The sequence below is a fragment of the Bufo bufo genome, chromosome 6, assembly GCF_905171765.1.
Source record: "Bufo bufo chromosome 6, aBufBuf1.1, whole genome shotgun sequence".
Taxonomy (NCBI): Eukaryota; Metazoa; Chordata; class Amphibia; order Anura; family Bufonidae; genus Bufo; species Bufo bufo.
In genome coordinates this window covers 49452730-49524818 of record NC_053394.1, presented here as the reverse complement: position 1 = coordinate 49524818, position 72089 = coordinate 49452730, and positions in this window count along the sequence as shown.

Here is a 72089-nt window from a genome sequence, read left to right as displayed (position 1 = left end):
AAACTGGTAGCTCAGAATGCGTGTCCTTTCTCCTCCAGCCCTCTCCCTATCACAGCTCAGGGGGTGGGTCCTTTCTGTTGCAGCTCTCTCCCTATCACAGCTCAGAGGGCGGATACTTTCTGTTGCAGCCCAGGGGGCGGGTCCTGTCTGACCCAGCTCTCTCCCTATCACAGTTCAGGAGGCAGTTGGAGCTGAGCATGTGCATCCACCTCAGCAAGGTGGACAGAGAAATAAGAAAAAGAGCAAACAGCAGGTGGCGCTATACAGATACATTATTATTGAATATCTCAGCAGCTATACAACAATTTTAAATACATGCAATTACAAAAGTGCTCAGATCCAGGTGCCGGTTTGAAAACTGCAGAATATTTTTCGCGGGAGAACCCTTTTACATTAGTTTGACCGCTGGTAATCAAAACCATTGGTGACACGAATGCGCTAAAGGGCCAATCTGTCCTCCTTCTAACTTCACGCGGTGAATAAATGAACATAGGAAAGCTACAGATGGAATTTGTCAAAGCTTTTTTTTTTTTTTATGGTTTGTACAAAGACCGCGGCTGCCAGGTCTATAAATGAAAATAAGCATCTATTTTTAGTGGAAAGAAACTGCTGTGGAAAACCAAAGTCATGCATCGCAACCAACTCTATAAAAGGAATATTTCTGTCTTTAAGAGTATTTTTCTTGTTGAGATGTTCTTAATGCTTAGAACTCGCTGTAAGAACCACGGCGGGCGAACGGACAGCTCCTCTGATGAGCTTGAGTTGTAAGATAAAAAAAACTGGACCACAATTTTTTTTGAAACAACTATATACAATGTAACTATGTGTAGACAGATACAGAAGCATTGTACGTGTAATATACAAACCACATAAGAAAAATGGCAGCACCAGACACAGAAAGAGAAAAAAGGTGAAAAGAAAAAAAATGCAAAAAGGCATATATTTATTCACCCATGTGGATGGACGTTTCAGCTCAATACTAGAGCCTGTTTGCTTGAGAACGGCTCTAGTATTGAGCCGAAAAGTCACGTCCACATGGGTGAATAAATATAATTTTTCTCCCACTTTTTTGAGCTTGCTGCCTTTTTGCATTTCTTAATATACAAACTAGATTTATATTTTTAGGAAATACAATGAAAAGGAGACTGTAACCAGGAAGTCTACTACCAGGCACAATGGGGGAGATTTATCAAAACTGATGCATCAGAAAAGTGGCTTAGTTGCCCAAAACAACCAATCACATTCCACCTTTCATTTTCCACAGCTCCTTTGGAAAATGAAAGGAGTTATCTGATTGGCTGCTATGTGTAGGGTGGGAAAGAGCCCATCTTAAGAAAATAGCACTCACTTGCTGTCAAGGGCGCACCTAGCCTTTCTGCTGCCTGAGGCGAAAAGTGAAATTTTGACATTCCCCCTCCATGCCAAATTCTCAACCAGACCCCTTCCCTCCAGACATACTTGGAAAACATTACATACAGCTCTACAAAACATACAGGGTAATACATCACCACATACATCTTACACCCAGTGATGTCTCCTCTGATGTAGATATTGTCCTCATCTTCTCCATTCGGACCAGACCGACATGATGACTTCTTTTAGCCATCTCTTGTTTCTGCAGAGTTTGACACACAGACATCTTAGTTCCCTACTTTTCCATCATCCTCCCACCTTCTAAACACCTCATCCTGCCACCCCCAATACTGCCCCATCTGCCTAAGTAATGCTATCTGTACTACTAAACATGGGCTAGTTCTATGCATATGAAGCTATCCCTGTTTATTTATATATTGCTATACTATGAAGTAGATACCTGAACTATCCATTCAGATATACACCTAGATGCCTACAACTTCACGCCGCTGCGTTCTTATTGTCATACTCTCAACTTGAACTACCATGTTATATGGACAACACAGTCAAACCCTACAATGTATAGTGGATTTATTTTTATTTTTTTACTTTTAATTTTTCATTTTTTTACTTCTAATTTGAACAAATGTCTGTGGCTGCAAGTAATTCATTATTTTGCTTTACTATTTACTATCAGTCATTGTATTATGTTTCTTTGTTTCTTTTGTTTTTGTATATATGTTTTTTTGTATATAGGGTTATTCTGTTCCATTGTCTTTTTGCACCTTCAGTGTCTAATGAAGGCCTCCGAGCCGAAAACGTTCACACGTATTGCCGCTTGACTTGTTTCTGAAATAAAAATAAATACACATTAATCAAGACAAAATCTGCTGTGATTTACTATTATTATGTTGTATATAATACAGAGGATTGACCCAGTACTATCTGACATTTTTGGCATAAATGTTCAGATGGGACAACTCCTTTAAATGTTTTTTTTACATCACTTAAAGGGCTTTACAGGACTACAATATTGATGACCTATCCTCAGGTTAAAGGGTAATTGTCATCTTTTCATCAGAAAATCAATTTTAGCATATGTTACTACTGCAGCAGCATTATGCATAAAGCAATCTTTAGTTTCTTCACTTACCACTGTTTTCCTTGAGTTTTTCCCTTAGTTACGGCTGTTTAAACATTTACAATATGAGGATCTTCTCAAGATCGCTCCTCTGCCAGTTCTCTGAGGCCAAAACTGCTTTCCCTTACTTCCCATACACACTTGCTGTAGCCAGCAGCTTCCTGCCAGCCAATCAGATTGGATTAGTAAGAGACACACCTCCTCACTCTGAAGTCTAATGCAGGCATGCAGTGTGAAGGACCGCCCCTCAGTCTTCCTGTCTTCTTAGCCGGAGACAGACAAGCCCTAGTAACGGTCTTTTAAGGGAGCAGTGGAAAGGGACAGAGGACATTAATGAAAGCTCTTATTATAAGGTAATTACAGATCTTTTGACAATTATTGACAGATTAACTCAGGTATACATGCCTAGCTCTAATAAACTAGCAAATAAATAAAAATATGACCGTTATCCTTTAAGTCGTCGGTATCTGATCAGGTTTGACACCTGGCATCACCACCTATCACTTCTTTGAAGGGGCTGCAGCGCTCCAATGAGTGCTGCCTCCTCACAGCTTACCAACATATATACATTGTATAGTGGCTGTGCTTGGTATTGCAGCCTGGGCCCATTCAGTTGAATGGGACTGAGCTGCTTAAAGGCCGTGCAATGGATCAACGTGATGTCACTGGCCTAGGAAGAGGAGGCAGCGCTCACCAGAGAAACTCCTGATTTATTGGGGTTCTGAGAGTCGGACCCCCACCAATTAGATCATCACTATTATACTCCCAGAAAATCCTTTATAGATGTTGGCATTTTTGTGTTTATATAACATGGAGAGAAAGATTGTAAATTAAAAGGGTTATCCGAGACTGAAAAATGCCCCATATGCCCGGGCCCCTAACACTGATTCTACTTACTTGGCTCCCCGCTCCTGGCCCCCACACCACCGCTGCAGCTTCTCCCAGTGTGCGGATGAAAACATCCGGTGTCGGGGGAGGAGCAGCCAATGGCAGGCGGTGAAGAGCCTCCCTAGCGTCACCCACAATGCTAGGGAGGCTAGTCCCCGTCTGCCATTGGCTGCTCCCTCCCAACACCGGATGTTTTCATCCACGCATGGGAAAAAGTAGCTGCGACGGTGCAGGGAACAGGAGCTGTGCAGGGAGCGGGGAGCCAGGTTAGTAGATTCAGTGTGAGGGGCCCGGGCATATGAGGGGCATTTTTTTTGTCTCGGATAACCCCTTTAATATTGTGGAGATAAAAAAAAACACCCTAGAATGGCACGATGCCTTAATACATAGCTGGTGCACCTGACTGTTGATAAGAGGGAAGCCACACACATTGACAAAAGTGGCTCTATTTCAGACTCTAGTTTCCCATTTTGCACTCTATTGTAAATTGATGTATCAATCAGGTGCACCAGCTATGTATTAAGGCCAGCTTAACATGTGTATTATAAAGGTGCATAATATGGATCAGCAATTCATATATTTTACAGTTCATATTGCATGAGTATATTATCATCATTGCATTGGTATTACAGAAATCCTCCGTTCTGACCCATTATACTGTACATTATATTAGTCAATGCATGTGAGAATAATGTAACAGCTTACAGATCTGTAATACTAATGTCTTCTAGGGAGAATATTGTGTTACATTAAACGGACGCAGAAGTGGTGACATATGGCTAACATATGGATGCATCTTCACTTTGAACACTCTGTAAAGAACCATGGTGCTTCATTAAAATAGATGTATATTGTATAAGCCCATGGAGTAACATTGTATTATAGAACAAAAAAGCATAGTTCATCTTAGGAGATATTTAGGAAATTGTAACTTATGCAACCCCCTAATATATTAGTTTCAATATCTTCAAGAAGTTATTTTGATTGCACCCATTGTTAGCTATTTCTGTTTTTCAGTTTATGGTGCAATTAATGAAAAATAGCTATAACTTTTTTTTTGTTGCTGCTGGTTTTCTCTTTGTTTTGTGCAATCACTGTTTACCCAGTGGCTACTAGGGTGGAGCTGAGTGGGCAGTGGTTGGCTATTATGAGAATGTATATTTTTTCTGGTACATTTACTTTTTTGTAATAATAAAATCAATTAAAGTTTTAAAAAAATAGCAGTAACTAACAATGTCCAAAATGATCAAAATACATAATGAAGGTTAAAGTGTAAGAAGGTGATTCTTTACACTTGATTAACCTGAAGAAACCAAGCTCTGCCCCCAGGTGGCGCTGCAGCTCCTGTAATTGAAACACTGTATCAGCTGGTATTGTAACAGATGATTTAACATCATAAGCACAAAACCATTAGGCTTCATCCACTGATAATTAAGCATATTTACTAAGTATATAATAAAATTATAGTGCATTCACAGAAGGAAAAAAAATCATGTAAAACGTCTAGCCTAAAACAGAAACCCTTTAATTAAGGTTTATCTTTCAGTATCAGAGACTCAGCTCTGATCCATTATCCTGTACAATGTATTAGTCTATGCATGCACGTGTGATATACCAAGGCTTGCTTGGTGCAATCTCTTAAAGGGAATGTTCAAGCTGGACCATTCCTTTGGGCTTTGTTAAGTCTAACATCGGTGCTCATTTCTTATTATATCTTTATTTTCTTTATATTCTTTATTATATCCTCTATGGTCAGAAGTATTTTTTTTTTACATGACACAGCTCTGAAATCCACTACTTAAACATATAGTTAAATGATGCTGGCTGCACTGCATCCCCCAAGAGGAACTTAATGCATACTGTCAAACATTGAATTCAATACTAACACAGTATGCAGTTAGCTCCTCAGCTCCCTCTAGTGGATGGTCTCTCAGAATACCCCATTAACCTGTAACTTCTCATGACTTGTCTATCAACTACTTGCATCCCCTTGTAATAAGCATTTTGCAGAATCTATTCTTATGACTATGTTTTCCCATTCCTTTGCTATTCCTGCTAGAAAGTATGAATAAATAAACTAACAGTTTGCAATGAAAGTCGGGTGTTGCATCTGCAGATTGTTGCTTCTCCTTCTCAGGGAATCCATCAGAGCTGCTCTGACGACTTGATCTGTAACTGTTATCTGTGAACTCCTGACAGCTCCTAAACACTCATAGGAGCTAAATTCTTATCAAACTGATATAAATTTAGCTTTAGCGAGAGGTTATGAGCTGCCAGAAAGGTACAGATAAGGACTACAGATAGAACCCTCAAAGCTGCTCTCTGATGGATTCACTAAAAAGGAGAAGTAACAGTCTTCAGATGCACTGAACGTGAAAGCTGTCGAGGAAAACTGTTGAAAACTTTTAATAAAGGCCAAGTGAAAAAATGAGTACAATGCAGCAATTAGAAAAATGACCTCCAAAAGTGTTCATCGCCTTTAAAAATGTAATGACCCTCCTCATTCAAAGACTATATGCCTGGGAAGTGTAATGAAAGTGTCATAAATATTCTGATCGTGACAGCTCATCATTTTATAAAAATAACTAAAGAATAATAAAAGTAACATAAAAGACAACATGCACATTAGACTACAGTTAATCAAACCCATTTCTGGTTGTAATGGCCAACAGTCTAATATACAGTAGGGGGAATACTCAACGCTCCCCAACAGATAAATTTTAGTGTCCGTGACCATAGGTCTCTGGCAACTGCTTTATCTTCTCTCCCTATTGAAAACACATACACACTCGGCCAAGCCCAGTGTGCATCTGTATAATAGATAAGGTGGTGATTGAAAGTTAGTGAATTCAGAATTTTCTATATTTCTGCATAAATCTGACCTAAAACTAACTAATCTGAAGAGAATGTGGGTCATGCAGCAAGACAAAGACCGTAAGTACACAAGTAGTTCTACCAAAGAATGGTTAAAGTAGTTTTCTGGGATTTTCATATTGATGGCCTATTCTCAGTATCAGCCATCAATATGAGAATGGCGGGGTCTGACACCTGAGACCCCACCATTCTGCTGTACAAAGAGGCCGCTGTGCTCTCTGAGGCCTAGGCCTCTTCCTAGGTCATGAGACTTCAAGTTCATCGGTTACATGGCCTAGGTGCACCATAGTCATACTCAAGTGAATGGGGCTGAGCTATGATACCAAGCACAGCCACTATACAATCAACGGCGGTGGGCTTGGTGAGCTGCAAGGTTGTAGCGCTCACTAGAGCTTTGGTAAGCACCGTGGCTTCCTCAAACAGAGGGGTTACAGGGAGTCAGAACCTTTTATTGATGACCTTTCCAGAGGATAGGCCGTCAATGTGAAAATCCTGGAAAATGCCTTTAAAAAAAGAGATAATAAGGGCTCATGCACACAACCGTGCAGTGTTTTGCAGTCTTCAAAAAAATGGATGCCGGCCGAGTGCATTCCGCAATTTGCAGAACAGAGCGGGCGGCCCATTATAGAAATGCCTATTCATGGCTGCAAAACGGAAGACGGAACAGAGCAATGCATGCGGACAGCACACTGAAGTGAATGGGTCCGCATCCGAGCCGCAAAAAATGCTACACAAGGAGCTCACACCAGATACTGAAACAAAAAGTTCACATACTTTTACCACTCACAGACATGTGATATTTGATCATTTCCCCCGATCAATAAATGACCAAGTCTAAAAATTTTGACTCATTAGACTCTACTTTTAGGACTGTGTGCTTAGGGTCGTTGTCTTGCTGCATGACCCACGTTCTCTTGAGATTAGTTAGTTTTAGGTTTATGCAGAAATACAGAAAATTCTGAAGGCTTCACGGACCTTCAAGCACCACTGTAGCTGTTGGCCGACAGCTATTAATGGCGTATGAGCATCAGAAGAACTTGTCATGGGAAATATGATATCTGCAACCGTTAAACAGTTAAATCTGGCTTCACTCCCATTGTACATCTGTGTTCTCAGCTGGAGTTGGAGCAGACTTTTGTGTAACATGTGTTAATGGCACCTCGAGGATCTTGGTACACAGCATCGCTGTAAGGACTTGTTATACCTTGCGTAGTTCCATGCTGCTAATGTAATTGGCAGATGTAAGGTAATCGATAAAATAATTGGCCGGACTGCCAGTCACAGAACATTATCCTGTGGCTTATATGTAATTGCCTGTTCAGCAGCGGCCGTCGGGGGTGCCCTGGAAAATAATACTTAATGCAGCTTTCTGGAATTAATTACTTCTAACTTGTGGATGTTTTTCGCCACTTCTGTATTACGAGACTGTAAAATGGGATGGACACGGTAGGGCACTCTGTGTTTTTGTGATAACTTTTTTCTATGTGCTCACCCAGGAGACAAATGTTCTTCTGCACAGAATAATTATAACTGGAACTCACAAGCAGCTCACTGGACGTGTATACTGTATTCTGGGCAGCCTTTAAAAACAAATGATTTTGATATTAACCCCTTTCAGCACCTGGCCATTCTTCACCTTCCTGACCCTGGCTATTGTTGCAAATCTGACATGTGTCACTTTACGTAGTAACAACTTTGAAATGCCATTCCGAGAATGTGTTCTTGTGACACCTTGTACTTTATGTTAGTGGTAAATTTGAGTCAATGGGAGACATTGCACCAGAAGTATGGCGTAAAATGCACCAAAAAGAATGGTGTTTTGATTTGTACCTAATATTATCAACTGTTTTCTCCACAATTTTCACCATAAAGCCTGCACCTCGCCAGAAATGAGTTATGTATGTCAAAGTGGGCGGGGCTATCAAATTTGCGCATATTACGCCTCATTTATCATCCTGTTATGGGCAGAAATGGCTCAAATTGTTACAGACAATTAGGCCAGCTTATGTGGTGGTGTTTTGTGTAAAAAGTCACAATTATGGCATAAAGATGTGACTTTTTGTCATAAAGTCGCATTTATGAAAAGAAAAATCAATCTGTTGTGGGAACAAGTGAAATGTAAGTATTAAAACAGGATGAGCTAAGAAGCAGGGTTTTTACAGTAAATTGTCATTCAGCAATTACAAAAACGTCCCGAGTCTGAGACAAAAGTCGCAATTTACCAGTGGAAATGTGACAAAAGTCCCAAGTGTGGTCTGGACAGGGGTGGCTGAAATGCCGCATTTCAGTTGAAAAAAGTCTCATTTTAGTTCTATTGGTTTTAAAATCTCACAAATTAAGAGAAACCGGCTGATAATCAGGGGCGTCGTTAGGTCAAAACATTCGGGGCTGGAGCCCTGGATGTTTTGTCCAGTGCCCCGAATGCAGGGCCGGCGGCACCGCCTCCTAGCTAATTTATTCACTTCACTTGCCTCAGTATAATCTCGCACAGGTGCACTGGCAGAGGCATTGTCGAGCAAAGTGCGCATGCGCCTTCTTCCAGCGCACCTCGTTCGGCGATGCCTCTGCCAGTGCACCTGTGCGAGATTATACTGAGGCAAGTGAAGTGAATAAATTAGCTAGGAGGCGGAGCTCGGCGGGGAGGAGATCTGTGGATGACACTTATGGGGGATCTGTGGATGACACTTATGGGGGATTTGTGGATGACACTTAGCCCCTGATTTAAAAAAGTCACATTTTACAAGGGGCGTGCACCTTTTGATATAACATTCGCCATAGGTGTACTATATGTTGGCATCCTTTTGTAAATGTCATTTTATTCTTTTTAGGACATTAGAAAGCTTAGAATTTTAGAAGTAAGAAAATTTCCAAAACCAGATTTTGCTGGCATTAGTTTCGAGCACTATGTCACATTTGAAGAGATCCTGAGGTACCCCTACAATGGAAATCCCCAAAAAGTGACCATATTTTGGAAACTATACCCTTCAAGAAATTTATTGAGGGGTGTAGTAAGTGCTTTGACCCCACAGGCCTTTCATAGAATTTAGAAACACTTGGCTGTGAAAATGAAAAATATATTTTTTTCCAATTAAATGGTGATTTAGCACCAGATTTTCACAAGAGCACCATGTGCATTTGAGGCCTAGTTTGGTGATTTATTTAGCACTAGCCGACAACTACAGAGGCTCTGAGGTAAAAAACAAAAAAAAGAAACCCCCAATAAGTGACCCCATTTTAGAAACCACACCCCTTGCAGAATTTACCAAGGGGGATAAATGCAAAAATGCATAAACAGCATAAAGTGCAAAGTGAAAATTGCATATTTTCCACAGATATGGCATTTCAGTTCCCAATATGCTGTGCCCAGCTTGTGCCATCTGAGACTCACACCACGCCCTTTAAATTCTTAGGTGAATTCTACTGGGTGCTGAAATGTCATAAATGTGGACCTTAAAGGGTTTCTGTCACCCTGCAAAACTCATTTTTTTTTTTTTTGGATAGTTAGATTGCTCATAGTGCGATATAGCAGAATATAATGCTCTTACTTACTTTCATGCGGCCGATTCTTTATAAAACGAACTTTTATAATATGTAAATGAGGGCTCTACCAGCAAGTAGGGCGTCTACTTGCTGGTAGCTGCTGCAGAAATCCGCCCCCTCGCCGTGTTGATTGACAGGGCCAGCCGTGATCTCCTCCTCCGGCCGGCCCTGTCAGTAATTCAAAAATCGCGCGCCTCGCGTCATTCGGCGCAGGCGCTCTGAGATGAGGAGGCTCGTATCCTCAGCACTCCCTCAGTGCGCCTGCATCGGCGTCATCGGCGCAGGCGCACTGAGGGAGTGCTGAGGATACGAGCCTCCTCATCTCAGAGCGCCTGCGCCGAATGACGCGAGGCGCGCGATTTTTGAATTACTGACAGGGCCGGCCGGAGGAGGAGATCACGGCTGGCCCTGTCAATCAACACGGCGAGGGGGCGGATTTCTGCAGCAGCTACCAGCAAGTAGACGCCCTACTTGCTGGTAGAGCCCTCATTTACATATTATAAAAGTTCGTTTTATAAAGAATCGGCCGCATGAAAGTAAGTAAGAGCATTATATTCTGCTAAATCGCACTATGAGCAATCTAACTATCCAAAAAAAAAAAAAGAGTTTTGCAGGGTGACAGAAACCCTTTAAACTGCTGCAGACCCACCTTTTGGCTTTTGCATCGCAGATTTTGATGGTTTGGTTTAAGAGCACCATGTTGCTTTTGATCAGCCTCTGGTTAGGCTACTTTCACACTAGCGTTCAGAGCGGATCCGTCTGATGTTTCATCAGACGGATCCACTCCTATAATGCAGACGTTTGCATCCGTTCAGAACGGATCCGTCTGCATTATAACTTAGAAAAATTTCTAAGTGTGAAAGTAGCCTGAACGGATCCGTCCAGACTTTACATTGAAAGTCAATGGGGGACGGATCCGCTTGAAGAATGAGCCATATGGTGTCATCTTCAAGCGGATCCGTCCCCATTGACTTCCATTATAAGTCTGGACGGATCCGCTCGCCTCCGCGCGGCCAGGCGGACACCCGAACGCTGCAAGAGGCGTTCAGGTGTCCGCTCACTGAGCGGAGCGGAGGCTGAACGCTGGCAGACTGATGCATTCTCAGTGGATCCGCCTCCACTGAGAATGCATTAGGGCCAGATGGATGCGTTCGGGGACGCTTGTGAGCCCCTTCAAACGGAGCTCACGAGCGGACACCCGAACGCTAGTGTGAAAGTAGCCTAACCAGTACAGCTATTTTTTAAGAACCGTACATTTGTTATTATTTTTTTCTCAACAGAGCTGTGTCAGGGCTGATTTTTTTGCAGGATGAATTGCCACTATAATTGGTTCTATTTTTGGGTAGATATACCATAACTTTTTGATCACTTTTAGGAAACGATAAAGAAAAGGCGGCAATTCTACCATTACTTTTTGGGTTTTGTTATTGCAGTGTACACCATGCAGGAATGCTGGTCATCAGTACCATTTGTAGTGATGTGTACAGTATGGAGTACAAGTGCTGGGAGGCGTGTATATCCCACCCAGTTACCTCAACTGGGTGAGATAACTGAAATCCAGAAAGCTGCAGTGGTTTCAGCAAAGTGTAGTTTGCTGAGACAGTTTTGTCTAGAAGTTGTTCTGGGCTGGATTTTATGTGGACTGGGGGATAGGTTAGGCAGTGGGATCTGCCAGTCCACACCCTTCCACTACATGTATTGTCTTTTGCCGGAGGTCATCACAGGTTAGGCCTGCTGCTGTAATCACAAAGGAATAAAACAACCCTCTGTGTATGACTTGGAGGGAGAAAGGGTGAGGAAGCCTGAAGTTTGGGGGGCCTATCAACGCCCATGGAAAGAGGGTCGAACGGTCAGAGTCGGGAGGACTTGTGGACCATCTCCCCCCAAGGGTGCTGGTAGGGTGGTCAGACGTCCAGTTTTAGGCCGGACAGTCCGGTTTTTAGACTCCTGGTCCTCCGTCCAGCGCAAGGCCAGGACAGATGGCCAGAAGTCCTCCTTTTTGTGGTTATGGGTGACAGGACGGCGGGTCACTTTAAGACTGGCTGTACATACAGATCACACTCACACAGTGCGCTGTATGACGTGATGTCACACTTCATCAGTGCTGCAGCTGCACCAACCAATTCTGGTTTGTGCAGGCGGTGGGAACAGATGAGCGCAGGACCGTCAGGTGCTGCCCAGTCTCTAGTGTCTGTCTAGTCTACTCACGACCGGTGTTGAAACCCCCTCGCCCTTGCCTTGCTCTCTCTCTGACTGCCATAAGGCCCAGGCAGCACTCAGCTCAGCCAGCCAGCCCAGTAAGCCTACCAGAGAGGCGCAGGCAGCACTCAGAAGCTAGCTCAGCCCACACTGAGTCCAGACAGCCTCAGGCTTGCCACTTCCAACTTAAGTTCTAGCCTAAGCCAGCCCACTAGGTACTAGGGACTATGCCCAGGTACTAGTTACCATCTGGCCATGGTATCTTCTGCATATTATTATATATAAGCTGGTATATGTTATACATCTTCTGGTATATTATATACCAGAAAATGTATAACTTATACCAGCTGTACATACATAATCATATAAAGAGATGCCCAGGTTATACCAGCATGGTCCATATCACTCAGATGTATAACCTATACCAGCTGTACATACAGTACAGACCAAAAGTTTGGACACACCTTCTCATTCAAAGAGTTTTCTTTATTTTCATGACTATGAAAATTGTAGATTCACACTGAAGGTATCAAAACTATGAATTAACACATGTGGAATTATATACATAGCAAACGAATGTGAAACAACTGAAAATATGTCATATTCTTCAAAGTAGCCACCTTTTGCTTGGATTACTGCTTTGCACACTCTTGGCATTCTCTTGATGAGCTTCAAGAGGTAGTCCCCTGAAATGGTTTTCACTTCACAGGTGTGCCCTGTCAGGTTTAATAAGTGGGATTTCTTGCCTTATAAATGGGGTTGGGACCATCAGTTGCGTTGAGGAGAAGTCAGGTGGATACACAGCTGATAGTCCTACTGAATAGACTGTTACAATTTGTATTATGGCAAGAAAAAAGCAGCTAAGTAAAGAAAAACGAGTGGCCATCATTACTTTAAGAAATAAAGGTCAGTCAGTCAGCCGAAAAATTGGGAAAACTTTGAAAGTAAGGGCTATTTGACCATGAAGAAGATGGGGTGCTATGCCAGATGACCTGGCCTCCACAGTCACCGGACCTGAACTCAATCGAGATGGTTTGGGGTGAGCTGGACCGCAGAGTGAAGGCAAAAGGGCAAACAAGTTCTAAGCATCTCTGGGAACTCCTTCAAGACTGTTGGAAGACCATTTCAGGGGACTACCTCTTCAAGCTCATCAAGAGAATGCCAAGAGTGTGCAAAGCAGTAATCCAAGCAAAAGGTGGCTACTTTGAAGAACCTAGAATATGACATATTTTCAGTTGTTTCACACTTGTTTGTTATGTATATAATTCCACATGTGTTAATTCATAGTTTTGATGCCTTCATAGTCATGAAAATAAAGAAAACTCTTTGAATGAGAAGGTGTGTCCAAACTTTTGGTCTGTACTGTATATAATTATATACAGGAGACACCTAGGTTATATCAGCATACTCCATATCACTATATACAAGAAGATGTTATACCGTATAACATCTTCTTGTACATAGTGATATGGAGCATGCTGGTATAACCTGGGCATCTCCTGTATATAATTATATATGTACAGCTGGTATACGTTATACATCTTCTTGTAAACAGTGATATGGACCATGCTGATATAACCTGGGTATCTCCTGTATATAAATATATATGTACAGCTGGTATACGTTATACTGTACATCATGTATACAGTGATATGGGCCATGCTGGTATAACATGGGCATCTCCTGTATATAATTATATATGTACAGCTGGTATAAGTTATACATCTTCTTGTATTTAGTCATATGGACCTTGCAGGTATAACCTGGGCATCTCCTGTATATAATTACATATGTACATATTGTACGTATATGGTATAAGTTATACATCTTCTTGTATTTAGTCATATGGACCTTGCAGGTATAACCTGGGCATCTCCTGTATATAATTACATATGTACATATTGTACGTATATGGTATAAGTTATACATCTTCTGGTATATTATATACCACAAGATGTATAACTTATACCAGCTGTGCATATATAATTATATAGAGAAGATACCCAGGTTATACCAACATGCTCCATATCACTATATACAGGAAGATGTATAACTTATACCAGCTGTACATATATAATTATATACAGAAGAAACCCAGGTTATACCTGCATGGTCCATATCATTGTATACAAGAAAATGTATAACTTATATAGTGTGGAGAAATGAGAGAAACCGGCTGGAGGTGGACAGCATAAAGGCAGAGCTTCAGATCTGTGTGAACCTTGTAGAAGAATGTACAGAAATGTATACCAAATTCCTGGCCAATGGCAAACTCTTGGAAGCAGTGAGGAAGGAGTGAAATATCGAAAGTAGAAGCTAGGTTTGGTGAGTACAACATTTCTTACAGATTTCTTGTTTTATTTAGCTGATACTGTAATATAGATTAATGTTTACATTCTGTTCATAATAGTATCTGTATATCGTATGTATTCTGTATAATGTAGTATCTTGCATGCTGTAGTATTGAACTATGGTGCGCCACTGTCCCCGGTACGATGTCCTTCTTTTTGGGGTGTGATGTCCACCTTTTTGGAGTTCTGCAAGTGTCCACACTAGGTGCCCGTGTGGTCACAGTCTTGAGGCTTCTGGAACGTGAACAGACTTTTGTCCAACCAGGGGTCCCTGGCCTGTCGTGACACCACTTCGTTTGCAGCGGGCAGTTGACAGTGTCTGGGGTATCCCTTGCCCCTTAGGAAGTTTCTACTAAATATGTCCCTCTTATAGAGCAAGTAATCGTGACGCCTGTTGCCGTTAAGCAACGAGGACATAGAGTCCCCTTTGTAGATGGTAGTGTGGGTACCCAGATGTAGGATTGCCAGAGTAGTGTAGAGGGGCCTACAGTGTCTCTGTAGATGTTATATGCACGTGTCACGTGGCTCCTACCTGGATATCCTTGGATCCCAGATGTAATGTAGTTCAAAGCAAGTGCAAAAACAGAGATTGTTGAACTTGGGTGATGAATAAGTAGAATAAACGGAGTCCAGACTTTGTATTAACGTAGAACCAGGGTGGATAAAAATCAATGATTTAAAAAAAAAAATAATAATATCTGATTTTTGGGATTTAAATGAGATTTTTTTTAATATAAAATGCTTTTTATATTAAATATATTACCATCCAAAGGTTATTCCATCATGAAATAAAGATTCATTTTTTAATTATGTAGAATAAGGCTGTATATGTTTAATTTTTAGGGTAAATAAATTCCATTAATCCATTTACAATGTCATGCTCTTCCAGAGGTTTTTGTAAGATTATTGGGCAGTTTCTCTGCCTACAAGATATTATCACAGATGCTTGGTTTACTTTTGCAGTTCTCAAAACTGAATTTGACTCAGCAGAGATCACATGCCTCTTCTTCACAGCAAAAATGTTATAACATGAACAGAGTTGAGAAAAAGACCTTAATCCTAACTTCTACAAACCTATGAATACAGAATCAACCTAATCAAACTAATATGAAAAGTTGTTATTCTAAAAATCTTCATCTACTTGCATATTATAAATTATACCAGCAAGAATTAGTCTTTATGTAGAAAACTATGATTTAAATAAAGCCTTACTGACTAGTGATTTAAATCGTGATTTATATTGTGATTTAAATCAGTTTGATTTAAATCAAATCCACTGTCACAGTCGTTACCTCTGGCTGTGACCTTCTGTCTATGCTCTTGCTGCAGCTCCGTTTCTGTGTGCTATTTGTGGTTCTGTATGGGTTAACTCCCCTGTGTTCCTATTAGGAGTTAATCCTCTGTCTGCTCCATGGGTGTGGTCTCTCTGCTGCACCCATGGAACCTGTATATAAGGCCTCCTGCACACGACCGTTGTGTGCACCCATGGCCGTTGTGCCGTTTTCCGTTTTTTTTCGCGGACCCATTGACTTTCAATGGGTCCGTGGAAAAAACGGAAAATGCACCGTTTTGCAGTCGCATCCGTGATCCGTGTTTCATGGCCGTGAAAAAAATATGACCTGTCCTATTTTTTTCACGGCCAACGGTTCACGGACCCATTCAAGTCAATGGGTCCGTGAAAGAACACGGATGCACACAAGATTGGCATCCGTGTCCGTGATCCGTGGCCGTAGGTTACTTTTTATACAGACGGATCCGAAGATCCGTCTGCATAAAGCTTTTTCAAAGCTGAGTTTTCACTTCGTGAAAACTCAGAACCGACAGTATATTCTAACACAGAAGCGTTCCCATGGTGATGGGGACGCTTCTAGTTAGAATACACTACAAACTGTGTACAAGACTGCCCCCTGCTGCCTGGCAGCACCTGATCTCTTACAGGGGGCCGTGATCAGCACAATTAACCCCTTCAGGTGCGGCACCTGAAAGGGTTAATTGTACTATCATATCCCCCTGTAAGAGATCAGGGCTGCCAGGCAGCAGGGGGCAGACCCCCCCCCCTCCCCAGTTTGAATATCATTGATGGCCAGTGCGCCCCCCCCCCCCTATTGTAATTATTCGTTGGTGGCACAGTGTGCGCCCCCCCCCCTCCCTCTATTGTAATAATTCGTTGGTGGCACAGTGTGCGCCCCCCATCGGCCCCCCCTCCCTCTATAGCATTAACAACATTGGTGGCCAGTGTGCGGCCTCCCATCTCCCCCCCCCCCCCATCATCATTGGTGGCAGCGGAGTTCCGATCGGAGTCCCAGTTTAATCGCTGGGGCTCCGATCGGTAACCATGGCAACCAGGACGCTACTACAGTCCTGGTTGCCATGGTTACATAGCAATAGTACAGTAGTAGAAGATTCATACTTACCGGCTGCTGCGATGTTCGTGTCCGGCCGGGAGCTCCACCTACTGGTAAGTGACAGCCTCAGGTCTGTGCGGCGCATTGCTAAATGAACTGTCACTTACCAGTAGGAGGAGCTCCCGGCCGGACACGAACATCGCCTCTCCCAGGTAAGTATGAATCTTTGCTAGTGACCCGCTGCCACCAATAATCGGGGGGGGGGGAGATGGGAGGCCGCACACTGGCCACCAATGTTGTTAATGCTATAGAGGGAGGGGGGGCCGATGGGGGGCGCACACTGTGCCACCAATGATTTATTACAATAGAGGGAGGAAGGGGGGGCGGGGGGGCGCACACTGTGCCACCAACGATTTATTACAATAGAGGGAGGAAGGGGGGGGGGCGCACACTGTGCCACCAACGATTTATTACAATAGATATTCAAACTGGGGGGGGGGGGGGGTCTGCCCCCTGCTGCCTGGCAGCCCTGATCTCTTACAGGGGGATATGATAGTACAATTAACCCCTTCAGGTGCGGCACTTGAGGGGTTAATTGTGCTGATCACGGCCCCCTGTAACAGATCGGATGCTGCTAGGCAGCAGGGGGCAGTCATGTACACAGTTTGTAGTATATTCTAACTAGAAGCGTCCCCATCACCATGGGAACGCCTCTGTGTTAGAATATACTGTCAGAAATGAGGTTTCACGATCTAACTCATATCCGACAGTATATTCTAACATAGGGGCGTTCCCATGGTGATGGGGACGCTTCAAGTTAAAATATACCATCGGATTGGAGAAAACTCTGATCCGATGGTATAAAAGGGACTCCAGACTTTACATTGAAAGTCAATAGGGACGGATCCGTTTGAAATGGCACCATATTGTGTCAACGTCAAACGGATCCGTCCCCATTGACTTGCATTGTAATTCAGGACGGATCCGTTTGGCTCCGCACGGCCAGGCGGACACCAAAACGACTTTTTTTTCATGTCCGTGGACCCTCCAAAAATCAAGGAAGACCCACGGACGAAAAAACGGGCACGGATCACGGAAAAACGGGACCCGTTTTTGCGGACCGCAAAAAAATACGTTCGTGTGCAGGAGGCCTAAGGCTGAGGTTTCCTCAGTTCTGTGTCAGCTCTCCTGGTGTGTGTTGTCTTGTCCTGTCCTGCTCCTGGTTTGTACTCTCTCTCCCATGCTGCTGACCCATGGGATCCGTGTCTGTCTGTCTGTGCTCTGTGGATTTCCCTACTTGTTCATTTACGTCCTTTCCCGTCCTAACTGATGTCCTCTTTCCTGTCTTTCTGTTATCTGTTCTGCCAGTTATGTTTTAGTTGCTTTGTCTGTATTCTTATGTCTGTGTTCAGCAAGCCTTTGCAGCAGAGTGGCATGACAAGGCCATGCAGTTTACTACTGGTGGAGCAAGTCCTTCTCTGCTCATTGCCACTCCTGCTCCCTTGCGTGAACTCCTGCTTGTATTATTAGTTGCCCTGTTTTGTATTTGCCTGTCTGTTATGTTTGCCTATGTGCCGTCGGTACCTTCTGGTACCTGTTGTCCATTCGTTCCTGCTGTCACTGTCTAGTTCACGCTCCAGAGTGGACCCTGGCAACTTCCTGCGGCAAAGTCTAACCTTACCATCTAGGGCTCTAGTGAATACCAGGAGTTGCTTAGTCACGCCCCTCTGGAGTATTACTAGACAGTGGCGCAGTGGGGGTTTTCTCCCACTGTGCTGACGGTACATAGAGCTCTTGTTTTGTCTGTGCTGCCTTCCCTGTTTTGTTTGTGCAATAAACTCTTATGTGTCTGTACCTGATTTCCGTTTATTGCTTGACGACGCGGTGGTCTCTCCTGGGACCTCCAACTCGTGACATCCACCCTGCGTAGAACACAACTTTACTTGGCATAAACGGTAATTCCAAAAAGTTTCCAAACGGTATCTTGGTCATCACTAGGTATTGGCTTAACTTTGGCAGGCAAACACTTCTGCAATCTCAGCTCTACTATGCGGTAGCTTTCACAGCTCTGCTATGTTAGCTGTAGTCTGTCTCTTACTTTAATCCTAGAAAATTCTTCCTGCCTTCAAGCTCTCTTAGCTTGGCTTGTAGGCAATGCGAGCCCAGGAGGGGACAAGCAACCATGTAGCACTTACAGGCAGGGCCTTCAGGCCCAGCAGAGCAGGCAGTGCTCTGCTGGCCAACACACAACCTTCCCCTAGGAAGGGTAAGCTAGACTGACTTCTAACTAACTCCTCCCTCTCTAGAGAGGGACGGGATGGAACTAGAATGTTCCTTTCCAGGGAAACTATCTCTGCCTTAAATGCTGCCATCTGCTGCTGAACCAGGCACATTACAGGTTAACATAACAAGTTTCATAGGAATAAATATGCACATTATTCAGGGGTGACACAAAATACATTCTGGTGACATAAGTTAGCATATTGGAGACAGCAGCAAGGTGCCAGAGAGTGGTAATGGCACTCTGGGTCATTACAGAAGCGGGATCTAATCCCGTGTGAACAGCGCTCTATAGGTGAGGTACAGACAACACGTGTATTAGGTAGAGCCCAGACAGGCAGGTGTTTATTTTCGATGTTTATGTGTGGAATGGTGCTGAAGTGCCAAAATAAAGCACCTTTTGGACTTAAACCCGGTTGTCAGAGGAGAAGCCTGTGATTGCGACCGCCTGAGAGAGAGCAATCCCTTACACATTACAAAGATACCAAATTTATATAGTTTTTGTTTTGTTTTACTGCTCGCTTTTTCACAAAGCATTTTTGAAAAAACAATCTCGTTTTTGTGTTGCCATATATTTTTTCTTGCCAATGGTCTTGTGTGACATTTTCATTAATATCATTTTGGGGTACATAAGGTTTTTTGATCATTTAATACTATTTAATACTATTGGGGGGCAAGATGACCATGCTGTTTTGGCATAGTTAGTAACATAGTAACATAGTTTATAAGTAAAAAAAAAAGACATCTGTCCATCCAGTTCGTCCTGTTTTTCAGGTTGATTCAGAGGAAGGCAAAAAAAAACTGTAAGGTAGAAGACAATTTTCCCCACTTAAGGGGAAAAATATTCCTTCCCGACTCCAATCGAACTCGCCATCACCACCTCCTCAGGCAGAGAGTTCCATAGTCTCACTGCTCTTACCGTAAAGAATCCTCTTCTATGTTTGTGTAGAAACCTTCTTTCCTCCAGACGCAGAGGATGTCCCCTCATCACAGTCACAGTCCTGGGGACACATAGATGATGGGAGAGATCTCTGTACTGACCCCTTAAATATTTATACATAGTTATTAGATCTCCCCTCAATCGTCTTTTTTCTAAAGTAAATAACCCTAGTTTTGATAATCTTTCAGGGTACTGTAGTCCCCCCATTCCAGTTATTACTTTAGTTGCCCTCCTCTGAACCCTCTCCAGCTCTGCTATGTCTGCCTTGTTCACAGGAGCCCAGAACTGTACACAGTACTCCATGTGTGGTCTGACTAGTGATTTGTAAAGTGGCAGGACTATGTTCTCATCACCGTCATCTATGCCCCTTTTGATGCAACCCATTATCTTTTTGGCCTTGGCAGCAGCTGCCTGACACTGGTTTCTACAGCTTAGTTTGCTGTTCACTAAAATTCATAGGTCCTTTTCCATGTCGGTGTTACCCAGTGTTTTACCATTTAGTATGTACGGGTGACTTGCATTATTCCTTCCCATGTGCATAACTTTACATTTGTCAGTGTTAAACCTCTGCCCAAGTCTCCAATCTATCCAGAGCCCTCTGTAGCAGTATACTGTCCTCTTCCATGTTAATTACCTTACACAGTTTAGTGACATATGCAAAAATTGATATTTTACTGTGCAAGCCTTCTACGAGATCATTAATAAATATATTGAAGAAAATAGGGCTCAATACTGACCCCTGAGGTACTCCACTAGTGACAGTGGCCCAATCTGAGTGTGTACCATTAATAACCAACCTCTTTTTTCTATTACTGCGCTGGTTACTTACCCACATACAGACATTTTCTCCCAGTCCAAGCATTCTCATTTTATATACAAACCTTTCATGCGGGGGTGTATGCCATCTGGTCCTGGCGATTTGTCTATTTTAATCTTTTTAGGACTCTGTTGTACTTCTTCCTGGGTCAGACAGGGCACTTTTATTGGGGAATTTACTTTTACATTCTGCATTTCATCTGACAGTTTATTTTCCTCAGTGATTACAGTGAAGAAAAAAGTATTTAATAGCTTTGCTTTTTCCTCATCGCTCTCTGCAACTCCCTCTCATCACTCTGTAGAGGGCCGACACCTTAGATTTATACTTTTTACCATTTATATAATTGAATAACATTTTAGGGTTAGTTTTGCTCTCTTTGGCAATTAATCTCTCGGTCTCTAGTTTGGCTGCTTTTACTTGTTTTCTACATATTCTATTTTTTTACTTATAGTTTTTCGGTGCTTCCACGCTCCCCGCCTGTTTTTAGTGATTTAAATGCTTTCCTTTTGTCATTTATTGCTTTCTTTACAGTTCTATTTATCCACATTGGTTCTGTTTTGTTCCTTAACCTTTTATTCCCATAACAAATGTACCTCACAATTAGATTTTAGGATGCTTTTAAAAATATCCCATTTTGTGGCTGTATTTTTATTTTTGAGGACTTTGTCCCAGTTAGTTAGGCCTATGACCTCTCTAGTTGGCTAAATTTTGGTTTTTTTGAAGTTATTGAAGGTTTCTTTTGTTCCTCCCTGAAGAAACATTCTTTTGAATGATAATTGGAAGGTTATTACTTTATGGTCACTATTTCCCAGGTGTCCCCCAACCTGCACATCTGTTGTTCTGTCAGGTCTATTGGTTAATATTAAGTCTAGTATGGCTGTCCCTCTAGTCGGTTCCTGAACCAGTTGGGAAAGGTCTTTGGTTATTGCCAAGAACCTGTTTCCTGTTTTTACTATTGTTTTTGACTCCATGTATTTCTACCTACAGTGACTCCACATGTTCATGTCCCTCACTTATATCTTCTCGGACTCTGGGCTTTAGACAGGACTTTACATAAAGGCTGACCCCTCCCCCTCTCCGGTTTTTGCGATCCTTTCTAAACAGACTGTAACCATGTACATTAACTGCCCAGTCATAGCTATCATCCAGCCATGTCTCAGTTATTCCTACTATTGCAATAAAGGACCGTCACTCGCTGTTCGCAGTCTTGTAAATATTCTTTTTATTGCCACATATCTATATCTGTGACGCGTTTCGGCACAAACTGTGCCTTTATCAAACACTAGAAAAGACACCATACACACTGATTTAAGTAACCCACCAAACAATCAAGTGCTGATGTCATGTAGTCATGACAACTTAGATAAACAAAATAGAAAAAAATTAAAACAGAAACATAATAGTATTAAGAAATCACTCCATTTCCAAAGTAGAATTCTTCTTTTATAATATACAGTACAGACCAAAAGTTTGGACACACCTTCTCATTCAAAGAGTTTTCTTTATTTTCATGACTATGAAGGCATCAAAACTATGGATTAACACATGTGGAATTATATACATAACAAACAAGTGTGAAACAACTGAAAATATGTCATATTCTGGGTTCTTCAAAGTAGCCACCTTTTGCTTTGATTACTGCTTTGCACACTCTTGGCATTCTCTTGATGAGCTTCAAGAGGTAGTCCCCTGAAATGGTCTTCCAACAGTCTTGAAGGAGTTCCCAGAGATGCTTAGCACTTGTTGGCCCTTTTGCCTTCACTCTGCGGTCCAGCTCACCCCAAACCATCTCGATTGGGTTCAGGTCCGGTGACTGTGGAGGCTAGGTCATCTGGCGCAGCACCCCTTCACTCTCCTTCATGGTCAAATAGCCCTTACTTTCAAAGTTTTCCCAATTTTTCGGCTGACTGACTGACCTTCATTTCTTAAAGTAATGATGGCCACTCGTTTTTCTTTACTTAGCTGCTTTTTTCTTGCCATAATACAAATTTTAACAGTCTATTCAGTAGGACTATCAGCTGTGTATCCACCTGACTTCTCCTCAACGCCACTGATGGTCCCAACCCCATTTATAAGGCAAGAAATCCCACTTATTAAACCTGACAGGGCACACCTGTGAAGACCATTTCAGGGGACTACCTCTTGAAGCTCATCAAGAGAATGCCAAGAGTGTGCAAAGCAGTAATCAAAGCAAAAGGTGGCTACTTTGAAGAACCTAGAATATGACATATTTTCAGTTGTTTCACACTTGTTTGTTATGTATATAATTCCACGTGTGTTAATTCATAGTTAATTCATAGGCATCCGTACTGCCCTAATGCATTCTGAGTGGACGCGGATCCGCTCAGAATGCATCAGTCTGGCAGCGTTCAGCCTCCGCTCCGCTCAGCAAGCGGACACCCGAACGCTGCTTGCAGCGTTCGGGTTTCCGCCTGGCCGTGCGGAGGCAAGCGGATCCGTCCAGACTTACAATGTAAGTCAATGGGGACGGATCGTTTGAAGTTGACACTATATGGCTCAATTTTCAAATGGATCCGTCCCCCATTGACTTTCAATGTAAAGTCTGGACGGATCTGTCTGAAGCTACTTTCACACTTAGAATTTTTTCTACAATATAATGCAGACGGATCCGTTCTGAACGGATCCCAAGTCTGCATTATATGAGCGGATCCATCTGGGCAGACATCAGACCGACCCGCTCTGAACGGTAGTGTGAAAGTAGCCTAAGATGTTTATCTGGCAAACTCTACAGGACAGAGAAGACATGGCTGAAAGAATTTGTCATGGCGGTCTGGGCTGAACAGAGAAGATAAGGAAAGAGAACGTGTACATCAGAGGACACTTCACTTTAAAAAGCTGTCTTGGCGGTTTGGTATGAATGGAGAAGAATGAAGAAAGAGAATGTCTACATCAGAGGAGACGTCACTGGATGTAAGAGGTATGGGGCGCTGTATTCTCCTGTATGACAAGACAGTATGTTGACAGTAGGGTTGGCTCTGTGCTGTGCCCTGCATCTCACATCCTCAGCCCCCTCCTCTATAACTTAATCAGAGACAACTGGAGGAGGAGGACGTGGCAGCTGACAGCTTTTGGGCAGGTGTTTTGTGCTCCACTGTGGTATTTGGTTCTGTTGGAGCAGTATATTGTGATGCCTTGTGGTATTTGGTTCTGTTAGTGCAGTAAATTGTGAAGCACTGTTGTACTTGGTTTTGCCGGGGCAGTATATTGTTCTGCACTGTGATATTTGCAGGGTTGTTTTTAACGTGGGGCAAAAGGGGCAGCTGCCCAGGGCCCAGTTGCTCCTGGGGGGCCCAAGGCAGCTGCCTCTTGAGCCCCGCTGCGGCCTTGGAGACAAGTGGGGGGCGGCGGCAGGGCACAGGGAGATGAGCGCTTCTATTGTGGAAGCGTTCATCTCCATAGTCATCTGTATCGCCGTCCTGAGGAAAGTGATACAGATAGATGTGCTGCGGCGGGGCAGGGGAGGGAGAGGAGTCTCCCTTCCACGTTCCTCTGATTGGCTGCAGGCACTAGGCCTGCAACCAATCAGAGGCCCGCGATTCGCGCCGCCTGAGCGGTACAGCGCGGGACACAGGTCGGAAGAGGCCTGCATTGCATCACTGCTAGCCTGATGGAGGTAAGTATAAGTGTTTATTTTTTTTATATCGTACTACTTACTGGCACATGATTGGGGAGCATCTATGGGGCACTTGTTACTGGCACATGATTGGGGGGCATCTATAGGGCACTTGTTACTGGCACATGATTAGGGGGGCATCTATGGGGCACTTGTTATTGGAAAATTATTGGGGGGCATCTATGGGGGTACTTGTTACTGGCACATGATTGGGGGACATCTATGGGAGGACTTGTAACTGGCACATGATTATGGGCATCTGTGGGGTAACTTGTTACTGGCACATTATTGGGGGGCATCTATGGGGGCACATCTTACTGGCTCATTATTGGGGGGCACTGTGGAGGCATCTATGGGGGCACTTACTGGCACATTATTGGTGGCACTTTTTACTGGCACATTATGGGGTGGCACTATGGGGGCATCTATTGGGGCACTTCTTACTGACACATTATTGGGGGCACTATGGGGGCATCTACTGAGGGGTATTTTATATGGGGGCCTCTGTATAGGGGCATTTTATACTGGGGCACATTATGGTGGGTACTATGGGGAAGGGGAGAGAGGAGTACTATGGGCTCCTGAGGGCATCTACTGTGGCACTATATATGGGGCATTTTATACTGGTACATTATGGGGGGCACTAGGAAGAAGTGGGGAGAGGAGCACTATGGGGGCATTTACTGGGGCACTATATAGGGGTATTTTATACTGCCACATTATAGGGCACTATGGGGACATTAGCTCAACTGGGGGCATTAAAAGGGGGTATTTTTGCACTGGCACATTATAAGGAGAATTATTACTACTGGGGGGCATTATGCTGGGCTTTATTACTACTGGGGGTCTATGGGGAACATGATTACTAGTATGGGCACTATGGGAGCATTATTACTTCTGGGTCACAGTGGGGACATGTTGGGGGCACTGTAGGAGCACTATTACTACCATGTGTGCTCTAGCAGAGAATTATTCCTATTGGTGGGACTTTTGGGAGCACTATTACTGTGGGGGCACCTTGGCACAGTATCAGCTTACCACAATTATTTTTGGGGGACGTTATGTTTACACTATTAGTGTCGGGGCAGTATTTGTTGGGCACAGTTATTTTAGGGCACTGTGTGCCAATAATTATTGAAGGGCACTATCTGCATGGTACTACTATTATCAGGGGGTTTATGTCTTTCTGCAGTATAGTATTGGGGGTGGTAGGATGATTTGTCCAGAAGATGGGAAGATGATGGAAAAGTAGTAAACTAAGATTTTGTTTGTCAAACTGCAGAGACGAGAAATGGCAGAAAAATTGTGTCTGGTCTAAAGGTCTGAAAGGAGATGAGGAAAGAGAACATCTACATCAAAGAGACGTCACTGGATGTAAGAGGTATGTGGCGCTGTATTACCCTGTAGGGGTGGATGGAGGGGTTAGTAGTACAGTACTATCTGCACGTTGTAAAAAAAAATAAAAAAATAAAATTAATCTGCAAAAATACTATATATTTGTGTCAGAAGTTGTGCTTTTAATTTTTAGAATAATGATACAGCCATTTTATTTGATACTTTTGTGCTGATTCTTTTTTTTCGATATATTAATGGACACTATAGTCACCAGAACCACAACAGCTAAACGTAGTAGTTCTGGCGTCTATAGCATGTCTCTGCAAGCTTTTCAATGTGAACACTGCCTTTTCAGAAAAAAAGTCAGTATTTACATCACTGCCAAGGAAAACCTCTAGGGGCCACTCATCATTATTAAAGTTTACTACTCTACCAGGTGTGTGGATTTTTTTATTTGTGTGTGTTGTGGTGGAGGGCGTGATTGCATGCTAGGGTGTGGGAAGGCGGGATCCAGGGGGCCCAAGTAAATTCTTGCCCAGGGTCCAATCAATATTAAAGACGGCCCTGGATATTTGGTTCTGCTGGGGCAGTATTTTGTGCTGCACTGTGATATTTGGTTCTGCTGGGGCAGTATATTGTGCTGCACTGTGATATTTGTTTCTGCTGGGGCAGTATTTTGTGCTGCACTGTGATATTTGGTTCTGCTGGGGCAGTATTTTGTGCTGCACTGTGATATTTGGTTCTGCTGGGGCAGTATATTGTGCTGCACTGTGATATTTGGTTCTGCTGGGGCAGTATATTGTGCTGCACTGTGGTATTTGGTTTGATAGTATAGTATGCAGCGCGCTCTATGTAATGGTAGCAGAATTTTACAGTTTGATCATTTTGAGTTTCAGGGGATTCTGAGCTTTCTATCTAAAAGAAATAAAATATGGAGCCCCAAGCGCTATAAAGGTATAATAGGAACGTAATCAGCGCAGAATGTTGGACTTTTAGTTTTTTATATATGAAACGGGCCCTAGTTTGTATGTGTAAGATCCAGAAACACTGAGGTGAGTGATGACATTGGGGCCAGGAAATAAGAAATAAATGAATAATTATATATCAGAGAAACTAGCTAAATACTAAACACACAGAGATACATAGCGCTTTCTTTAGGATGTGGTTTGCTACTACTTCACCACAAGATGGCAGTATTACATCCTAATTCATTTTCTAAGGATTGATACAACATTACAGGCAGCTATTACTCGGGAGAGGTCTGCTGCTGTGATTGATGGGTCTTGTCCTTCTCACTAGCTATCTGACTCTCCATAAGATTACATGCACACGACCGTATATTTTTTGAGGTCTGCAAACCTCGGATCCACAAAATATGTATACTGGTCATGTGCATGGCACAACTTTATAGAAATGTCTATTCTTGTACAAAAATGAATAGAAATAGAACATGTTCTATAATTTTCTGAACGGCCACACGGATGCGAACAGCTGATCGATGTCATCCAAGTGCCGACTGCATTTTTTGTCGCCCCATAGAAAAGAACGTCATGAGGAAGGATCGCTACTGTCTCTGATCCGAAACATGTAGACTGGACTGTAACTGGCTTTCATCTGCACTGAAAAATAAAGTTAACATTTTAACCGAGCTGGACCGTTTTCTCTTTTTACTCAAGTAACGCTGTGGTTATTGGCGTGGTCCGTGCTTGGTGTGACGGGGTTTGAGCACGCCTATACTCTCTCTTTGCCTACCATAGAAATGAATGGGTCTGCGTGAGATCTGCAAAAAATTCAGACGCAGACCAACTTAAAGCTTCATTCAGACGTCCGTGTTCCACTGATGTGTGCTGTACATGTTCTCCACGAAGAGCACACGTCTCCATTCATTTTAATGTTTGTATTCACACATCAGTGTTTTTAGCACGGATGCAAGCTCTATTTTGTCTGTGTTCACGGATCCATCATGCCCATTATAGTCTATGGGTCCGTGAAAACCACGGATGCAACACGGAGGCTATCCATGTTGCATGTTTCATTAGGAAGAGACGCTTTGAAAATTATTTATCAAGGGGGGGGAAACAGAACTGGATCGCACACCCACAATGCTCTGCTTAGATCTAATTAAACTCGCTTCTCAGCACCATGTTGAAGTGTACAGCCCCCCATACTGCATGCTGTACAAGAGGCATTAGTGTACATTTTGATCAAAAGGCATAAGCCCGCTCACCACGCCAAGGTCGCCTCTCTGAGTGGGACCTACTCTGACAAAAAGGCGCAGAACAGTGCGGTGACAACGCGGCGCTGCCCTAGTAGGCGGCAGGACCCAGGAGTCAAACAGCAACCCCGCTGTCAGACAATGCCACCCAGGGCACTGGGTCCCACCAACCCACCAGCACAGCGCCACAAAAACAAAGGCCACCATGCAGTACTGCACCATCTGAACAGTTGTCTAACACATCATGTCCATTGCTATCAGGAGTTGCAGGTCAATGACCACTTATATGCAGATCATAGCATAGCATTGTGGATGTGCGATCCAGTTCTGTTTCCCCCCACCCTGATAATTGTTATTTGAATCTTTCTTCTTTATTACTGGTATCAGCACTCCTCCCATTCGGTGGTTTTAATTTAGCAGGTGGTAATTGACCTGCAGTCTCTGATAGCAATGGACATGTTGTGTTAGACAACTGTTCAGATGGTGCAGTACTACGTGGTGGCCTTTGCTTTTGTGGCGCTGTGCTGGTGGGTTGGTGGGACCCAGTGCCCTGGGTGGCATTGTCAGACAGCAGGGTTGCTGTTTGACTCCCGGGTCCTGCCGCCTACTGGGGCAGTGCCGCGTTGTCACCGCATTGTCGCTGCGCCTTTTTGTCAGAGTAGGTCCCACTCAAAGAGGCGACCTTGGCGTGGTGAGTGGGCTTATGCCTTTTGATCAAAATGTACACTAATGCCTCTTGTACAGCATGCAGTATGGGGGGCTGTACACTTCAACATGGCGCTGGGAAGCGAGTTTAATTAGATCTAAGCAGAGCATTGTGGATGTGCGATCCAGTTCTGTTCTTCTCCCCTTGATATTTGAAAATTATTTTCAGCTGTTCAGTGTCAGTGAAACACGGATGGCACATGGACAGCAAAAAAACGGACACACGGACCCAACACGGATCATTTACGGACAACTTCACGGATGCCTCACTGACTACCTTCTCACGGATTTGAACACGGACGTGTGAATGAGGCTTAATGGCTCATGCACACAAACGTATTTTCTTTCCGTGTCCGTTCCGTTTTTTTGTGGACCGTATACGGAACCATTCATTTCAATGGGTCCTCAAAAAAAACCTGAAGTTACTCCGTGTACATTCCGTTTCCGTATGTCCATATTTCCGTTCCGCAAAAAAATAGAACATGTCCTATTATTGTCCGCATTATGGACAAGGATAAGACTGTTCTATCAGGGGCCCGCTGTTCCGTTCCGCACAATAAGGAATGCACACGGACGTCATTCGTGTTTTTTGCGGTCCGCAAAATACGGTAGTGTGCATGAGGCCTAACTCTGTTATAACGGGACCTATAACGGAATACCCTAACGCAAGTGCGAACCCACCCTAAAATGTGGCGTAAATGAGTGTTTAAAAGCTGTCATGGAACTAGTGGTAAGGGTTAAAGATCGAGGCCTCAGAACAGCTGTCTAATGAGTTTCAATGAGGAGGAGAAGTAACAGTCTGCAGATGCAGCGAAACTGAAAGCTGTAGAAGACAATGTCACTACCAGAGCTTTGAGACGTTCTCACTGCTCTGTTTCTCCGCCCCTGTGATGAAGTCTTTACTTTCTGTTTCCTTCCTCCCAGCTGTTCCTCCTGCGGTTGATTTCCCTGCCTTTAAATCACCCCTCCTCCTATTGTAGGGCGTGGATTATATTTCTCATTTCAGTTGTAGCTCTTGCTTGAGTATCTTCACTTGTAGCTATCAGTTCACTGGACCTGTGTTCTGCTGCAGCAAGCACTCCGGATATTGCCAGCTGTCCTTGGATCCATCTTTTGTGCGGCTGCAGCACCTTCAGCTAAGTGTGCAGACATTGTTGTGTACCTGGTTATTTTCTGACTGGATCTGAGGTGGCCACGGTTCCCTCCATATACTGAGCAGGGCACCGGTGGCCATGCCCCTTCCACTATTGTAGGGGTTACAGTGGTCATCAGTCTTAGGTACGTGGGCATGCCTCGTTCTGCCATTTGGATCCGGGCATGTGCTTTAGCAGCATAGGGAGAGCTTTGAGGGTCTGACAGGGGTCACCCTTTATCCTCCCTAGTTTGGGTCCGGTCAGTAGCTCTTTTTACTGTGTATACTCTTGTTGCTCAAATACAGCCGTGACATTATAATCCACCAAAACCGTCCTTTTTTGACATGGATCCGCTTTCTGGCCTGGTTGACCGCATGCAGGGTCTTTCTTTGGAAGTAGCGGATCTCCGTCAATCTATGACTCAGCTTCAAGCATTGGGCTCTGCTCCGGCTCATGGAGTCTGTTGCGAGCCAAAGGTCTCACTCCCGGAAACGTTCTCCGGGGGCAGTGAGAATTTTGTTCGCTTCAGAGAGGCATGCAAACTCCATTTTTGCTTGTGTCCCCACTCCTCTGGTAAGGAGGAGCAGAGGGTGAGGATTGTCATCTCCCTGCTAAGGGGTAATGCTCAGACTTGGGCTTTTTCGCTGCCATCAGGGGATCCCTCCCTTCGATCCGTGGAAAGATTTTTCGTGGCCCTGGGGCAGATATATGATGACCCGGATCGTGTTGCTCTGGCCGAATCTAATTTACGTGTTTTATGCCAGAACAAACTGTCTGCGGAGCTTTATTCTTCTGAATTTCGGAGATGGGCAGCTGATTCAGGTTGGAATGATGCTGCACTCCGGAGTCAGTTTTGTCATGGTCTCTCAGAGAGATTGAAAGATGCGTTTGCTTTCCATGAGAGACCAACGTCCTTAGAGTCTGCCATGTCATTGGCGGTACGCCTTGACAGGCGTCTAAGAGAAAGAAACAAGACCTCTCTGTCCAGCCATTGTCAGTCTAGGGGCAATGGTGCGGACTCATTCAGTGTGCAGGGGCCTCATCCTGTCTCGCTCCCCTCTGAGGAGGAGCCCATGCAGCTAGGTCGACTTGCCCCTGATAAAAGAGGATTTAGTCCTCAGAGTATGCTGTGTTTTTGTTGTGGGGGCATAGGTCATTTGGCAAATGTTTGTCCGTCTAGGAGATTCTTGAACTGTACTAAGAGCGATAATAAGAGAAAAACCTCAAAAGGTAAATCATCAAATTCTGCTTCATCTGCTACTTTGGGCAAAGTTGATGTAGGAATTGATGCTTTTCCTCTGACCTGCAGTTCCCGTTTTCTCCTGTCTGCCAGGGTGGCGCTAGAGAGCAAAGTCATTTCTTGTGAGATTTTTGTCGATAGTGGAGCGGCCGTCAATCTTATTGACACTCAATTTGTAGCCATGCATGGTTTTCAGGTTTGCACATTAGAAAAGGATATACCTGTTTTTGCTATTGACTCTGCTCCACTCTCACAGAGATCTCTGAAGGGCATTGTTCACAATATCCGGCTAGCTGTAGGTGACACTCATGTGGAGGATATATCTTGTTTTGTCCTTAACGGATTGCCTTCTCCTCTAGTTTTGGGGTTACCCTGGCTCACTAGACATAACCCCACTATTGAGGTAAGGAAGGCAAATAAATGAGTGGAGTGACTTTTGTAGAGAGAATTGTCTCACAGCGACTTTTGCAGAGGTGTCTACTAAAACTGTGCCATCATTTCTCTCTGATTTCTCGGACGTGTTTTCCGAGAGCGGTGTTCAGGAGCTACCTCCTCACCGGGAGTTTGACTGTCCCATTAACCTCATTCCCGGCGCCAAGCTGCCAAAAGCACGCCTCTACAATCTCTCACAACCGGAAAGAATCGCAATGCGAACTTATATCTCCGAGAGTCTCGATAAGGGGCATATTCGTCCCTCAAAGTCACCTGTGGCCGCGGGTTTTTTTTTTGTTAAAAAAAAAGATGGCTCTCTGAGACCTTGCCTAGATTTTAGGGAGCTGAACCGTATCACGATTCGCGATCCCTATCCCCTTCCTCTGATCCCGGACCTCTTCAACCAAATTGTTGGGGCCAAGGTGTTTTCCAAATTGGATTTGAGAGGCGCGTACAACCTGGTCAGGGTCAGAGAGGGGGATGAATGGAAAACGGCCTTTAATACCCCTAACGGGCATTTCGAGAATCTCATTATGCCTTTCGGCCTGATGAATGCTCCGGCCGTCTTTCAGCATTTTGTTAATAGTATTTTCTACCATTTAATGGGGGAATTTGTATTAGTGTATCTTGATGATATTTTGATTTTTTCCCCTGATGTTCAGACCCATCAGGATCATCTTTTTCAGGTTCTGCAGATTCTGCGGGAAAATAAATTGTACGCCAAGCTGGAGAAATGTCTTTTTATGGTATCGGAGATTCAATTTCTGGGTTTTCTCCTCTCTGCTTCTGGTTTTCGCATGGATCCGGAGAAGGTCCGTGCTGTACTTGAGTGGGAGCTTCCTGAGAATCAGAAGCCATTGATGCGCTTTCTGGGTTTTGCGAACTATTACAGAAAGTTCATTTTGAATTATTCCTCTGTTGTCAAACCCCTCACTGACATGACAAAAAAGGGGGCGGATTTTTCCTCTTGGTCGGAGGAGGCGCTTGCAGCCTTTTCTAAGATTAAAGAGTTTTGCGTCTGCTCCCGTCTTGGTGCATCCCGATGTTTCCTTACCTTTTATTGTTGAGGTGGATGCTTCCGAGGTGGGTGTGGGTGCAGTTTTGTCCCAGGGCCCTTCTCCTGCCAAATGGCGACCCTGTGCCTTTTTCTCTAAAAAACTCTCCCCGGCAGAGAGAAACTATGATGTGGGAGATAGGGAGTTGTTGGCCATCAAGTTGGCTTTCGAGGAATGGCGCCATTGGTTGGAGGGGGCCAGGCACCCTATCACCGTTTTTACCGACCATAAGAATCTGGCATACTTGGAGTCGGCCAGGCGTATGAATCCGAGACAGGCCAGATGGTCTCTGTTCTTCTCCAGATTCAATTTTGTCGTTACATTCCGACCTGGGATCAAAAATGTGAAGGCTGATGCTCTCTCTCGCTGTTTTCCGGGAGGAGGAAACTCCGAGGACTCGGGTCCCATTTTGGCGGAGGGGGTAGTTGTTTCTGCTCTATATTCCGATTTGGAGACCGAGGTCCAGGCTGCCCAGACTGAGGCACCTGCCCGTTGTCCTTCTGGGAAGTTGTTCGTGCCTCCTGAGCTACGTCACAAACTCTTCAAGGAGCATCATGATACGGTTCTTGCTGGTCACCCCGGGAGTAGAGCCACGGTAGATCTCATTGCTCGGAGATTTTGGTGGCCGGCTCTTCGTAAGTCGGTGGAGGGTTTTGTGGCTGCTTGTGAGACGTGCGCTCGTGCTAAGGTCCCTCGTTCACGGCCTTCAGGTTCCCTTCTCCCGTTACCCATACCTTCCCGTCCTTGGACACACCTGTCCATGGACTTTATCACGGATCTTCCTCGTTCCTCGGGGAAGTCGGTGATCCTGGTGGTGGTGGACCGTTTTAGCAAGATGGCTCATTTCGTACCTTTGCCTGGTTTACCCAATGCTAAAACGTTGGCGCAAGCCTTTGTCGACCATATTGTTAAATTGCACGGCATTCCCTCTGATATTGTTTCCGATAGAGGCACGCAGTTTGTGTCCAGGTTCTGGAAGGCTTTCTGTTCTCGCCTGGGGGTTCGGCTGTCCTTCTCTTCTGCTTTTCACCCGCAGTCAAATAGTCAGACTGAGCGCCTCAATCAGAATCTGGAGACATATTTGCGCTGTTTTGTGGCAGAGAACCAGGAGGATTGGTGTTCATTTCTCCCTCTTGCTGAGTTTGCTCTGAACAACCGTCGTCAGGAATCTTCTGATAAGTCACCATTCTTTGGTGCATATGGGTTCCATCCGCAGTTTGGGACATTCTCGGCAGGGGCTCTTTCTGGTTTACCTGAGGAGGAGAGATTTTCCTCGTCTTTGTCTACCATTTGGCAAAAGATTCAGAGTAATCTTAGAAAGATGAGTGAGAAGTATAAGCGTGTGGCTGATAAGAGACGTGTGCCTGGTCCGGACCTGAATGTGGGTGATCTGGTGTGGTTGTCTACAAGAAATATTAAACTGAAGGTTCCCTCCTGGAAATTGGGTCCCAAGTTTATTGGGCCTTATAAAATCTTGTCGGTCATCAATCCTGTTGCCTTCCGTCTTGATCTTCCACGGGTTTGGAAGATACATAATGTATTTCACAGATCTCTCTTAAAACCATATGTCCAGCCCACGGTACCCTCCTCTTTGCCTCCTCCTCCGATTTTGGTTGATGGCAATCTGGAGTTTGAGGTTTCCAGAATTGTGGACTCTCGCATTGTCCGCGGTTCTCTTCAGTACCTCGTTCATTGGAAGGGTTATGGTCCTGAGGAGAGGATGTGGGTTCCGGTGTCGGACATTAAAGCCACTCGCCTCATCAGGGCATTTCATAAGGCTCATCCTGAGAAGGTGGGTCCTGGGTGTCCAGAGTCCACCCGTAGAGGGGGGGGTACTGTCACTACCAGAGCTTTGAGACGTTCTCACAGCTCTGTTTCTCCTCCCCTGTGATGAAGTCTTTACTTTCTGTTTCCTTCCTCCCAGCTGTTCCTCCTGCGGTTGATTTCCCTGCCTTTAAATCACCCCTCCTCCTATTGTAGGGCGTGGATTATATTTCTCATTTCAGTTGTAGCTCTTGCTTGAGTATCTTCACTTGTAGCTATCAGTTCACTGGACCTGTGTTCTGCTGCAGCAAGCACTCCGGATATTGCCAGCTGTCCTTGGATCCGTCTTCTCTGCGGCTGCAGCACCTTCAGCTAAGTGTGCAGACATTGTTGTGTACCTGGTTATTTTCTGACTGGATCTGAGGTGGCCACGGTTCCCTCCATATACTGAGCAGGGCACCGGTGGCCGCGCCCCTTCCACTATTGTAGGGGTTACAGTGGTCATCAGTCTTAGGTACGTGGGCATGCCTCGTTCCGCCATTTGGATCCGGCCATGTGCTTTAGCAGCATAGGGAGAGCTTTGAGGGTCTGACAGGGGTCACCCTTTATCCTCCCTAGTTTTGGTCAGGTCAGTAGCTCTTTTTACTGTGTATACTCTTGTTGCTCACATACAGCCGTGACAGACAAACGGTGGATTTATTTTTCTAGTACAGACCGATTGGAAAATGATTTTAAGTAAAAAAAAAAGTAGAATTCAATAAATAAAAAATGGCCACAGAGGCATCTATAGGATTTAACCCCTTAACGCAAAATCGCATACGTATACATTATTTGCATTAAGGATATGTATGGGACAGGCTTACATTGCAGCTGCTGCCTGTATAATACATCAGACACCCATTGGCAGTGAATGGAATCAAAGATGACTCAGATCCTGGTTATTTAACCCCTGCATCACAGACATAGGAAGGGTGCTCCCCCTGACTGTCTCCAATCAGTTACTATGGCAGTCTGGGGCTTTGTGGAGGCTTCCTGGCTTGTCATAGCAAGCTGCCTGCTGAGCCATGACCACAGCACAGCTTAACAGGAAGCCTGTGAAAATCTCATAGACTGCAATAGTATTGTATTGTAGTTTATGGTGCAAGCGGTCAGAAGATTCCTTGGGTTCCTTAGTCCCTTTGGGGACTTAACCCCTTAAGGACGCAGGGCGTACCGGTACGCCCTATTTCCCGAGTCCTTAAGGACTCAGGGCGTACCGGTACGTCCTAACTTGAAATCGGTATTCCGGCGCCCCAGGGGTTAATCAGAACGGGATTTCGGCTGAAATTATTCAGCCGGCATCCTGTGACAACGCCAGGGGGGGTCATGTGACCCCCCCTATCGGCGATCGCCGCAAACCGCAGGTCAATTCAGACCTGCGGTTTGCTGCGCTTTTTGCAGTTTCTGACCGCGGGGATCAGAAACCTTAGTGTCCCTCAAACTGATTTTACACCCCCCCCCTGCACCCCTGCACCCCTGCATGATTTTTTGCCGGCGGGTGGTGCAGGGGGGGGTAGTTTTGGGCGGTGCGGGAGGCGGGCGGTGCGGCAGGCGGGATCGCGATCCCCCGCCCGCCTCCCCTTGAAAATTCATTGGTGTTCAGTGGGTATACCAGGGTGCCAGCACATTGCTGGCACCCTGGTATAAACGGCTGACATCGGTGATGCGATGTCAGCCGTTTAACCCTTTCCATACAGCGGTCCGTATGGACCGATGTATGGAAAAAGTTAACAATAAGAGGGAGCTCCCTCCCTCTCCCATCGGGGGGCTGCAGTGCCTTTGCAGCCCCCCGATGGGGAGGGAGAGAACCCCCCGACAGATCCCCTCCTTACCCTTCCCCGTCTGCGCAGTTCTGACCAGTACTGAGCAGACGGGGAAGGTTCCCATGGCAACAGGACGCCGTCTCAGGCATCCTGCTGTCCATGGTGCTGAACAGATCTGTGCTAAAAGGCATAGATCTGTTCAGACAAAGTGTAAAATACAGTACAGTACAATATATATTGTACTGTACTGTATTATACAGACATCAGACCCACTGGATCTTCAAGAACCAAGTGGGTCTGGGTAAAAAAAAAAGTAAATAAAAAGTGAAAAAAAAGTAAAAATCAAAAAACACATTTATCACTGATTAAAAATGGAAAAAATAAAATACACTACACATGTTTGGTATCGCCGCGTCCGTAACAACCTGATCTATAAAACGGTCATGTTACTTTCCCCGCACAGTGAACGCCATAAAAATAAAAAAATAAAAACTATTAGGAAATTGAAATTTTGCCCACCTTACTTCCCAAAAAAGGTAATAAAAGTGATCAAAAAAGTTGCATGTACGCCAAAATAGTACTAATCAAACCGTCATCTCATCCCGCAAAAATCATACCCTACCCAAGATAATCGCCCAAAAACTGAAAAAAACTATGGCTCTCAGACTATGGAAACACTAAAACATGATTTTTTTTGTTTCAAAAATGAAATCATTGTGTAAAACTTAAATAAATAAAAAAAAGTATACATATTAGGTATCACCGCGTCCGTATCGACCGGCTCTATAAAAATATCACATGACCTAACCCCTCAGGTGACCACCGTAAAAAAAAAAACGGTGTAAAAAAAGCAATTTTTTGTCATCTTACGTCACAAAAAGTGTAATAGCAAGCGATAAAAAAGTCATGTGCACCCCAAAATAGTGCCAATCAAACCGTCATCTTATCCCGCAAAAAATGAGACCCTACTTAGGATAATCGCCCAAAAACTGAAAAAACTATGGCTCTTAGACTATGGAGACACTAAAACATTTTTTTTGTTTTAAAAATGAAATCATTGTGTAAAACTTACATAGATAAAAAAAATTGTATACATATTAGGTATCGCCGCGTCCGTGACAACCTGCTCTATAAAATTACCACATGATCTAACCTGTCAGATGAATTTTTTAAATAACAAAAAAAAACGTGCCAAAAAATCTATTTCTTGTTACCTTGCCGCACAATAAAGTGTAATATAGAGCAACCAAAAATCATATGTACCCTAAACTAGTACCAACAAAACTGCCACCCTATCCCGTAGTTTCTAAAATGGGGTCACTTTTTTGGAGTTTCTACTCTGGGGGTGCATCAGGGGGGCTTCAAATGGGACATGGTGTCAAAAAAACCAGTCCAGCAAAATCTGCCTTCCAAAATCCGTATGGCATTCCTCTCCTTCTGCGCCCTGCCGTGTGCCCGTACAGCGGTTTACGACCACATATGGGGTGTTTCTGTAAACTACAGAATCAGGGCCATAAATAATGAGTTTTGTTTGGCTGTTAACCCTTGCTTTGTAATTGGAAAAAAAATATTAAAATGGAAAATCTGCCAAAAAAGTGAAATTTTGAAATTGTATCTCTATTTTCCATTAAATCTTGTGCAACACCTAAAGGGTTAACAAAGTTTATAAAATCTGTTTTGAATACCTTGAGGGGTGTAGTTTCTTAGATGGGGTCACTTTTATGGAGTTTCTACTCTAGGGGTGCATCAGGGAGCTTCAAATGGGACATGGTGTCAAAAAACCAGTCCAGCAAAATCTGGCTTCCAAAAACCATACGGCGCACCTTTCCCTCTACGCCCTACTGTGCGCCCGTACAGTAGTTTACGGCCGCATATGGGGTGTTTCTGTAAACGGCAGAGTCAGAACAATAAAGATACAGTCTTGTTTGGCTGTTAACCCTTGCTTTGTTGGTGGAAAAAATGGGTTAAAATTGAAAATTAGGCAAAAAAATGAAATTCTCAAATTTCATCCCCATTTGCCAATAACTCTTGGGTTAACAAAGTTTGTAAAATCAGTTTTGAATACCTTGAGGGGTGTAGTTTATAGAATGTGGTCATTTTTGGGCGGTTTCTATTATGTAAGCCTTGCAAAGTGACTTCAGACCTGTAGTGGTCCCTAAAAATTGGGTTTTTGTAAATTTCTGAAAAATTTCAAGATTTGCTTCTAAACTTCTAAGCTTTGTAACATCCCCAAAAAATAAAATATCATTCCCAAAATGCTACAAACATGAAGTAGACATATGGGGAATGTAAAGTCATCACAATTTTTGGGGGTATTACTATGTATTACAGAAGTAGAGAAACTGAAACTTTGAAATTTGCAAATTTTTCAAATTATTTGGTAAATATGGTATTTTTTTATGTAAAAAAATTAACTTTTTTGACCCAATTTTAGCAGTGTCATGAAGTACAATATGTGACGAAAAAACAATCTCAGAACGGCCTGGGTAAGTCAAAGCGTTTTAAAGTTATCAGCACTTAAAGTGACACTGGTCAGATTTGCAAAAAATGGCCAAGTCCTTAAGGTGAAATAGGGCTGAGTCCTTAAGGGGTTAAAATTACAGTAAAAGAAAAAAAAAGTTTTCAAAAATATATATAAAAAAACAAGAATATTAAAAAGTTAAATCACCCCCTTTCCCAATTTTGCATATAATATTAAAAGATAAAAAATAAACTTATCAGGTATCGCCGCTTCTGTAAATGTCAGATCTTAATCATGCTCGGTGAACGCCATAATGGGAAAAAGAGGTGAAAATGACTGATATTCTGTCTTTGGTCACATTGCCCCCTCAAAAAATTTATTAAAAAGTGATCAAAAAGTAGTTTGAACCCCAAAATGCTATAATAAAAAACTGTGTGATATGAGCCATCTCTACTGCCAAAAATATAAGCAAGTTATGATGCAAAGAAACTTTTAATGTTTTTTTCCCCCCTTTTTAAGTAAAATATAATAGAAGCCATATAAATGTGGTACCACAGTTATCACACTGACCCGCAGAATAAGGCTATCATTTTTTTATCACAGTGAACACTGTGAAATCAAACCCCCAAAAAACAAGCATTTTTATTTTATTTCATTCCACAAATAATTCTTTCCTGTTTTCCAGTACAAACTATGGTAAATTAAAGATTTAGGCTACTTTCACACTAGCCTTAATATTTTCCGGTATTGAGACCCATTATAGGATCTCAATATCAGAAAAAAATGCTTCAGTTTTGTCCCCATTCCTATTCAATGGGGACAAAACTTAACTGAACAGAATAGAATGCTCCAAAATGCATTCCGTTCCGTTCTCATACCAGAGAGCATGCTGCGGTTTGCTTTCCGTCCTGAGATGCGGAGCAAGACGGATCCATCATGACCCACAACGGATCAGTTTTCTCTGACATAATCTGACACAATAGAAAATGGATCCGTCCCCCATTGACTTTCAATGGAGTTCATGACGGATCCGTTTTGGGTATGTTAAAGATGATACAACCGGTTCTGTTCATAACGGATGCAGGCGGTTGTATTATAAGTAATGGAAGCGTTTTTGCTGAACCCTGCCAGATCCAACAAAAACACTAGTGTGAAAGTAGCCTAAGAAATACTTGTCCTGTAAAAAATATGTGAATGGAAAATGTTGGAAGGCAGAAAAGAAAAAAACTAAAATTGTCCCCACAGTTAAGGGGTTTTCTAATTTTAAAAAGTGAAGTCATATGGTTAGGAGATGCATCCACCGATCTCAGGTACTGCAGTAACCCAGTGGATTACTGTTAAAGGTTAATTGTTTGCAAAGAGTTAAATGTTGTGATTTAATGTTGTGCACTATTCCACTATTCTAAATAGTTGTATGGACAGCTAACAGTTGACACTGACAGTCTTGGTTAGGTTGGCCCTGCCTTCTTGGTCTTGTCTCTAGCTTCTCTGACTAGACATTCACACACACTAACCAGAGGTGTGTGAGCTCCTGCTAAGTAGACCCCAAGTGAAGTTTCATCCAGGAAAAGGTGCCAAAGAACAGCTAAACTGAGAGACTACCCCTGCGGGAAAGAGAGCAGATGTTGGATTCAGACAGTAAAGTACAGCACATTTATGGCAATAAGACTTTACTGCTCGTGGAAAGGGTTAATTGCCTCCGGCACCCACCACACTTTGAGACAGACTGACCAGATCAAAGATCTGCACCCCACAGTTAATGAGAAGAGAACTGCACATCAGTGGTTTTTGGGAAGATTGCAAAGTGAACATAGAGTGAGACTCAGGGAGGACTACTACTACCATCATTGCCACTGTCTATACACAATTACTCAGCAACATATCTCAGAACTGTGCCTTTTGCTGCTGTATGGACTACTACTCCCATTATCTGTTCAGTAAACCCCTTATTTATTGCAACTACACTGGCCCTGGCCACTGTCCCCTCCATTCACCGGCCCTCACTTTACCTGATCTCCCGCCTTGCACCCTGCCAAACATCCACCATCAAGGGCACCCCCAACTACCACCTGACGGGAGCCTCCAGAGAGTCAGGGATTGCCCCGAGGGAAAAAAAGGGCGTGCCCTCCATTTACTGCTGCACGGCCCCAGGGAGCTCCAGTGTGAGGATAGCCACCGCGAACCACTACTACCCCTATCAATGCCACCCACTGTACAGGGACAAAGCACTACCCCAAGCGCTGCAGCTGGTCGGATCCCTCACTGATCATAAAGTAATGTCATCAGCTAGTGGCATGCTATTACTTTATAACCTTTTAAAACCCAATTCTTGGTCGCACATTTTCGGAAATGTTGTAATGCTGACAAAAGCAAACGGCTACGAGTCCGCAGAGAAATGGCGATCTATCTATAAAGAAATACAAATGTAATTTCCGGCATCAAGCGTATGCCAGTGAAGAATTCTTAGGGTAAATGACAGAAGCGTTTCCACTTCTTCTGGACGGAAGGGATATATAATTTGCTTGGACTACACTCAAAACCAATGAATGCTGTGAAACGAATCTCAGCAAAGAGCCAGCGTCTCTTCACAAGTGGTCAATTCACCGCTGCAAGTGCTGGATAAATGGGCTGCAATTTCTGATAGCAAAATCCAATACAGGATAAGTAGAAATGTACTTGCAGTGGAATTATAATGATCTAATGGCTGGCAAAGTAACGATGGGAATAGTTGCCGCGTCTCGTATTATGTGAACTACCCAGAAGAGGGTACTGTTGTATTACGTATCCGTGTAAGAGACGAGTGTAGAATTACAGATCACAGGGATATTCAATACCATGGCCTTAGGCTGGAGCTACACTGAGACGTTTCGTAGTGCCAATGATTGATTTTAACTATTGATTGACAGCACGAATGCAGGCAACTCAATGTATAGTTGTAGATTACTTAAAGGGGTTGTGCCACAAAACATATTCTACATTTTCCAAACCAGCCCCTTGATCTGAATACTTCTGTAATTCTGTATTTCTTGTTCACCTCACTGAGGTGGTCGCACGCGCTCAGTTTAAATCTTCAACTGCTGCCAGCCATATCTGCTGGCAGTTACAGGAAAAGAGCTGTAGCAGACAGGACATGCCCCCTGAGAATGGACGCTCCTATTTTACTGGCAGCTTGAAGACAGTTTAGCAGAGCAATTCGAGCAATGAATGTGTTGATTTCTGGATCCATGTGAGGTACAAGGCTGGTCCTGGATTTGTTACAAAGTAGAGATGAGCAAAGTTTTGAAAAATTCCATTTGTCAACGTTACCAAAGTTTGCCCAAAAATTTGATTCGTTACAAATTGGTTCTTCATGTACCGCGCAGTTGATGAGGTTTTACATGTAAAATTTGCATGGCCAGGTACTCATTTAGATGTAGTTTCTTCATAACGTTGATCCATAAATTGTGGCAACCGCAAAACCTATATCTTGTGATACGGACAGATTATTATATGGGTTCATGACGTCCATATAAATTGAATCCATCTAAGGCCTCATGCTCACGACCGTTGTGTGCATCCGCGGCCGTTGTTCCGTTTTCCGTTTTTTTTCGCGGACCCATTGACTTTCAATGGGTCCGTGGAAAAATCGGAAAATGCACCGTTTGGCTTCCGTGTCCGTGATCCGTTTTTCCAGTCCGTGAAAAAAATATGACCTGTCCTATTTTTTTCACGGACAACGGTTCACGGACCCATTCAAGTCAATGGGTTCGTGAAAAATCACGGATGCACACAAGATAGTCATCCGTGTCCGTGATCCGTGTCCGTGATCCGTGTCCGTTTTTCCTATCATTTTCAATGCAAACTTGACTTAGTTTTTTTTTTCACTTTTCATGTCTGTGGATCCTCCAAAAATCAAGGAAGACCCACAGAAGAAAAAACGGTCACGGAACACGGAACAACGGAAATCCGTTTTGCGGATTTCCGTTGTTCCGTGTTCCGTGACCGTTTTTTCTTCTGTGGGTCTTCCTTGATTTTTGGAGGATCCACGGACATGAAAAGTGAAAAAAAAAACTAAGTCAAGTTTGCAATTCACTTGAATGGGTCCGTGAACCGTTGTCCGTGAAAAAAATAGGACAGGTCATATTTTTTTCACGGACTGGAAAAACGGATCACGGACGCGGAAGCCAAACGGTGCATTTTCCGATTTTTCCACGGACCTATTGAAAGTCAATGGGTCCGCGAAAAAAAACGGAAAACGGAACAACGGCCGCGGATGCACACAACGGTCGTGTGCATGAGGCCTAACACTGGATGTTCCCTAGTGATGGGGGTGGGTTGAGGTAGGGATCATATATATATACTTTACAGACTGTTTGTTTATTAACTTTTTATTATTTGTATACATTTATTATTATTACTTTTTATTACTGCTCTCCCAGTAATTGGTATTTCAGTTGACTGAGACCACCTAATCAGTGCAACCTGTCATTAAATACAACATACGCTATATATACCAAGTAAAGCATTCAAAGCATTGTGTTTATTACTGGGACCCAAATGCAACACGCTGTCACATGGAGGAGAGCAACATTTTTTTCCCAGGGAAAAAATCAATAAATAATAATAATAATAATAATATACAGTACAGACCAAAAGTTTGGACACACCTTCCCATTCAAACAGTTTTCTTTATTTTCATGACTATGAAGGCATCAAAAGTATGAATTAACACGTGGAATTATATACATAACAAACAAGTGTGAAACAACTGAAAATATGTCATATTCTAGGTTCTTCAAAGTAGCCACCTTTTGCTTTGATTACTGCTTTGCACACTCTTGGCATTCTCTTGATGAGCTTCAAGAGGTAGTCCCCTGAAATGGTCTTCCAACAGTCTTGAAGGAGTTCCCAGAGATGCTTAGCACTTGTTGGCCCTTTTGCCTTCACTCTGCGGTCCAGCTCACCCCAAACCATCTCGATTGGGTTCAGGTCCGGTGACTGTGGAGGCCAGGTCATCTGGCGCAGCACCCCATCACTCTCCTTCATGGTCAAATAGCCCTTACTTTCAAAGTTTTCCCAATTTTTCGGCTGACTGACTGACCTTCATTTCTTAAAGTAATGATGGCCACTCGTTTTTCTTTACTTAGCTGCTTTTTTCTTGCCATAATACAAATTCTAACAGTCTATTCAGTAGGACTATCAGCTGTGTATCCACCTGACTTCTCCTCAACGCAACTGATGGTCCCAACCCCATTTATAAGGCAAAAAAATCCCACTTATTAAACCTGACAGGGCACACCTGTGAAGTGAGAACCATTTCAGGGGACTACCTCTTTAAGCTCATCAAGAGAATGCCAAGAGTGTGCAAAGCAGTAATCAAAGCAAAAGGTGGCTACTTTGAAGAACCTAGAACAGTGATGGCTAACCTTGGCACTCCAGCTGTGGTAAAACTACAACTCCCAAGATGCCCCCCTTGCTTGGCTGTTCTCAGTACTCTATAGAAATAAATGGAGCATGCTGGGAGTCGTAGTTTCACCACAGCTGGAGTGCCAAGGTTAGCCATCACTGACCTAGAATATGACATATTTTCAGTTGTTTCACACTTGTTTGTTATGTATATAATTCCACATGTGTTAATTCATAGTTTTGATGCCTTCATAGTCATGAAAATAAAGAAAACTCTTTGAATGAGAAGGTGTGTCCAAACTTTTGGTCTGTACTGTGTATATATATATTTGTGGTCAGGGCGCCGGTCCCTGGACGTAGGAGCTAGCGCCACCATCTGGCTTGGAAATGCCGGAAGCCTGTAACGAGGATAGGCCTAAAAGGGGGCCTACCCTTAAGGAAGAGCTAAGAAAAAGGGAAGGGAGGGTGGGGGTAACTGGCTGCACGTCCCGTCCCTTGCACTCCTCGGGTTTTATAGCAAAAAGGGGCGGGGCCTATGCCCCTCCCACAAATACAGGCTGCACGGCAGCCTTAACTACTTGTGGTCAGGGCGCCGGTCCCTGGACGTAGGAGCTAGCGCCACCATCTGGCTTGGAAATGCCGGAAGCCTGTAACGAGGATAGGCCTAAAAGGGGACAAAAAGGAGACAAACATACGGACAGATTCTTTATTGCAGGGTTACATGGCAAGAGAACAGAAAGCCTCACGGATCTCTGATTGAGGGTTAGGAATGTATCTAGCAAAACATGAAGACCTCCAGCGCCCCATGCTCCTGATGACATGAGGAGGTATCTGGTGCCTTGAAGCCGCAGAGGCGGCCCCAATACGAAAAGAGTGTCCCGAGATGCTCTTTGGGTCTTGACCTAACCCCGCCACTAATGACCGCACATGAGACATGAACTGGGGCGTGGACAATGGCCCCCCTTTGAAGGGGAGTAGGGGACTATCAGCTGCCGCCGCCCGTAGAGCCACCGCCAACCGCTGCAGCACCTCGACCGGGCACCAGTCGTTGTGCGAGGGGTAGAAGGACACCAAGGTTGGAGGTCCTGTCTGAGCGGTCTTGGTAGATGGAATGCTCAGAACAAACTGGTCGTGATGCCAGGTCAAGTGCTGCTTCAGGAGATGACGACCGCCGCGGACGGAGGCAGTGAATTCCCCTGGACGAAGGAACCCGTAAAACCCCAGGTAAAGGGCGGCCTTAATGATTGTGCTAACGAAGGGCCCAAAAGGATCACCATCCAGAGCCAAGGACAACAGCCTAAATAAGGAGCCGGTCATGGGTTGCCGGACCACCGGCCTGCTTACACTGGCTTTTTCAATGCCCCGGAGTGTGGCCTTGATCGCCTGTGAAGATAGAAAAGAGATTCGGGCCGGATTGTCCAACGTGAACTGATGTTGCACCCCTGCTAAATACAGGCGGATGGTATTGTGAGCGAGCCCGAGGTTGGCATGACAATGTGCGATGAAGGCCATGATGAACGACACGTCATCCACGTCGCCCTGTTGATGACTCTCGGTGAATTTTTTAAACAGATTCCAGCCCGTCTGGTAGTTCCTGACTGTATTCTCAGACAGGCTCTGGTGCAACAGGTCCTTTGCCTTGGAGATTAAAGATGTCAGACCCACACCAGGTCGCTGTACGCCGGAACGTCTGCCCCCGTTGCGTCCGCGAGCGGCATGTTCTGAAAGAAGACATCGATGTTAAACCTGGACAGCGCATCAGCCTCCGTATTCTTGGATCCCTGTATGTGGGAGCACTCAATGCAGAAATTGTGTACCATGGATAACCATACCAGCCTACGCATAAGAGCGATGATTTTTGGGGATCTGGCTCTGCCATTGCGGATGATGTCGACCACGTCCTGACTATCGGTGATGAATGATACCCTTGAGTTAGACCAAACGTGGCCCCATACATGGGCCGCTGCCACCACTGGATACAACTCCAAGAAGGGAGAAGACCTGAGGGCCTGCCCGTCCAGCATAATCTGAGACGGCCAGGCACCGGCCAGCCAGTGGTTGCAAAAAATGGCTGCAAAGCCCTTGGATGCGGCTGCGTCGGAATAGACCGTGGGAGAGGATGAGCCCCGGGGGGGAATAAACAACCTGACGCCATTCCAAGAGGACATGAACGTGCTCCACATGGACAAGTCCGCCATGGCCTGTTGATCTAGACGAATGACACTGTCTTGTTCCGGAGCTGATGGCAGGAGCAGCAAGAGTCGAGATACGAAGGTGCGCCCCTGGGGCATGACCCTCATGGCGAAATTCAGCCGGCCCAGCAAGGATTGGAGGCTTGTTTTGGTCAGGAAGCAAGATTTGGCAGCCTCCTGGATGGCTAACCAGGTCTGCTGCAACTTCTCCTCAGGGAGCCTTGCTTCTAATTTAACTGAATCCAAAATGACTCCTAGGAAGGAGATCGTTGAGGAAGGACCGACCGTCTTCCCCGTGGCGACAGGAACTTGGAGCGCCGAGAATAATTCCAGCAGAGAGGATAAACCGGAGGGCTGACAGGCGGGGTGCTCTACCAGCAGGAAATCATCTAAGTAGTGGATACACATCGGAACCTGGCCATGTTCGACCAGAATCCAATGCAGGGCCTGGGCCAGCCGGTCAAACAGCCATGGGCTGCTTTTAGAGCCAAACGTAAGACGATTGGCAAAGTAATATCTTCCTGCCCATTTGATGCCATAATATTGCCACAGTTGTGGGAGGATCGGGAGCAATTTAAAGGCATCGGCAATATCAGTTTTTGACAACCAGGCCCCCCTGCCTGCCTTGAGAATGAACTGAATGGCTTCATCGATAGAGGAGTATTTCATGCTGAACTCTTCTGACGGTATGAGCGAGTTGATACTAGGAATATGTGAGGAATGAGGAGCCGAGAGATCATAGATCAGCCTTTTTTTATTTGAGCCTCTCTTTGACACCACACCAATTGGGTTGACCCTCCATACTTCAAAAGGAATTGAGTCAAAAGGGCCGATGATGAAGCCTTTTTCTAATTCTGAGGATAAAACTGTTTGCACCGCCTCAGGATCTTGTCTTGCAGATAGGAGGTTCTCACACTCCCAATTTGAATGTGGCAGTGCCACCAATCCTGTGTGGAACCCTAGTGACAGGCCAGTGATCAAGTGCTGCACGAACTGCCGGTCGTCATGATTTTCGAGGAGTGTTTCCAGGAGATCCACGTTGACGTCGGTCAGTCATGCTTGTTTGGCCGATTTTTTGGGACAGGTGGACCTGGGATGTGCCCGAAAGCAGACCGTGGACACGTGAAGTGCCCTGCACCCGCTGAACATGCAGTGCCCAAAGTTGAAGTTATTGCATATCTGGCTTTTGCCCAGATACACAATAGGCCTGCCAAACTTGTCCATGAGGGCCGGACCCCTGGTGACCCCTGATGTACTTGGAAGGGCTCTATCTGGACGGGCAGACGCCTCGTTGGGGCACCATACCGTGTCATGGAAAATGGATTGGCACGAACCACAAGTGGGGGCTCGGAGTCCTGCAAAATGCCTGCAGAAAAGCTCCATGTCTAGCACAGCCCAATTGGTCATAAATTGAAACTGTGCTAGGGAGGCTGCGGCTTTAGCCGCGAAGGACCGATGGTAGTGCAGCGTACTCAAGTTGTGCGTAGTAGGTGTTTCTGAGTGTAGTAGTGCAATATACACTAACCTGGTACAGCTGACTCTCTGCAAGGGCAGGTATAGGTAGGAATAGTTCGTGACGCCAGTGCCAAGTAAACGGTGGCACGCCGTTTGCGGATGCAGGAATAATTTGAGGAAACGTGGTGTTAAAACAGAACTTCAACTTTAGTAGTTTGCAGGCAGAGACAATATTGGAAACGCAGTTCCTCAGCATACAGTCGATTTTGCAATTCGGTCGATGCAGGCAATTCAGTACAGCAGGGTAATTACAGAGTGTTGAACACAGGACTTGCAGCAAAGGAGCTTGCACTCTAACTCTGTCTGATCCTGGAATGTAGCAATTCTTCACCAAGGCCCATTAACCTAAGTCTGGCTTTATCTCCTTGATTATGGCTTAAATAAGTACCTCCTCTGTTTCTCTCAGTACCTCTGGCTCCTCTGATCTTTGCCTCAGTCTCTCCTAGCTTCTGAATGGTTCCTCAGGCCCTTAGGCTAAGATGTTCCTGCTTCTGCATATGGGTATTCAGGAGGGAATCTTCTCCTGAACAGCAGGCTTCAGGCCTGGACTTGTCTCAGACATTGTCTAAACTCCAACTGTAGATTACAGATACTAGACTCCGTCTGCCCTGCACTTCCCTGTCTGGCCTTATATAAACTAGGGCTCCCTAGCTCCCTCTATGGACTAGAAGTAGGAATGACACCCCTAGCAGGCCTGTAAGTGCAAGTTTCAGTGACAGGAAAATACACACATTACATTACATTTTATAAAACTGACATATACCAACTTCCCCATAATTAAGGAGGGACGACAGCACACCAAGTGACCCTTGGTAGTAACGGGTATTACAACTCCCGTATACTACATACCCCACTGCTTTAAGCTGAGTACGACCTCGTACTCCATCATGGGTCTCCCAACTGGAATCTCTACCTGAAATAGAAAATAGAGACATGCAGGCATACATACATGTAATTAATCTGCATTTACATTTACATCAGGTCCAATTGGCAAAAGTGAAGTGTGGTGACAAGGGGCGTCGTTCTCTTCTCTCAGGATAGTGAATGGAACGGGGGCGCTGACCTGGCACAGCGTAACATTAGAACCAGGATAGTCCATGACAATGAATAAGTCCATGATAAAACAGTAGAAAACGGTATAAAAGTTCTTGGAGGCTCAAATAACAAACATGAGTCCGTACCCAGGTTATTTCTTATTAAATCACAGAGGCTCTCATGAGGTGGAGTCCATCTCTGGGCACAATACTTTTAAAAGAATAAGAATCTCAGAGGCTCAGGTACTTTTGAGTCCGTCTCCGGGCACGGTTCCTTAGTGACAGGTTGCACAATAAAATGACAGCAGGAAAAGTGCTGTAAAAACCCCTGATCAACCTGAAAAGGGGGTGAAGGGTAAAAGGTGCAACAAAGGAACAGGCCACAACTTGGCGTGGGGGGTACCAAAAGCAGGCAGGAGATCCTGGAAAACAAGTCTGGCCTTGCTGACTTTGTAATTTCAGTGGTCAACACCTACCACTGAGCCGTGGACAAACTGGCAGCCGCAACAAAGGACCAGAAACGTAGGACTCCTGTCCTGGAAGGGTTAACATCAACTTCTTATGAAGAAATAAATCAAAGGCCTAGCAGGCTGATTACAGTGGCCTATCATATCCACTTGGCTCCGCTGGCAAGTACCGTCTGTAGTATTCTTCTACAGGAGGATGTGCCCACATAACAGTGTCAGGGGGCAGCTGTAGGGTAAAGGGGCCCCTAATAGGTATTGGCCCCATAGGCCTAGGGGTGAACCCTCTGGTGGGCCGTGCCGGCCCTGGCATGATCACTGCAGGGTGTGACGTGCTTGGCACCGCCGCAGCAAGCGGTCCGGTGCTCTGGGTGGAGCAATTTACGGCAATCGCGGGTCCGGTCTGGGGCACTGACGGAGCGGTGGCAACAGAAGGCGGTCGGCGGGTGGTGACAGGCACCCTTACCTCATCCTTCCTCGGCGGTGTCTGGATCCTGGCGGTGTAGGTCTTACGCAACTCCCGCAACTTCTCCTCCAGCCGGACGATCTGCTCACCGATGCTCTCTGTGTCGGAGTCGCTGTTCTCTGCTGGCGCCGCCGGCGCAGGTACAGTCACCGATGACGCAGACTCGGCCTCTTCAGGTTCTGGACTTGCATCTGGTCTCCGTCCCATCCGGATGTTCTCAAAGGTAGCACTAAGTCCTTTTAACTGCTCCAGCTCAGATATCGTCTTCTCGCGACGAGGCAGCTCGGGGGAAGGGTAAGGGCTCACCCATTTTTCCAACACGGTTGGCTGCCAGAAGACGTTTGGCCCAATGAAGGAGCTCCGCTCCTGAAAGGCGTGATGGGCCGGCTCTGGAGAGCGTTCCGGTTCTCGCTCGCAGCCAGAGTAGTCTTCTCTTTCTTCTGCCTCCCAGTCCTCAGGTGCTCGCTTGGGACGGGTCACAGCAGTCGCATAAGGGCCTCGCAGGCCCTCGGCAGGGGTGTACTCCACTTCCTCTCCCTCGCGGAGGCTGTGCTGGTACGAAGGGAGGTAGTCTCTCTTGACAGACCTTCGATTCACATAGAGGTCTCTGCCAGTCAGATAGTCTTGAATAAACCCGTAGCCACGGGATTTGTCAAACGACAGCACCACTCCCTTTCTCCTTTCCAGGCGGGGTTGGGTGTGTGTATGCTTCTCATGTATGGTCTTGGTCAATTCCTCATACACGATCTTAGTCTTGGTATTCCGCTTGATAGCGGCCTCTCGAATCTCCGCCTTTAGGGAAGACCATTTGAACGATGGCTGGAAAAAGTCCCTCCACGAGCCATAGTAGGGCTCGGGTTCTTTCTCCCTGGTGCGGCAGGCGGGTTGCTCCGGTCCCGGAGCGTAGGCCGGTGGAGCCTCTCCTGGCTCTACACCGGTGTCGGTCATCTTTTCAATTACAGGTGCGGACGCCGCAGTAACACTCTGCTCACAATCCAACATGCTCGATCCTACTGAGGAGAGCGATAGGGTCGCGTCAATTAGTGTATCCAGCTCCTCCCATTGCACTGGGGAGCCGCCCCCCAGGTATTCCAGTATATGGAGGGCGGTGTCCATGCTGGCAGACATGCAAATGTCCAGATAAGCCGTGGCGCCTGCCCTTGACCTTCTTCCCGCTTTTTCCTCAGAAAGGCGCCAATTTTTCCCGCCTTTTCGGGATGAAGGTGACGCAGCAGTAAATTCAGCAAGCTCAGCGGCCATCTTTAGGTACAAACGCTGTCTATTCACTGACGGCAAGCAGGAATGTTTAAAGTCCACAAAACCACACTCCAATGCGGCGATTTTCTTCCTCTGTGCAGCGCAATACTGCACAGCGCTTTTTAGAAGTTTTTGACACACTTTGGGTATGATTTTTAGTCCACAAAGTCCACTTGAATAAAACAGGAAAATTGTCACTTTGGTCACAGGGCAACGGTATAAGGCACAAAGTTCACGCTCCTTGCACTAGAAAGCGTGCGTATCCTGTTCGTGACGCCAAAAGAGAAGGTGCAGCGTACTCAAGTTGTGCGTAGTAGGTGTTTCTGAGTGTAGTAGTGCAATATACACTAACCTGGTACAGCTGACTCTCTGCAAGGGCAGGTATAGGTAGGAATAGTTCGTGACGCCAGTGCCAAGTAAACGGTGGCACGCCGTTTGCGGATGCAGGAATAATTTGAGGAAACGTGGTGTTAAAACAGAACTTCAACTTTAGTAGTTTGCAGGCAGAGACAATATTGGAAACGCAGTTCCTCAGCATACAGTCGATTTTGCAATTCGGTCGATGCAGGCAATTCAGTACAGCAGGGTAATTACAGAGTGTTGAACACAGGACTTGCAGCAAAGGAGCTTGCACTCTAACTCTGTCTGATCCTGGAATGTAGCAATTCTTCACCAAGGCCCATTAACCTAAGTCTGGCTTTATCTCCTTGATTATGGCTTAAATAAGTACCTCCTCTGTTTCTCTCAGTACCTCTGGCTCCTCTGATCTTTGCCTCAGTCTCTCCTAGCTTCTGAATGGTTCCTCAGGCCCTTAGGCTAAGATGTTCCTGCTTCTGCATATGGGTATTCAGGAGGGAATCTTCTCCTGAACAGCAGGCTTCAGGCCTGGACTTGTCTCAGACATTGTCTAAACTCCAACTGTAGATTACAGATACTAGACTCCGTCTGCCCTGCACTTCCCTGTCTGGCCTTATATAAACTAGGGCTCCCTAGCTCCCTCTATGGACTAGAAGTAGGAATGACACCCCTAGCAGGCCTGTAAGTGCAAGTTTCAGTGACAGGAAAATACACACATTACATTACATTTTATAAAACTGACATATACCAACTTCCCCATAATTAAGGAGGGACGACAGCACACCAAGTGACCCTTGGTAGTAACGGGTATTACAACTCCCGTATACTACAGTAGTCATAAAACGCCGAGCCCCCATACTTGTGAGCCAAATCGGTGACCTGATATAGATAGGCGTCCAGCTCCTCCCTCCTATTAGGTTGCGCCGAGCAAATGACGTCTCGGAACAAGCTAAAGGCAAGAACAAATTCTGGTATGGACCGCTTGCGATTCAACCTGGCATCTTTAGACTTCATCACCACCGACACTTCCCCGCAATCAATGGTTCTGTGCTCACTAGCATCGTGGGAAGCTATGAGGATAGATGCCAGGTTGACTTCTCTGCCCGCCAGTATATCTCTCCTGATGTTCTCTGCCACAAAATGAGCTGGGACAATGGCCGGCGGAGTAGAAGACATACCTAGGGAACCTGCCACCGGCCCCGATACTGCCGATATGGTCGCTACTGCCTGCGACGAGGTGGAGGCCCTGGACTCCAGCTCCACGACCCTGTGCTGGATGTCCGCTACCGAGGCAGCCAGACTCCCCATGGTGGCATTTAATTGAGCCAGTGAAGCCTGGATAGAAGGCACTACCAGCTGCTCGCTTGCTGGAACCGGGCTAGATACCAGTAGCCTATAAAGTTCGGCTTTCCTGGCCGAAGCCGGGTGACTAATGCCCCTTCTATTTAATTCGGCCACCAGTTTTGGAATAGTCCAGTTTCTCAGGGATCCAAGACCAGCCAGACCGGAAACCATGGACCCGGAGATGGACGAGGCATCGTCGATGTCTGAGGCCTGGGACATGTTGACCGTGCTGTACCCTGTACGCCCTGGATACGACCTGAGGACAAAACCTTTGTTATTTGCGCGGACCCAGGTGTGTCTAGGATAACCCGATGGGCCCCTCTTTTTTTTTTTTTTGTGAAACCGCCCCTAGATTCTGGCCAGCCTAATGAACCTGAATTGATACTCACCTGGTTATGGAATTTTGATGACAAAGACAAAGATACCGTACCGGAGGCTCGTACCACCAACCGAGGTGGAGGCCTTGCTTATGGAAAAACTGCCGGCACTGAAACCCCAACGTGCTGCCGTATAAACAAAGAAAAAGTATGAAAATCTTTTTTGGGCCACAATGCTGAGGACAGAAGAACCTACAACCTAGGATGACGTGCCCCCCGGGCGTGCTGCTAGGTCAAGCATGCTGCTATGGTGGATATGTGCCCTGCTTGGTGAACAAAAACCCCCCCGGACATGTTAGGACAGGACACCATGCCACCGGACGGCTGACGCAACATTGCCTGAACGCTTCAGACAAACGTGTAACAAGGGACAGGAACGACCACCTGGACGTACCAGGTAGGACCACGTGTCACCAGGTGACGGACGTAATATTTCCCTGAACGTTTCAAGCAGATGTACCCAAGAAATGAATATGACAACCTGGACGTACCAGGACGGACCACGAGCCACCCGCGTGGCAGACATACTTAGCCTGAACGTTTCAAGCAGACGTGCCACCGTAACGAGTATGGCAACCTGGACGTTCCAGGAGAAAACATCATAACACTGCTTGAACGCTTCAAGCGGACGTACCACATGAGATGACGAGACACCCTGCCACCAGGACACCGTGCCACGAAGTGGCGGACGTGACCAAGCCTGAACGCTTCAAGCAGACGCACCACAATAAACATTTGACAACCTGGGATACTAGGCCGGACCACATGCCACCGGAGTGGCGGACACCACAAGCCTGAACGTTTCAAGCCGACGTACCACCAAACACAAAGTGACCCCCTAGATATTCCAGGCGAAATCATGTGCCACCGGGGTGACCGACAGAATAGCGCCTGCATGTTTCAAGTAGACGATAAGGAACGTGTGACAGTGCCTGCGGCCAAACCCCCGTGACACATACCATACCCGTATGGACGATAGGACGTTTTACCTACTGTACGTAAATAAATCCTACAACCGGAGTGGAGCGACAGATAACCGACCATAAGCTGCCACTGTAATCTGATGATGCAAGACAAAAAGGTAATTAATTTTTTTTTTTTTTTTTTTTTTTTTTCATTTTAGAACATCGGCACTGCTGCTCCCACACAGAGAGACCAACCACGCCGCCCTGGAGCGGGACCACCAAGGACTCTGAAGTTTGTAAGGACTCTGAAGTTTTGTAAACCAAAATGACACTTGCCGCCTGTAGGCACATATACACACAGAACTATGAACCACATAGGTCTGCTGAGGATCTAATTTTATAAGGCACTTGAAATGTGTATTTTTAATACTGTTGAATCCAGCGTTTATATATATATATATATATATATATATATATATATATATATATATATTTGATAACCCCAAAATCAGACCCGATTCCATACAGTGACAGCCCACGGACTAAATGTCATAGATTGCATGCTCTGACTTCCCCTCCCCCACCCTTATTATAGAAGACTGAGCGTTCATACATGTATGTATAGATATATATGTGGTCCAGAAGGTACCAAACAAGGACATAGGAACGCAGTGGACGGCTGTGGCTACCCCTGGCCAGTCTGTACATGCACAACATGGTGGATTCGCCAGCCAGCATAGCAGGTGTTGCTATACAGTACATTTATACTGGTGAGATAAATTACCAATAAGAGGTCTGTATCAGACTGTCAGTGTAACCAGTTATGTATATATATTCGTGGGCGGGATTCTTAATACGGAGCGGGCGTTACCAGGGGCGGAGCCAACGTGAGTGCCTAGCAACCGGCACACGCGGCTGCTCCCGGCACGCCCGCCCGCACAACAAGCCCGCGCCGCGCCGCCCGGCATCCCTGCAAGAGTATATGGACTCCCCCACCCGTTCCCCCTGTGCGCCCCACCGTGAAGCGCAGGGAAAAGGTTGGTGCTGAGGGAGGTTTCTCTATGGATGCCGATGCGTTCCACTGTGGAACGCATCGGGAAGTAGTGGAGCTCCGGAGGTGGGCGGAATAGTACCAGCCGATGCGTTCCACCGTGGAACGCATCGGGAGTCTGTGTATGCTTATGCATATGCCCTATGGTGGTAAGATCCCGGGGTGAGGACCCGACCCGTCGTGCGGTCCCCACACTGCTGCCCCGGCATAGGATGCCCCCGCTTACCTGACCGAAGCACCAGACGAGCCGCCGCAGCCAATACTCACCCAGCCGAGACGAAAAAGGGGCGGGACGTGCAGGAACCAGACGTGAACCGGAAGTACCAGGTAACTGGCTGCACGTCCCGTCCCTTGCACTCCTCGGGTTTTATAGCAAAAGGGGGCGGGGCCTATGCCCCTCCCACAAATACAGGCTGCACGGCAGCCTTAACTACATATATATATATATATATATATATATATACGGATTGGAGTGGACTAGGGGTTAAAGAGCTCATGGATGCAGCAATATTTGCTTGTGAAAAGCATGTGTTACATAACAGAGAAAAAAAATCAGCTCACATTTTACATTTTAGGCTTTTTTCTGGTCTTTAGCTTACATACAGAACAGTACATTTTATTGAAAGGGGTTATCTGGGAAATGATAATGATAACTTATCCTGAGGACTGACTAACATGACTTATCCAGGTCCCAGCACCCCTGCCGATCAGCTGTATCAGGGAGCTGCAGCGCTCATCGGAGCTCTGGTGAGTGATGCAGGCTCCTGGCAGCTTTCCAACGACAGCGCCATACATGGTATAGTGGCAGTACTTGGTATTGTAGCTCAGCCCCATTAACTTGAATGGGGCTGAACTGCAACTAGGCCATGTGACCGATGTACAGTGATGTCACTGGCCTAGTATGAGGCTGCCGCGCACAAGGCCTCTAATAACAGTTGATCGGCAGGGGGTCCCAGGTGTCAAACCCCTGCAGATCTAATACTGATAATCTATCCTGAGGATAAGTCACAAATATCTTTTCCTGGATAACCCGTTTAAGACTATCCTAAAGCACTAATCATGCAGTGCTGTCTGGTTCATGAATATGATGACAGACCAACAGACCTTCCTCTGATGTTTGCAAAGGAAGAACATAAAACACAAAAAGGATATGGGAGGGTTACTTTTCATTACAATCTGGGTTTTGGTGTGGGTTTTTAATGGCATTTCTGTGCACCTTTGCCACTTTAGTGGAGTTTTTTTGCACCTGCTGGTTTTGGTGCATTTTATTTTTTTTTATGGTAAAAACGCCCCCACTGTCAGGTGGGAATGCCACCAGCAGCGTGTCTACCAGCGTGCTCTTGTACTCGCGCATCTTCCGATTACGCTCCAGTGACGGAATTAAGGACGGTACGTTGTCCTTGTAGCGGGGATCCAGCAGCGTGGCCACCCAGTAATCATCACAAGTTAGAATGTGGGCAACTCGGCGGTCGTTGCGCAGACACTGCAGCATGTAGTCGCTCATGTGTGCCACGCTGGCCAGAGGCAACGACAAGCTGTCTTCTGTGGGAGGTGTATCGTCTGTGTCCTCTGTATCCCACCCTCAGAGCCACTTGTGAATGACTGGCCTGAAACACAATGAAATGATCCCTCTTCCTCCTCCTCCTCCTGTGCCACATCCTCTTCCATCATCACCCGAAGCGGTTTTTCAAGGAGACATAGAAGTGGGATAGTAACGCTGAGGACGGCGTCGTTGGCACTAGCCATGTTGGTGGAGTACTCGAAACAGCGCAACATGGCACACACATCCCACTTATTGGTGGTGAAGTGGTGCTGTTCAGCAGAGCGACTTACCCGTGCGTGCTGCAGCTGAAACTCCACTATCGCCTGCTGCTGCTCGCACAGTCTCTCCAGCATGTGCAAGGTGGAGTTCCACCTTGTGGGTACGTCGCATATGACACGGTGAGTGGGAAGGCCGAAGTTACGCTGCATCGCAGACAGGCGAGCAGCAGCAGGGTGTGAACGCCAAAAGCGTGCACAGATGGTCCACACTTTCTGCACCACCAAATTCAGCACATGCACCAGGCAAGGGATGTGTGTCAAACCGGCTAGTCCCAGAGCTGCTACGAGATTTCACACGTTATAGCACACCACCAGGCCAGGCTTGAGGCTCAGTGGCACCAACCACTCATCAGTCTGTTATTCCATGCCCGTCCACAGCTCTTGCAGGGTGTGGGGTTTTTCCCCCAAACAGATGAATTTCAAAACTGCCTGCTGTCGTTTCCTCCTGGCTGTGCTGAAGTTGGTGGTGAAGGTGTTAGGCTGACCGGATGAAGAGGCAGTAGAGGAGAAAGCGGAGTAGGAGGAGGAGGCAACGAGAGAGGTCCTGCAATCCTCGGTGGCGGAAGGACATGCGCCAAACTGCTATCCGCCTTAGGCCCAGCCACCACTGCATTTACCCAGTGTGCAGTTAGGGAGATATAACGTCCCTGCCCGTGCTTACTGGTCCATGTATCGGTGGTTATATGAAAATTGCCACAGATGGTGTTGCGCAGTAGACACCTGATTTTGTCCGCCACTTGGTTGTGCAGGGAAGGGATGGCTCGCCTGGAAAAGTAGTGGCGGCTGGGAACCACATACTGTGGAACAGCTACCGCCATAAGGATTTTGAAAGTCTCCGTCTCCACCAGACGGAATGACAGCATTTCAAACGCCAGGAATTTTGAAATGCTGGCATTCAGGGCCAGGGATCGCGGGTGGGTAGGGGGGTACTTCCTCTTTCTCTCCAGTGTTTGAGGGATGGACAGCTGAACGCTTCCATGGGACAGTGTAGAGGTGCTTGGTGACTGTGACAGTGGTGGAAGTGGTGGTGTTGCTGCCACATCCTCTGTTTGCGGGGTGGCAGGTGCCACTGTCACTCCAGAGGGGGAGGAAGAGGCTGAGACTGCAGCAGAAGAGGGAGCAGGAGGAGCCTGAGATCTTTTGTGGTTTTTGAGGTGTGTACTCCCCTGCAGCTCGTGCTTTGCATTTAGATGCCTGGTCATGCAGGTGGTGCTCAGGTTTAGAACATTTATGCCTCGCTGCAGGCTCCGATTGCACAGCGTAAAAACCACTTGCGTCTTGTCGTCAGCACATTGTCTGAAGAACTGCCACGCCAGGGAACTCCTTGGAGCTGGCTTTGGTGTGCTTAGTCCCTGAGTGCGGTGGGCAGTAGAAGGCCTACTGGATAGGGGACAGCAACTCTGCTCCCTCTTTTGATGTGCGGCTGGCACTGTGTGACCACCGCTTCTTCCTCCGAACTGCATACGTCACTCGCATGACCTTGATTCCATGTGGGGTCTAGGACCTCATCATCCACCACATCATCTTCCACCCACTCCTCGCCCCTGCCCTCCTTGCCGGTCTGCACATTGCAGAAAGCCGAAGCAGTTGGCACCTATGTTTCGTCATCATCAGAGACATGCTGTGGTGGTCCTCCCATGTCCATATCCTGAAACATAAGTGGTTGGGCATCAGTGCACTCAATCTCTTCCACTTCTGGGGCAGGGCTAGGTGGATGGCCCACGGAAATCCTGCCAGCAGAGTCATCAAAAAGCAGAAGAGACTGCTGCATGACTTGGGGCTCAGACATCTTGCCTGATTTGCAAGGAGGTGAGGTGAAAGACAGATGCCCATGGGGGGCAGGTACCAACTCTGCGCTTTCAGCAGGGGACCGGGTGGGAGACAATGTGAAGGAACTGGAGGCACTGTCAGCCACCCAATCTACTACCGCCTCTACTTGTTCTGGCCTCACAATTCGTACACCGGTATTCGGGCATACAAAATAACGCTGTTGTTTCATTTGGGCGTGTAGCTGGCACAGATCGACCACGTCCTCTCCCTGCAACAGGAGCTCCACCAACACCATTAGCACCATGACCAGGGCCACGTCCCTTATTTGATGCTCTCCACATTCTTTGAGGTCACCCACTGAACTAACAGACAGATTAACTATATTAATTTTCCTGTCATGTATGCAGTGCAGGTGTACCTCATGTAGTGTCCCACTAGGTAAAGGTGGGCACTACACAAGGGTTAATATGTCTATTGCATTAATGTGATGTGTTATGTTCATTTCCCTGTGTTATCTGGGTGTCAGGCCTGTTAGGGTGTAGTTCAGCCTCCTAGACATTAGAGGGAGCTAGAGAGCACTTAGTATATATAGCTAGGCCCAGACAGGGAGGATTAGGGCAGTCCAGGTGGCTAGTAGTGCAGTCTAGCCAGCCTGAAGTTCCTGAGCCTCTGTTAGCTCAGAAGAGTCACCCCATGAGAAGAGTTGGGAGAAACCTGCAGTTCCTACAAGCCAAGCAGAGCCAGTGTATCCAGCTAAGAGAAGTAAGCTAAAGGGCAGAAGAAATCATTAAGTTAATGCAAGGATAAATACGGGAGGAAGATTGTTTACCAAGGATAAAAGCCAGCATTAGGGCATATGGGCCTTGGAATATAGCCAGCCAGAACAACTGAGAAATAGTGCAGCCTGGTCTGGAGTGTTGATTTTACCCTCTGAGTATCTTGCAAAGAACATTTGTCTGCCATCTATAAAGAGCCTGCTAACTCGTTATTGCTTCAATGTGGAACTGAAAACTGAACTGTACAAAGTTGAACTGTTGTTCCAGTAAAGCAAAGTTTGGTTCACTATACCATCTGTGTACCTCAATTATTACAACCATAAATCGGTGTGCCACCGTTACAGGCACTGGCGTCACGAATCTTAAAGGGACCTTGCCCCAGGCACATAAAACACCTGCAACATCCAGGGCACCTCATCCACCATCAGGCCTGGTCTCTACATACAGAGTGTGCCCCAGAGGACTCCTGTGCCAGCCTTTCTTTCACTGCTGTGCGCCTGCCCAGGGTCATCCTACAGAACTGTGAGTAACCCTCGCGTGCCATAAACCGTGACCTCACAATCGCAATACCCTGCAGGTCTGGCGTGCTGCACTCACACCAAAAATGGGTATATGTCACCGGCCGAACTAACAGATTAACTATATTAATTTCCCTGTCACATATGCAGTGCAGGTGTACCTCACACCAAAAATGGGTATATGTCACCGGCTGAACTAACAGACGGATTAACTATTATATTTTTGTGTCAGGGGTACAAAGATGGTGCATTGCACCCACAAACAAATCGCTATAGGGCACCCAAAGAATTAACAGCCAGATTACCCGTATTTATCGGCGTATAACACGCACAGGCGTATAACACGCACCTTCATTTTAAGAGGGAAATTTCAGGAAAAAAAATTACATTTCAAATAAAGAACTTTGAAGCAAAATAAGGGTAGCTCAGAACTTTTTTTTTATTAATATTATTACCACTTATAAGGTAAATAATGTAAAAGGACAGTAAAAGCAACTGTTGATCTGTGGATGGCACTGTTATGGGGGATCTGTGGATGGCGCTGTTATGGGGGATCTGTGGATGGCATTGTTATGAGGTGGGGGATCTGTGGATGGAACTGTTATGGGGTGGGATATCTGTCGATGGTACTGCTATGGGGTGGGATATCTGTGGATGGCATTGTTATGAGGTGGGGGGATCTGTGGATGGAACTGTTATGGGGGGGATCTGTGGATGACACTGCTATATGTCATCCACAGATCCCCCTCATAACAGTGTCCCCCAATACACCGGCCCTCTGCTCACCGAAGTATTTATAAACGTGAATCCTTATCCTGTTATTAAGTTGAACTAACGCTGCGCTCTCCCATGTTCCCATGTTCCCCTGTATCCCCACAGCACTTACGAACACGCTTCCATAGCAGGCAGAGCGGACGGCACCAGTAACGTCACTCACTGACGTCACGCGTCTGCTCCGCCTGCTTCATTCATAAAGTGGGCGGAGCAGGCGCTCAACGTCAGTGAGTGACGTTACTGGTGCCGTCCGCTCTGCCTGCTATTGAAGCTTAAGTAAGTGCTATGGGGATACAGGGGAACATGGGAACATGGGAGAGTGCAGCGTTAGTTCAACTTAATAACAGGATAAGGATTCACGTTTATAAATACTTTGGTGAGCGGCGGGGCCCGGTGTAAGAGTACAGTGACTGCACCGGGCCCCGCCCCTAGTTACGGACTCCAGCCCCTCCTCTCTCCCGGCTCATACATAGCAGTCTGCGATGCTGCATCTTTGCCGGGCCGCAAAGATATTCATTGCGGGCGCGGGCCGCATGTTTGACACCCATGGTGTATACTGTAAAAACATGGCTTCTTAACATTATATCGGCGTATAACACGCATACATCATTTGCCCCCTATTTTTAGGGGGAAAAAGTGCGTGTTATACGCCAATAAATACGGTAATTATTATATTTCTGTGTCAGGGGTGCAAAGCTGGTGTATTGCACCCACAGAAGAAATAGCCAGATGAAATTCCTAACACTCTCCCTCACTTCAGCTGCCTGTCCCTGCACTACTCAGAGCTGATGGGCGGTGCTACGTGTGATCCAGCTTGTATAGAGGCTGGGTCACATGATGCACCGGCCAATCACAGCCATGCCATTACTATGGCTTCTAAGTGCCCACAAGTTAAAAGCTTGTTGATTGGCTGCCCTGCAGCCTTTTAACAAGCTTTATTAAATGCCCGAACACCGAACTCGAACCCGAGCTTTTGCTACAAACTTTGCAGTTCGGGTTCGCTCAACACTACTAGTGACTTTGTAGCTTTTTTTGGCTAGTTACACCATTTTCTATTAAAGGGAGTCTGTCACCACTATATGACCATATACAGCGCTTACATTGTCCTATCACACACCTATACATGAATGTAATGGTACCTTTGTTATTTTCTTTACACTTACAGAATCTGGAAAAACTATGTTTAATTCATATGCAAATGAGCAATCGCAAGTGCCCAGGGGCGGCGTTCACTGTGTAGGAGCCCATGTTGCTCTGCCTCATTTCATTGTTACTCCGCCCCAGCCTCTACTTATGCCTGCCCTCCTATTTCCTTGCGTCAACCTTCGGTCTGACCAAGATCCCGCGCCTGTGCTCTGCCTCGCCGGGGCATGTGCACTGTGATGCCCATTGTGGGCACGGCATCTCTTCAACTAGTGCGCATGCACGGGATCTCGGCCGGACCGAAGGATGATGCAAGGGAATAGGAGGGCGGGCATAAGTAGAGGCTGGGGCGGAGTAACAATGAAATGAGGCTCATTTGCATATGAATTAAATGTCGTTTTTCCAGCTTCTGCAAGTCTAAAAAAAATAACAACGATACCATTACATTCATGTCTAGGTGTGCGATAGGACAATGTAAGCGCTGTATATTTCTGAAAAAGAAATGCTGAAATTCTGAAAATCCTCAGCAGAAAGGAGGCACCAAATGGCAGGTTTTTTGTTAAGGAAATGCATCGGATTTGACGCACTCTTTGTTTTAGAAAGGGTGAAATCTGCAGCATAAATGGACATCCTGTACATGTAAATCGTCACCGCAGGTCAATTTCCACTGCAGGTACTTTGATGCAGCATGTGGATGAGATTAATGTATTTTTTGCCCTCAAAGACACAATCCCCCCCCCCCTGGAAAGTGGGGGGGAGATTTCAGTGCATCTTATAGCACAAATACTAATGAGCGCTCCTGTGAATGCAGTGCTCCCTGTGCAGGGTCTGCACTCACTGTTCCCTGGTCTTCTCCTGCGGGCGCTGTAAGCTATGCTGTGACCTGTGCACAGCATAAGGAAGTAGGCACGCTATGTGACCTCACTCTATGCAACGTTTTTGTCTGATCTGAGGTCTGATTAGGGGTCTGATTAACATTGGAGGTCTGATCTGAGGTCTAATTAACCTTGGGGGTCTGATCTGAGGTCTAATTAACATCAGGGTCTCATCTGAGGTCTGATTAACATTGGGGTCTGATCTGAGGTCTGATGAAACATAATTTTTTTCCTTATCTTCCTCTTCTGAAACCTAAGTGTGTCTTATGGGCAGGTGCGTCTTATAGGGTGAAAAATACAGTAAGTAAAATCTTATTCACTTTGTAGGAACTGTAAAAAAACTGCAGATTTTCTGCATGCAATTCTGCAACAGAAAATCTGGAGTATATCTGTGTGAACATATGTAGTGTCCCACTAGGTAAATGTGGGCACTACACAAGGGTTAATATGATCATTATAATTGATATGATTTGTTATATGTATTTTTCCTGTGTTATCTGGGTATCAGGCCTGTTAGGGTGCAGTTCCTCCTCCTAGAAGTTAGAGGGAGCTAGGGAACCCCATATATATAGTTAGGCCCAGACAGGAAAGGGTAGTGCAGTCCAGGAGGCTAGTAAGTGCAGTCTAGCCTGCCTGAAGTTCCTGAGCCCCTGTTAGCTCAGAAGATTCACCCCAAGAGAAGAGTTTGCCTCCTGGGAGAAACCTGCAGTTCCCTAACCAGAGCAGAGGAGAGCCAGTGTTCCAGCTAGTCAAGTAAGCTGAAGGGCAGAAGGATCATTAAACTAAAGCAAGGGATATATACCTGAGGAGGATTGCTACCAAGGATAAAAGCCAGCATTAGGGCATACGGCCTTGGGATACAGACAGCCAGGATATCTGAGGAATAGTGCAGCCTGGTCTGTGAGTGATGATTTTACCCTCTGAGTATCTTGCAAAGAACATTACCTGCCATTTATGTAAAGCCTGCTATTGATTACTGCTGCAAAGTGGAACTGAATTCAAATTGTATAAAGTTGAACCCGTTTCCAGTAAAGAAAGTTTGGTTCACCCCAACGTGTTCCTCACTTATTATTACTACCAACCGGTGTGCCACCGTTACAGGCACTGGCGTCATGAACCTTGAAGGGACCTTGCCCTAGGCACATTAAACATCTGCAACATCCAGGGCACCTCACCCACCATAAGGCCTGGTCCCCATATACAGAGAGTGCCCCAGAGGACTTTTGTGCCAGCCTCTCCATCACTGCTGTACGCTGCCCAGGGTCATCCTACAATCTGTGAGTAACCCATAGCAACCCTTGTTTGCCTAAGTAACCGTGACCTCACATCGCAATACCCTGCAGGGCTACGTACTGCATATTTTGGCGTCACGAACAGGATTTACGGATTATTCCTACACCATTGTGGAATTTAAAAACTGTGTGCCATTATTCGCCCATAAAGTGACTAAGCCCTACTTGTTTATTGGAAAAATTGCTGGGCCAAAGAACTGTAATAATCGCAGTGTGAAGATTTTATTGCATGGACTGTTTGCCGTTTATTTAAGTCACCGCTTGCTGTCAGTGAATAGACAGCGATGCGCCTCGTTGTGTCCGTTTGGCGCAAAAAAAAAAAAGACAAAGAGAAGGTACCGCCCAGCCTGCAAGAAAGAAACGCCGCCCTGTCTGTAAAGAGGATACTGCCTACCTTGAATCCCGGAGCTCCCAGAGGCCGCGCCTACCTTCTGACGCTGCGCGTGGGACTCCCGCCTGACGTAATCACACATCTCGCGAGATTTGGAGCGAGCACCGCCGGAGTAAGTACAAACTTTCATATTCACCGGCCCCTTCATATATCCGTACCGGGAAGGTCCCGATCCTTGCCAGGAGACTGGGGAAGATCCCCCACTAGCAATAAGAGACTTGACCTGGGGGAAAAATACGTCCACCTTAGCTCCGGTCAGCTCTGGAGTTTCTTAAAGGGCCATACTCACTCTAAAGACCCCTTAGCAATGCTATGTCCGCACCTGAAGAAGCGGGGCAGGCGGCCCCTGATGTGCCCTCTGAAGTACACGCAGCTGATAAGAGCTGGCCATCAGTATGCTAGGCCAACACCCAGCCACGGGGCCAGCCCCCCTGGAACCTCAGGCCTGTTGGCCAAAAACCGTTAATGTAAGTCCGTCTGGGGTCAGTCAAGCCACGCAGGCTCCAGTGACAGATGTGGTGGCGGCACTAATGGAGCAGGTAAACATCTCACTAAGAGCCTGGAGAAGGTGTGCAGGAAAATAAAGTATGGACACATGGAATCAACGTGTTGGCAGTTAAACGGGCCACCCCCGAGGCCGAGGACCGCCCCTCGGGAGGTAGAACAATAGGTCCAAAGGATCCAAGCTGGATGCCCAGATACGTAGGATCTCGTCCAAAAATTAACATATGCATCAACGGGATCCCTTTTGAAGCCCTGCTGGATACTGGGTCTCAGGTCACCACCATCCAACGACCCGCCTTTGACAATTTCTGGGATTCAAGTCTCCTCACCCAGCCGCCAGAATCCTGGCTGGATATCATTGCCAGCAACGGTAAGCCAGTGAAAGTTCATGGGTACTGGGAACCTACCCTTCAGGTGGGAGAAGCCACCTTACCACAGCAAGGTGTGATTGTGGTACAAGCCGGAGATAAAGGGGGACACCCTGTGATCCTAGGGACAAATGTCTTTAAAAATTGTTACTCCGAAGTGCTTGAAGCATTGAATCAAACTATACCCTCAGCCTCACCTGCTTCTAAAAGAGTCATTCAAAAGACTATCAGCTTGCTGTGTGCTCAACAAAGGTTCGCAAATGGAAAACGAGAAATCTGTACTGTCCGGATCTGGGACAACCGGACGGTAATTCTGCCTCCAAATTCCCAGATCATCCTGTGGTGTCGTGCTGTGTTAGGGATCCAGGGCCAGGACTATCAAGCCCTAGTGTAACCTATTCAAATTGAGAATCATCCCTTCGTACGAACAGCCAAGAGTCTGGTGACCGTGTCTCAAGGTAAAGTGCCTGTCCGTCTGATTAATTTTGGTGATCACCCTGTTACTCTTTTTAAGCACTGCCCTGTTGCTCAGCTTTTCCAGGTGTCTTTCCAGGATGTGATCAGTCTGTCTGCCACAGAGACGTTCCAGACCACACAGAGCAGCAGCGCCCCTGCCAGCGCCTCTTCAGTGTCCTGGTGGGAAGAACTTCATGTGAGGAACGAATCCACCCCGAAGGAGCAAATAGAGGGAGTCCTGAGTCTGGTGAAAGAGCACCACAAGGCCTTTAGCAAGCACTCCACGGACTACGGAGATGTCAGTGTAATCAAGCACACCATACCCACTGGCTCTCATCCTTCTATCAAGGAGAGGTACAGACCCATACCACCTACTACCTATCAGTCTGTGAAAGAGATGATACAGGAGATGAAGGACTCTAATATAATCCGGGACAGTCATAGTCCCTGGGCTGCGTCCCTAGTTCTTGTCCGAAAAAAAGATGGCAGCATAAGGTTCTGCATGGATTATAGAAAAATCAATCAAATCACCCACAAAGACGCTTATCCGTTACCACGCATTGAGGAATCCTTAACTGGGGTCATCAGCCTACTTCTCCACTCTGGACTTAACTAGCGGGTACTGGCAGGTACCTATGGCCCCAGAAGATCGAGAGAAGACCGGTTTCACTACGCCTATGGGGCTGTTCGAATTTAATTATATGCCTTTCGGACTGTGTAACGCTCCAGGGACGTTCCAACGGTTGATGGAGCGCTGTTTAGGCCATAGGAACTTTGAGACTGTACTACTATACCTGGATGACGTCATTATTTACTCAAAGACGTATGAGGACCATTTAAAACACCTGGCTGAAGTGTTTCAAGTCCTTGTTAAATATGGCCTTAAATTTAAGCCGTCCAAGTGCCACCTGCTGAAACCAGCAGTAAAGTATCTAGGGCACGTTGTTAGTGCCGAAGGAGTCCAGCCTGATCCTGATAAACTTGCCGCTGTCCGTAATTGGCTTACTCCCACCACCGTGAAAGAGGTGAGAAGTTTCCTGAGCTTTGCAGGATACTATAGACGCTTCATCCCGCATTTTGCACAAATTGCGGATCCGATCCAGGAACTCCTAAGGGGGTATCCCAAGAAGAGTCCAAAGACTCCTATCCCTGTTGAATGGAATGAAGAACGGGAGATTGCCTTCCAGCTCCTAAAGAAGAAGCTGACTGAACCCCCTGTTCTGGGTTACCCGGATTATCAGAAGCCGTTCCACCTCTACACGGATGCCAGTAAAAAAGGCCTGGGAGCCATGTTGGCCCAGGTGCAGGACAACAAAGAGAGGGGGATTGCCTATGCCAGCAGATCCCTGAGGGGAGCCGAGAAAAACGATCAGAATTATAGTTCCTTCAAGCTGGAGTTCCTTGCTTTAGTGTGGGCTGTAACTAAAAAGTTCAAAGACTATCTTGCTGCCACTCCGTTTGTCGCCTTCACGGACAACAACCCCCTGGCGCATCTGAACACAGCCAAATTAGGGGCGCTGGAACAAAGATGGGCCTCCCGCCTTGCCAACTATGACTTCACTGTGAAATACCGAGCAGGCCGCTCCAATGATAATGCTGATGCCCTGTCTCAGCTCCCCACTACAGAAGCACCACACGAACCAAAGGATGCCTGGGAAGAAGTGGAGATGCTGGCGTTTTACAACAAATTTGCTCAGCAAGATAATGTTCGCACTGAAAATCACTCAGCTGCTGATCCCTCTTCATCAAACATTCCTGAGTTCAGGGGCGAACAAGAAAGGTGGATTAAGCTCCAGTCAGAAAGTAGAGTCCTCGGTGAACTGCTCGACTTCCTTACTAGTGGGAGAACTCCTGAGAGAGTCCACAGGAAGAGTGCAGACCCAGAACTATTGAGACTGTGGAGACATCGCCACCAACTCTTCCTGCAAAAAGGCCTGTTGCTTAGAAGGAGCCTGGATCCAGTGTCCTGCGATAGGGTATACGAGATCCTCATACCACGTCGAGACGCCAGTCTGGTGTTAGAGATGTATCACAACCAGTCCGGGCACTTCAGCGTGCAGAAAACTGAGGCCACCATTCGCAGGAGGTTCTATTGGATCGGGATGAGAGAAGACATTGAGAAATGGTGCCGGGAGTGCACTGCCTGTGCAGTGGGGAGAAGTGAACGCCATGACCAGAGGGCGCCTTTCCATCCTATCGTAAGTAAAACCCCCTTAGAACTTGTTGCCATTGATCATGTGAAGTTGGAGCCAACTCGCTCAGGGTATACTTATGCCATGATCATTATTGATCACTTCACTAAGTTTGTCGTAGCAGTGCCTGTAAAGGACTTGACAGCCAAGACTGCGGCGGAGGCGTTCTGGAAGCATTTCCTCCTGCCCTACGGCTGCCCAGAGAGGATCCTCACCGACCAGGGGTCCGCGTTTGAATCACAGCTGTTCCAGGAGATGTGCCTGCTACATAATTGCCAGAAAGTCCGGACCACTGCCTATCATCCGCAAGGTAACGGACTCTGTGAAAAGATGAATCAAACTCTCATTGAAATGCTGAGAGCAGTACCCCCTGAGACAAGGGGTAATTGGCCTACTCTGCTGCCACAACTCATGTATACTTACAACAATACAATTCACTGCTCCACCGGGTACACGCCCTTCTATATGATGTTCGGCCGTCAATGGAGGTTACCTACTGACCACTACCTGGATGTACAGGTGCCTGATGTCATCAATCCACTACCAAAAACTGATTGGGTAGTGGAGCATCAAAGGCGTCTCCTCAATGCTAAGGAGATTGTCCAGGAGCGCATGGAAAATGCCCGGGAGCGACAGCAGAGAGACTATGACCTGGCTGCTCATGCAGGGCCTCTAGCTATAGGAGGCATGGTGTGGTTAAAAAATAACCACCGAACCAGTAAATTGGACAGTAAGTGGGAAAGGACTCCCTATGTCATTTCTGCCATCCCTAATGCTGAGGCCCATATTTATCAAATTTCCAGAGAAGATAAAGGCTCCCAAATTGTACACAGGAATCGTTTAAAACCCTGCATAGAAGAAATTGCAGCAGAGGACATTGAGCCGGAGTCTCTTGAGCCCGAGTTGCCAGCCCAACCTGCTGATCCTATGCAGGCTGTTGAGAACCTGATACATGATAAAGAGCCACTTCATTGGTTCCTCACACCCTGGTTGAACTTGGTAGTACCAGCTCCAGTTCCTGCTGGTTCTCAACCCCAGGATGAACCCACTTCAGCTCCTGCTAGTCCTCCACCTCAGGATGACCTGTCCCAGAGTGTACCCGAAAGAGCTCCAGAGCCTGTGGACTCCTCTGACCCTCCTGAACCAAGGCAGGAAGAACCTCTGCCAGTAAGAAGGTCCACACGGTCTACTAAGGGGCACCCACCTGTGAGATTCGGGGACTACATTGTGGGCCCAAGTAGCCCCTCCCGGGAAACCCCTGTTTAACTATTTACAAGACCCGGGTACGGACTAATTTTGTTCTTTTGAGCCTCCAGGAACTTATCTCGTATTTGCACTTTCTATCATTATCTGTCACAGTCATTACCTCTGGCTGTGACCTTCTGTCTATGCTCTCGCTGCAGCTCCGTTCCTGTGTGTTGCTTGTGGTTCTTTATGGGTTAACTCCCCTGTGTGCCTATTAGGAGTTAATCCTCTCTGTCTGCTCCATGGGTGTGGCCTCTCTGCTGCACCCATGGAACCTGTATTTAAGGCTGAGGTTTCCTCAGTTCTGGGTCAGCTTTCCTGGTGTGTGTTGTCTTGTCCTGCTCCTTGTTTGTACCCACTCTCCCATGCTGCTGACCCATGGGATCTGTGTCTGTCTGTGCTCTGTGGGTTTCCCTACTTGTTCATTGATGTCCTCTTTCCTGTGTTTCTGTTATCTGTTCTGCCAGTTATGTTTTAGTTACCTTGTGTGTATTCATGTCTCTGTTCAGCAAGCCCTTGCTGCACCTTTCTTTGCAGCAGAGTGCCATGGGTAAGGCCATGCAGTTTACTACTGGTGGAGCAAGTCCTTCTCTGCTCATTGTCACTCCTGTTTCCTTGCTATGTACTTCTGCTTGTGTTATTAGTTGCCCTGTTTGTATTTGCCTGTGTATGTTATGTATGCCTATGTGCCGTCGGTAGCTTCTGGTACCTGTTGTCCATTTGTTCCTGCTGTCACTGTCTAGTTCACGCTCCAGAGTGGACCCTGGCAACTTCCTGCTGCAAAGCCTAACCCTACCATCTGGGGCCCTAGTGAATACCAGGAGTTGCTTAGTCACGCCCCTCTGGAGTATTACTAGACAGTGGCGCAGTGGGGGTTTTCTCCCACTGTGCTGACGGTACATAGAGCTCATGTTTTGTCTGTGCTGCCTTCCCTGGTTTTTGTTTGTGCAATAAACTCTTGTGTGTCTGTACCTGATTTCCGTTTGTTTATTGCTTGACGACGCGGTGGTCTCTCCTGGGACCTCCTACTCGTGACATTATCATGATGGACTATCCTGGTTATCCTTGATATTCTCTACCAGGTCAGCGCCCCCAGTTCCCTTATACTATCCTGAGAGAAGAGAACGACGCCCCTTTCCATCGCACTTTCCAGAGGAACTGCTTGATATATTTGTACTGTAACAGTGGTGACTATTGTATATGCCTGCTTTCCGTTTTGTCTTTCAGGCTGCGGTTTCCTGCTGGGCGGGCCCCTTATGTTGCGCCGAGGACGGGCAACGTCACAGCAACGGGTTATGTAGTGTCCCACTAGGTAAATGTGGGCACTACACAAGGGTTAATATGATCATTATAATTGATATGATGTGTTGTGTGTATTTTTCCTGTGTTATCTGGGTATCAGGCCTGTTAGGGTGCAGTTCCTCCTCCTAGACATTAGAGGGAGCTAGGGAACCCCATATATATAGTTAGGCCCAGACAGGAAAGGGTAGTCCAGTCCAGGAGGCTAGTAAGTGCAGTCTAGTCTGCCTGAAGTTCCTGAGCCCCTGTTAGCTCAGAAGATTCACCCCAAGAGAAGAGTTTGCCTCCTGGGAGAAACCTGCAGTTCCCTAACCAGAGCAGAGCAGAGCCAGTGTTCCAGCTAGTCAAGTAAGCTGAAGGGCAGAAGGATCATTTAAACTAAAGCAAGGGATATATACCTGAGGAGGATTGCTACCAAGGATAAAAGCCAGCATTAGGGCATACGGGCCTTGGAATACAGACAGCCAGGATATCTGAGGAATAGTGCAGCCTGGTCTGTGAGTGATGATTTTACCCTCTGAGTATCTTGCAAAGAACATTACCTGCCATTTTTGTAAAGCCTGCTATTGATTACTGCTGCAAAGTGGAACTGAATTCAAATTGTATAAAGTTGAACTGTTTCCAGTAAAGAAAGTTTGGTTCACCCCAACAACGTGTTCCTCACTTATTATTACTACCAACCGGTGTGCCACCGTTACAGGCACTGGTGTCACGAACCTTAAAGGGACCTTGCCCTAGGCACATTAAACATCTGCAACATCCAGGGCACCTCACCCACCATAAGGCCTGGTCCCCATATACAGAGAGTGCCCCAGAGGACTTCTGTGCCAGCCTCTCCATCACTGCTGTACGCTTCCCAGGGTCATCCTACAAACTGTGAGTAACCCATAGCAACCCTCGTTTGCTTAACCACTTCCCATCTGGGCCCTTTGCCCCCTTCCTGACCAGGCCAAATTTTGCAAAACGGACATATCTCACTTTATGTGGTAATAACTTTGGAACGCCTTTATTTATCCAAGTCATTCAGAGATTGTTTTCTCGTGACACATTGTACTTCATGATAGTCATAAATTTGAGTCAAAATATTTCACCTTTATTTATGAAAAAATCCCAAATTTACCCAAAAATTTAAAAAAAATCGCAATTTTCTAAATTTCAATTTCTCTGCTTTTAAAACAGAAAGTGATACCTCATAAAATATTTATTATTTAACATTCCCCATATGTCTACTTTATGTTGGCATCATTTTGGAAATGTCATTTTATTTTTTTAGGACGTTAGAAGGCTTAGAAGTTTAGAAGCAATTCTTCAAATTTTTAAGAAAATTGCCAAAACCCACTTTATAAGGACCAGTTCAGGTCTGAAGTCACTTTGTGGGGCCTACATAGTGGATACCCCCATAAATGACCCCATTGTAGAAACTACACCCCTCAAGGTATTCAAAACCGATTTTACAAACTTTGTTAACCCTTTAGGCGTTCCACAAGAATTAAAGGAAAAATTTCACTTTTTTGGCAGATTTTCCATTTTAATCAATTTTTTTCTCTAACACATCGATGGTTAACAGCCAAACAAAACTCAATATTTATTACCCAGATTCTGCGGTTTACAGAAACACCCCACATGTGGTCGTAAACTGCTGTATGGGCACACGGCAGGGCGCAGAAGGAAAGGAACTCCACATGGTTTTTAGATGCCATGTCCCATTTGAAGCCCCCTGATGCACCCTTACAGTAGAAACTCCCAAGAAGTGACCCCATTTTGGAAACTAGGGGATAAGGTGCCAGTTTTATTAGTACTATTTTTGGGTACAT